Consider the following 72,089-nt stretch of genomic DNA (forward strand, 5'->3'; position numbering starts at 1 on the left):
CTGGACACACACAAGCTCCAAAACTGAGCCATGAAGACGTAGAAAGTCTGAACAGACCAATAACAATAAAGGAGATTGAAGCTGTTATCAGAAGGCTCCCAACAAAGAAAAGCCCAGGACCAGATGGATTCACAGCAGAATTTTACCAAACACTCAAAGAGGAATTGACACCGATTCTTTACAAACTATTCCAAAAGATTGAAGCAGACGCAAATCTCCCGAACTCTTTCTATGAAGCAAACATCATCCTGATACCAAAACCAGGTAAAGATATAACCAAAAGAGAAAACTACAGGCCGATATCCTTGATGAATATAGATGCAAAAATCCTCAATAAAATACTAGCAAACAGAATACAGCAACACATACATAAAAATATTCACCACGATCAAGTGGGATTCATCCCAGGGATGCAAGGATGGTTCAACATATGCAAATCAATAAAGGTGATACACCATATTAATAAAGTCAAACACAAGGACCATATGATCATCTCTATAGATGCTGAAAAAGCATTTGATAAAATTCAGCACTCATTCATGACAAAGACCCTCTATAAGTTAGGTATAGATGGAAAGTATCTCAACATAGTTAAAGCCATATATGACAAACCCACTGCCAATATCATCCTGAATGGGGAAAAGCTGAAAGCTTTTCCTTTAAGAACAGGAACTAGACAAGGATGCCCACTCTCACCATTCCTATTCAACATAGTGTTGGAAGTACTAGCCAGAGCAATCAGAGAAGAGAAGGAAATAAAGGGCATCCAGATTTGAAAAGATGAAGTCAAACTGTCCCTGTTTGCAGATGACATGATCCCATATATCGAACAGCCTAAAGCCTCTACAAAAAAACTCTTGCAGGTGATAAATGATTTCAGCACAGTAGCAGGATACAAAATCAACACACAAAAATCAGTAGCATTTCTTTTCTCCAGTAGTGAACATGCAGAAAGAGAAATCAAGAAAGCCTTCCCATTTACAATAGCCACCAAAAAAATAAAATACTTAGGAATTGAGTTAACCAAGGAGGTGAAAAATCTCTATAATAAGAACTACAAACCACTGCTGAGAGAAATCATAGAGGATACAAGAAGATGTAAAGATATCCCATGCTCTTGGATTGGAAGAATTAACATAGTGAAAATGTCCATACTACCCAAAGTGATCTACAAATTCAATGCAATCCCCATCAAAATTCCAAAGACATTTTTCTCAGAAATGGAAAGAACTATCCAGACATTTATATGGAATAACAAAAGACCACGCATAGCCAAAGCAATGCTGAGAAAAAAAATAAAGCTGGAGGCATAACACTACCTGACTTTAAACTATACTACAAAGCTATAATAACCAAAACAGTATGGTACTGGCATAAAAATAGACATACTGATCAATGGAATGGAATAGAGAACCCAGGAATCAACCCACACACATACAGCCATCTGATCTTTGACAAAGGCACCAAGCCTATACACTGGGGAAGAGACTGCCTCTTTAGCAAATGGTGCTGGGAGAACTGGATATCAATATGCAGGAGAATGAAACTAGACCCACACCTTTCACCATACACTAAAGTCAACTCAAAATGGATTAAAGAATTAAATATACACCCTGAAACAATAAATCTTCTTATAGAAAACATAGGAGAGACACTTCAGGAAATAGGACTGGACACAGACTTCATGAATATGACCCCAAAAGCACGGGCAACCAAAGGAAAAATAAACAAATGGGATTATATCAAACTAAAGAGCTTCTGCACAGCAAAAGAAACAATTAACAGAGTTAAAAGACAACCAACTGAGTGGGATAAAATATTTGCAAAATACACATCTGACAAAGGATTAATATCCAGAATATACAAGGAACTCAAACAACTTTACAAGAAAAAAACAAGCAACCCAATTAAAAAATGGGCAAAAGAGCTAAGTAGGCATTTCTCTAAGGAAGATATCCAAATGGCCTACAGACATATGAAAAAATGCTCAACATCACTCAGCATCCGGGAAATACAAATCAAAACTACACTGAGATACCATCTAACCCCAGTTAGGATGGCTAAAACCCAATAGACTGAACGATAAATGCTGGCGAGGTTGCAGAGAAAAAGGAACTCTCATACATTGTTGGTGGGACTGCAAAATGGTGCAGCCTCTATGGAAAATGGGATGAAGGTTCCTCAAACAATTGCAGAGAGATCTACCATACGACCCAGCTATCCCACTGTTGCGAATATACCCAGAGGAATGGAAATCATTAAGTCGAAGGTATACCTGTTCCCCAATGTTCATCGCAGCACTCTTTACAATAGCCAAGAGTTGGAACCAGCCCAAATGTCCATCATTGGATGAGTGGATACGGAAAATGTGGTACATCTACACAATGGAATACTACTCAGCTATAAAAACGAATGAAATACTGCCATTTGCAGCAACATGGATGGACCTTGAGAGAATTATATTAAGTGAAACAAGTCAGGCACAGAAAGAGAAATACCACATGTTCTCACTTATTGGTGGGAGCTAAAAATAAATAAATAAATTCACACACACACACACACACACACACACACACACACACACACAAACACACACAGAAAAAAACCGAGGGGGGGCGGAAGAAGACATAACAACTACAATTCCTTGAAGTTGATACGACAAGCAAACAGAAAGGACATTGTCAGGAGGGAGGGGGGAGAGGGAGGAGGGAGGGAAAAACAAAATCTTGAGTCAATTATTGTTTCATAATATTTCTTTATTCTCTTTCTTTCTCTCTCACACACACACATACACAAACTCACACTCACAATTGTATTTAAGGTAGGTGGGGTTATTTGCAGCCTATTTTAGTATTTTTTATACATTCGTCTCCATAACATATGGCTGAAAAAACGTGCAGTACAGCTGGGATCCCTTCGTCATCCTCCCACCTGCATCATGCATAATTTAAAGCACTTTTGCTAGAGGACAGATGCATACTTGTGTTATTCATCTATTCCGCATAACATACTCCTCCAAAACTGAGCAGCTGAAAACAACAAACCTTTCCTATCTGAACAATTTATGTAATGGAGCTTTCCTAAGTGCCTCTCAAGCGACTGCCATCAAGCTCTGGCCTGGACTGGACTTCATCCGAAGGCTGGACCATGAGAGTGGGAGGAACCTGCTTTCACACTCTCTCTGTGGTTCTTGACAGGCCTCGAGTCTTCTCTGGTCGAAAGCTGGAATCATCAGTTTTTTGCCACATGGGTCTTTCCATAAGATAGCTCAGAACGTGGCAGCTGACTTCCCTCAGAGAACTTGAGCGAGCCAGCCAAAGGTGAGAGAAATGCGTGGGTTCTAATCCACGAGGTGGCTCCCACCATCTGCTGTGTGCCACTCATTAGAAGTGAGTCAGGAGGTCCAGCCTACACTCAGGAAGGAGATTTCACAACGGCATGAACACCAAGAGGTTAGGGTGTCTGGGGACCACTGTAGAAGCTGACAGTCATAGCATTTGATAGAGTAGAATTTTATCCAGATAGTTCAATTGAGGTTAAAAATTACAATTATTATATAGTAAATCATCTGCAGAAATAGCAACCTATACTGGAAAAAGTATCCCAAAATCTTTAGCTGTGATTAAATTTCAGTAGTAAAATTCCAAGTAATTAAACTTTTTCTCCTTCTTGTGCTTTCTACATTTTCTATAATTCCAGGTTTTAACTGAAGTGTAAACATTTATAAAAAATAATAAAAATATATTTCGAAAAGCCACAATATCTAAGAAAGAGGTTGAGAGATGCTTCCCACTTAACAGTGCTGCTACAAAGATGAAATACCAAATCCTTTTTCCAGGTTTATTGAGGTATAATTGGTATACAAGAGCACTGCATGTAGTTAATGTGTGCAGTCTGCTGAGTTTGGACTTATGTCTGTATTCATATCACCATAGCTGCAATCGGGTAATAAACATATCCATCACCTCCAAAGTTTCCTCATGTTTCTCTGTTGTTGTCGTCATTGTTTCCAGAACAGCTAACATGAGATCTACCCTCTTAACAAATTTTTAAGTACATAGTACCTACTACTGACCGCAGGCACGACATGCAGCAGATCTCCGGAACGTACTCATGTTGTCTAGCTGTAAGTTTACATCCATTAAACAACAAGCCCCCTTCTCCCCCACCCCTCATCCAAGGAAATACCAAATTCTTTTAAAGCACATCCCACATAATCCATTTTATAAAGACTTTCCTACATTCCCATTGTCCCTCCCCACCCCCATCCCGTTAGAAACAACTACTAAAATAGCCACTGTCTCTTTTGGATTATTGTGTCTTTTACATATATTATTGCATGAACCCATTTAAAATTTTATCTCCCATTATTTTATTGTGAAGTATTTGAGATACCCCTCGTTCCCACTATGTGGCTTGATGCACAGTCCGTGTGCTGGGTATGGTCAATGACCGACATCTGTGTATGTGGAGCACAGTAAACAAAGCAGTGGCCGTGTGGATACCCCAAGTCCTTGGGAAATAAGCAGCAGGAACCTTCAGCCTTTTCATCCACTGACCTACCACCACATCCATGTGCTTTTGTGTCCCGGGAGATTTCCTGTGGGAGACTAAGTTATTCTCTCTTGTTAAGCTCTACTGACCAAGAACAAACCACAGGCCCAGGGAGCATCATAAAAGGACCTGGACCTGCCGTGCTTGGGGACTCCAGGCTCCAACCATGTCCACGCGGCCTCTCTTCCCCAGCCCGTCAGCCACGAGACGGCCCTCGCTTCTCTTTACCATCCTCCTCTTTTTGACTCTTTTACCCCCAGGTAAGTTGATGGCTGACCATCGGGGTCTGCAGGATAGACAGGATCCTGAAGTCAGTCCTGTGGGTTTGGAAACCTGCTATCAACAGCTTCACTGTGATTATACTAGGGCAAAATAGGAAAGGGACCATTGCGTCATCATTAACCAAACTGCCTGAAATCACATTTTGCTTTTTCTTACCTTGTATCTTGGGACATCCCGGAGAGGCATGAACATTTACTTGTAAGCAGTTAGAGCTGACAGATGAGAAGGCAGCATCTGTTATTATATCTCCTGGCTAGGTGGGAAGAGATGGACAGAATCCTGTCAACAGGAACTAGCACTGAGTGTCACAAGGATCTGAGAGTTTTATGGAAAGAGACACAAATAAAAGGACAATTATTCTAAAATAAGTGAAAGTAAAGAACGGCTGTTTGGCAGTGTGGAGTTACAGAGGGCTCAGGAGACTCATTCTTTCTGTAAGATTGGTCGAAGTGCAAACAAACAACAAACAACAAATATAAAACAGGCTTTGCAAAAGGAAATGGGACTGTATGGTCATAAATGAAAGTAATCTGCAAAGTGAACCTGAGGACTAGGGAGGAGAGAAAAGGGGACCCTAGGTAAGTGAATAGCGCTTGAAGACAGTGAGATGTCATGCTCTCTGTGCATGACAGGCGTATCACACAGCCACAGGCACACTCGGCTGTGGACGTGAACAGACAAATGACCAAAACTTAATGGGCTAAGCATGTATCTTGGGACTCTAGGGAAAAAAGCATAAAAACCCTAAAGAGTATAGAGAGATGAAAATGAAAAACACAAAACTGCATATTAACCAAAAAAAATGAGAAAAAAAACAAACAAAGCGAAAAGGTGCTTTTTTAAAAACATTAATACACTTTATAATAAGCTGGTGACGTTGATCAAGAAAAAATGAGAACAGTCTTAAAATAACCATCTCAGGAATGAGTAGGCTGATATCACAACAGACGTTCCAGAGATTCAAAGAAAATTTTTAAAAATTGTAAATGTGTGCCCTATATCCCGTTCCCTCTGTGTACCTGGGAATTCATCTGCTGCAGTTCACTGAATCATCAATTTTCTTTCTACTGGATGATCACCATCAATATACAAGTTTGTCATCTTTCTGATCTTAAGAAAAAATACATTTCCTTCCTTTGTCACCCCAGTGCCCGTGTCACCCCATTTCTTTGCTCCACTTTGCAGCAAAACACGTAGTCTGATTCCTCCCCTCCCACTCTTAAACACGCCTGTACCTGTCAGGTGTTCTTCCTGCTCCGCCCATCCTGCTATTGATCCTGTGTTTGTCAAAGTTGCCCACAATCCCCACATTGCTAGGTCCAATGGCCTCTTCTCACTGCGACCTTACTTGGCCTGTTATCAGCATTTGACACAGGTGGTCAGTCCCTTTCTCATAACATGCTTTCTCCACTTGGTTTCTAGGATAGCAGCTTCGCCTGGCCTGGTCTGTCTGGCTGGAGGTGTCCTCCCCCCATAACTCTTTGTGTTGGAGATCCTGGGGCTCCATTCCTGATGTCTTACTCTTCCCTCTTCCCACCCACCCCTTGGTGGTCTCAGCCAGTCCAACCTTTTAAATTCTGCTCCTGGACCTCTCTTCTGAACTCCTGACTTCCCATGAATTACTTAACATCATAACAGATATCTCTACTTGGACGTTTAATTTCAAAAGTAATGTATCCAAAACTGAACACGTGATTCTCCCTCATAAACCTCTATACACGGTTTTCTCCCACTATAGGATGCAGTGGTCAGCACTGCCCTGGAGCCCCCCACCTGCAGTAACCCTCCACCTTTGCCCCTTGAGGGGTCTCTAGGGCTCCTGTCCCTCCCCAGCCTCAGAGAGCAGCTGTCCCGGGGTCAGAGAAAGGCCAGAGTCTCTGCAGACTCCTCTGAGCTGCCCGGCCCTGGCCCGGAGTCCCTCAGCTCCCCGACTGCAGCTGTTCCCCAGCTGCAGAGGCCATGCCTGTCCTCACAGTTCTGCTCAGACCTCAGATTGCAGCTGCCCTACACATGCCTGCTCCACAGAGCCCTCACGTGGTCCCCTCGCTTCTCACCCAGCCTCCTTGTGAACACTCAGTGGAAGGTCATGGAAGAGAGTGAGTCTGAACAAGTCTGGGACCCTGGTGCTGCTAAGCTGTCTCAGAAGCCCACACCCAGCCTTTCAATGTGGACTGGACGCCCAGTGTTTCCTCCTCCTGGTGCATCATATCCACGCAGGGAAGCTCTGTGGGTCCTTTTACTAGGACCTCCTACTCTGGATTTTAGTTAATTAGCTTTCTTTGAGACCTTGGCTCTCTGATGGGCTTCAAAAACATCATCATCTATAGACGGTACAGCTTGTTCTCTCTGTCAGGGCAGGAGCAATCTGATTTGTAACACTGCATCCTAAACAGAGGGGGAAGCTCGTGTCTGTTCTTTTCAATGCTTTTGTGATCTGGTGCTTGTTTTTATTTCTTTGCAATTTAACTAATGCGAATTTATTTTTATATCATCTGTTAGAAATTCTTTCTTGAGTCGATGGATTTATACTTTTTCATAATTTGTTTTTAAGAATCTCTGTAAGTGTTGTGTCCTCCCGCTCCTCTTTCCTCCTGGGATTTGAACTAGATAAATGTGAGACCTGTGCCTCAGTGATACATTCTGGGTAATAATTTGAATGTATCTTTTTATTCACTAATTCTCCCATCACCTGTACCTAATCTGTCATTAATAACACCTTCCATTTATTTTTTCAATTTTTTTCATTTCTAGAAGTTTCTAGTATTCAAACCCACCTATTTATTCTATTATCTGTATTATTCTCTTGTTATTTTTACAGCTTTATGGCAGTAGCTTTTATTTCTCTAAACAACTAATACATAGCTGTTTAATTATGTTTTCCACATTGCAATTCCAATACCACTAGTTCTTGAGGACCCAATTACGTTATTTATGTCATTCAGTTTCGCTCACAGTTTCTTGCCTCATTGCTCATCCTTAATCTGTTGTCTTCCTCTGGTCTAACATGGGAATGCTACCATCTAAAACCCTCTGTGAAATCCAGCTCAGTGCTTTATCTCAGTGCAGGATGACAAACTGGCATTGGTGACCACCCCAAGTGCCCTCATCAGCCCCTAGTAATAACTTTGACTTCCTTACAGCAAACCAGTACAGAGCACCCACTGCTCAAGCTTCAGTTTGCAGGTGATTTTTTGCTTGAAGAAAGGGGTATTCTATGAAATTGTCCTACCATTTTCAAGAAGGGTAATATTTCAAAGAAATTCTCCAGGGTCTATTTTTTCCATAGCTGCAGTCACTTGAGAGCATCTAACTTGGCCAAAAACCTATCACACATGCTTTGAATCTTTCAACATTTTTTCAGTTTCTGGTGCTTTGATGGTACTGTATGATTTGGGGCACTATTGGAGATTCTTAAAAATGCTACTTACGTCATTCCAGTGGTATTTGGGGAGCTACAGAAGGAGAGAAAACACAGTGGACATTACAGTAAACATTCTTCTATTTCTTCTGGTTCTAATGGTATTGAGGGAAATATTTTGCTATGAAATTTTATATGAGTAAGATACCGTCAGACCATTTTTAGCTAGGAATGACCTCAATAGGCAGATATAAATAAAACGAATATCATGACACTAAAAACATTATCTTATTTGATAGGATCCATCTATTATTAAATGGAGCTTAAATTACCTTGTGGATGACAGATCCTCAAAGACAGAATGTCAAGACATTATGTAAACTCTCAGTACAGAGGTGGGACCACAATGAAGCTATTAACTGTCTTTTTCTTAACTCTTACTTCACTTGGTTTTTCTGTCAGATAGCCACTTTGAAGATGGAGGACCAAGTCATCAGCCTCTTCATTAGAGAATTTCTTATTAAATTAACATTGCTGTAATACAGGTTATCTGGATGAAAGAATGGTCTGGACACAATGACAAATTTTAGTGTTCTAATAGCCTTGGCCTTTTTAGATACAAATTGGAAACATCACTTAGAAAGTCAAAAAAATTACTTTTTTCTAACTGGTATATTCCGTGACTAAGGTACTGTTAACCATTGAAGCAGATAAGTCAGCTCTAACTGTGGAGCAAAAAAAGTAACTTCTGCTTCTTTCTGAGCTGATCAAAACATGAAAAAATTGAAATATTAGCTTAGGGAGTGATATCACCAAGATGGTGTATTAGGAGATACCAGCCTTCATCCCCTCCAAGAAAAAAGAAAAAAAGAAAAAGAAAAAGACAGCTATCCACAGGCAAAATAGCCCTGGGTGGGATCAAGGGCCCATTTAAGAATCTAAAGCAACACAGTGGAGCAGCAAAAGCAAAATGAAGAATAGCCACAGAGAAAAGGTTGCTGGTGAGTTGAGCATCCCTGAGATGCCAAAGGTGGCTAGGAAAGAAGGAAGTCAGAGGCTTTTAGTGTTAGCTATGTGGTGGGAACCATCATAGTCCTTGCCGCCTGCTCTGCAGAGGACACTGGTGTCTTTTGCCAGGGGGTAACAAACAGCCATTCTTGCTGGGAACCCAGAGAGGGAGATGAGTGTGTACCATCCCCTCCACCAGGAAGAACTGCTGTTGTGCCACTGCAGGAGCTTCCCCTCTTAACCCTGATGGTGACCCTGACTCATGAGCTGTGACCACTCCAAAAGTGTCCAAACTCCTGCCCCAGCTTGGCTTCTGCTCTACACCCACCGGCACCTCAGACACTGGTGCACCATCAGTGTGGTGAGCTAGTTCACAGTCTGGCTCTCAAGCCAAGGTCACTGTGTGTGTGACCCTGTGCTCTGGTTACCTGCTCAGCTGCCATCCAAAGCTCACCTAAATACCAGACCCCAGAGCTGCTAAAGCTACAAGCACACTCATTCCTGGTCCTGGCACCAACGCTACTCTATATACAATCATACCTCAAACACCAAAGCCACCACCATAGTGAGCTAGCTCACACTTGGATCTGGAGCCAAAGTCTCTCTGCACATAACTGCATTCTGGGTGCCATCTTGATCACCATAGAGAGCAACGCCCCACCTAGCTGTGAAGCCACTGTAAATCTGAGAGCCCATGCTCCTGTTCCTGGCTCCTCAGATACTTCACAAGTACCCACATCTCACATACCATTACCAACATGGCAGAGGGGATGTCTGCACTCTGGGCACTGGTGCCATTACCACCCTAGACCCCAGAGCTTTAGTTCTTTCATGAGTGCCTGTGCTTCAGGCCTGGACTCCATGGATGGCCCATTAGTGCCACTCATTAGATACTAGTGCCACTGCCACCTTCAAGCAGGCCTACAACCCAGACCTAGTGCCAAGAAGGGTTCCCTCAGCCACAACTTCTCTAGTTAGAGAAAAAGACAGCAAAAGAAATGTAGCAATACTTGCTGCCACTGTGGACATACACAGCATTGGCCACTGAGGACCCCTGCAATCTTCATCCACTGACCTCAACTGATAGAGCAGCACAAAGACTACCTGCTGTGCCCTCACCAGTGCAAGAACCACAGATCCCCATCCAGCTAGCACCCTTGCACATTCTCATAAAAAAAGGTCTTTTCTTACCAAAAACATTCCATAAAGTCTGGAAGAGGTGCCTGCTCCACCAAAAATGCAGAGATCAACACAAGGCAATAACATAAAAAACCAAGTGACATATCATCACCAAAATAACACAATAATTTCCCTGTAGCCAACCTCAAAGAAATGGAGATATAAAAGCTGCCTGACAAAGAACTCAAGATAATTGTTTTGAGGAAGCTCAACAATCATCCAGAAAATACAGAGAAACAATGCAATAAAATCAGGAAAATAACAAATGAACAGAATGAGATATTTAACAGAGAAATTAAAATTTGAAAAAAAAATTCTGGAGCCAAAAATTACAGTGAATGAAATGGAAAAATGCAACAGAAAACATAAACATCAGAACTGATCAAGCAGAAGAAAATCTGTAAACGTGAAGACAGTTTATTCGGGCAGAAAGTCAATAAGAAAACATTGGACTTGAACGCTCTTTAGACCAAATGGACCTAACAAACAAATACAGAACATTTCATCCAAAAGTAACAAAATACACATTTCTTCTCAAGTGCACATGGACATTCTCTAAGATAGATCATATGTTAGGCAACAAAACAAGTCTGAACAAATTTAAGATTAAAATTATATCAAGTATTTTTATAAACCACAACAGTATGAAACTAGAAATCAATAACAGGAGGAATTGTGGAATATTTGCAAATATGTGGAAATTAAAGAACATGCTCCTAAAGAACAAGTGGGTCAAAAAAAAATTAAAATAGAAATTCAAAAATATGTCAACACAAATAAAAATAGAAACACGACATAACAAGACTTACGTGAGGTAGCAAAAGCAGTTCTAAGTGGAAATTTTATACCTCTAAACACCTACATGAAAAAAGAAAAGAAAATCCCAAATAAACAACCTAAGGTTACAACTCTAAGAAATAGAAAAAGAAGAATAAACTAAGCACAAAGTTAGTAGAAGAAAAAAATAATAAAGATCAGAGGAAAAATAAATGAAATAGAGACTAGAAAAACAACAGAAAAGATCGACAAAACTAAAGAATTGGGATTTTTTAAAAGAAAAATAAATCTGTAGGTAGACTGATAAAAGAAAAAAGAGAAAACACTCAAATAAATAAAATCAGAAATAATAGGGAAGACATTACCATTATACCACAAAAATAAAAAGGATCATATTAGATAACCTAGAAGGAACAGATAAATTCCGAGAAGAATACAACCCACGGGCCGAGCCCGTGGCGCACTCGGTAGAGTGCGGCGCTGGGAGCGCAGCGATGCTCCCGCCGCGGGTTCGGATCCCCTATAGGAATGACCGGTGCACTCACTGGCTGAGTGCCGGTCATGAAAAAACGACAAAAAAAAAAAAAAAAGAATACAACCCACCAAGACTGAATCATGAAGAAATACAAATCTGAACACATCAATAATGACTAAGGTGATCCAATCAGCAGTAAAAAATCGCACATCAAAGGAAAATCCAGGACCTGATGGCTTCACTGTTGAATTCTACCAGATATTTGAAGAACTAATACCAACGCTTCTCAAATTCTTCCAAAAAATTAAAGAAGAGGGAATACTTCCAAACTCATTCTATGAAGACAGCATTACCTTGATACCAACGCCAGACAAGGATACCACAAGAAAAGTAAATCATAGACAAATATCCCTGATAAACAGAGGTACAAAAATTCTTCACAAAGAAGTACTAGCAAAGAGATTTCAACACCTTATTGAAAGGACTATTTGCCATGATCAAATGGGATTTACCACTGGGATGCAAGGATGGTTCAACACACACAGTCAAAAAACGTGATACACAACATTAACAGAATGAAGGAAAAACTCCTATGAGCATCTTAACAGATGTAGTAAAGAGCACTTGACAAAATTCAACATCCTTTCATGGTAAAAACTCTCAGAAAATTAAGTGTAGAAAGAATGTTCCTCAACATAATAAAGATCAAATATGATGAGCCCATAGCTAAGAACATACTCAATAGTGAAAAGCTGAAAACTTTGCCTCTAAGATCAGAAACAAGACCAGGAAGCCCACTCTAACCATTTCTATTCAACATAGTACTGGAAGTCACAGCCAGAGCAATAGGCAAGAGAAAGAAATAAAAAACATCCAAATCAGAAAGAAGTTAAATTGTCTCTGTTTGAAGATGGCATGATATTGTATATAGAAAACCCTAAAGACACCACCAAAAGACTATTAGAATCAATAAACCACTTCAGTAAAGTTTCAGGATCCAAAAATCAACACACAAAAATAAGTAACTTTTTAATATACTAACAATGATCTATTTTTAAAAGAAATCCAGAAAACAATCCCATTTACAATAGCTACAAAAGAATAAATTTAACAAGGGAGGTGAAAGATCTGAAAACTATAAAACATTGAAGAAAGTAACTGAAAAAGACACAAATAAATGGACATATATCACATGTTCATGGATTGAAAGAATTAATATTGTTAAAATGTTTAAACTACTGAGAAAGATCTGCTGATTTAAAGCAATCCCTATCAAAATCCCAATGATATTTTTCACAGAACTAAAAAAGTACTAAATTCATATGGAATCACCAAATAGTCGACAGTAATTTTGATCAAAAAGAACAAAGCTGGACACATCAAACTACCTGATGAAAATCTACTACAATGCTATAGTAATCAAAACAATATTGTACTGGCATAAAAACAGACACAGAGCAATGGAAGTGAACAGAGATGTCAGAAATAAATGCATACTTATTCCCAATGTAAAGTTAAATGTTATTCTAAAGAAGGCCAGCTCTTTAGATGCAGGGAACAACCTCTTACAGAGAGTAAATTATAATTTACTGTCAATTGATTTTCAATAAAGACATCAAGAACACACAATGAGGAAGAACAGTTTCTTCAGTAAAAGCTGCTGGGAAAATTGCATATCCACATGCAGAAGAATGAATTTAGACCTTTACTTCGTATACACAAACCAACACAAAATAGATTACAGACTTTATTGTAAGATCAAATACTGTAAAACTACTAGAAGAAAATACAGGGCAAAAGCTTCGTGGCATTTGTCTGAGATTTGGATATGACCCCAAAAGCACAGGCAAAGAAAGCAAGAATAAACAAATGAGATTACATCAAACTAAAAATCTTCTGCACAGCAAATGAAACAATTAACAGAGTGAAAAGTCAATCTATGGATTGAGGAAAAATGGGGAGACCCACATATCTACTAAGGGGTTAATATCCAAAATACATAAGGAACTCGCACAACTCAATAGCAAGAAAACAAATAACTCAATCAAAAAATTGGCAAAGCAGGACTGGCCACGTAGTGCAGTTGGTTAGTGAGCGGTGTTAGAACACTAAGGTCAAGGGTTTGGATCCCTGGACCAGCCAGCCACCAAACAACAGCAACAAATAGATGTTTTTTTGAAGAAGATATGTAAATGGCCAACAGATATACAAAAAAATGCTCAACATAACTAGTCATCAGGAAAATGCAAATTTAAATCACAATGAAATATCACCTCACACATGTTAGAATGGCTATTATCAAAAAGACAAAAGATAACAAATGTTGGCAAGGATGTGGAGAAAAGGGAACCCTGGTACTCTGGTGGTGGGACTGTGAATTTGTACAGCCATTGTGGAAAACAGTATGAGAGTTCTTCAAAAAATGAAAAGTAAAATTACCTTATGACCCAGAAATATCACTTCTGGATATATCTCCAAAAGCTATAAAATTAGTATGTTGAAGAGATATCTGCACTCCCATGGCAGCATTATTTACAACCGCCAAGGATGGAAGCAACCTAATTGTTCAAAGGATGAATGAATAAATAAAGTGGTATATATACAAAATGAAATACTATTCAGCCTTTAAAAAGAAGGAAATTCTGTCACCAGCAGCAACGTGGATGAACCTGTGGGACCTTATGCTAAGTGAAACAAGCCACAGAAAGGCAAATACCACATGATCTCACTGATACCTGGAATCTAAAAAAGAGGAACCCACAGAAGCAGAGAGTAGAATGGTGGTCACCAGGGACTGGGGCACAGGAGCGGACTGGGGAGATACCTTGAGCAGAATTCCAGGCAGGAGGAGTAAGCTCACGAGACCCATTGTAACCTCGGTGTGCTGTAAGCTTAAAACTGCTGGGCAGTGCCTTTAAGTGTCCTCACCACACACACAGACGTGCGCGAGGTGGTGCAGACGCTGAGCAGCTTGGTCCAGCCATTCCGCAGTGTACACACATATCAAAACATCATGTTGTACGCCATAAGTTTATTGACATTTTATTTTTTAATTTTTAAAAAGTAAATAATTTTTAGAAAGGAGATAGCTTAGGATCGACTGGCACCGCCCCTGAGTACCCACACAACCTTTACTCCTTAAACTTTCACCCTGTCCCCGTCCAATGGGGAGGGGGGAAAAGGAGGTAAAAAAATAAAACTCTAGACATTTTAAAAGAAGAATCGCCCTGTGGATCTGCACAGGTGGCTGCTGCCACCTGAGAGCCACACATGGTCTTGGTCCTGGTCATCTCACCACATTTTTACAAAACTTCTTCCCTTCCCAGCGTGTTCCATACAATCTGCACACGGGGCCTCGCTCCTGCTGTTCCCTCTGCCTCCAGCGCCGGCACCGGGACACTGGCGACTTGTCTTCACTCTCAGGGCTCAGGTCCCAGTGCCACTGCCGCACCTTACAGGGCCTCTCGTCGCCCTCAGCACCTCCACCCTCCAGCCTGTGTCCAGCCCTCTATTGTTTTATTTTGTTTCAAGCACTTATCAGTTTCTGAAATTTTTTAATCAACTGTTTTTGTGTAGTCGTGTTCTCCTCACTGACTATAAGTTTTGTGAGAATGAGAAACATTTCTGTCATTCCCGCTGTTCTATTATCAGCACAGCGAGGACGCCTCATGAATAGACAGCAAATACCATTGAGGATCCATCTAAAGGAGTGAGGTAACAAAGACATCCGTGTGCCTGGGACATACATTTTGTCCATCCCCTTGTTGCTTCACTTTGATATTTAGTAAACCTCTTTTTGATGTCCGAATTAGACATTGCAAGAATTTATAAGAAGGGAGGGGTTTGTTAACACTCGAATTGTTGGGCAAAGAGGAGAACAGACTTGGGGGTCGGAGAGACAGACCAGTGGACAGATCCTTCCTCTAGCTTCTTTTCCTTACATAGAAATTCTCACACCAGCCTGATTCTGTTCTCACACTTTAGAGTATTTATACTTCTGCATTCTATTCGAGGATTAATTGTCTCACTGGATCTTTTCTTTGGCAGTGAGAAGTGGTCTAGGTGCTGCTGAAGGCCATTGTCTCAATCTGTCTGGCACTTGCAGAAGAGACACCTGCAAAATGATAGAAGATGAAATTGGTGGCTGCAGAAGAAGGTGGAAATGCTGTAGAGTGTGGTGGATTCTTGTTCCGATTCCAACACCCGTTATCTTTTCAGAGTATCAAGAACCCCTTAAGCCTCGGATAAAATGAAACAAGGAAAAGCATCAAAAGAAAAGTTCTTTGTATCTAAGAACTTTAGAATATACACATTGAATGCTTCCAGCTTTACAACCAACTTCGATTTTCCCTTGTCAATAAAAATAAATATTGATTTCACATCTACCCAGATGCTATTTCTTTGTGATTCATTTGTATATCCAAATGCATATCTTTAAAAATGAGAAGCCCCATTTATTTTTTTAAATGGGGTTTTAAAGTTGTCAAAAAGATGAAAGAATTAACAAAAAAGTTTTGAGGATGTAGATATTATTCAAAACACAATTAAATAGACACACATAGAGAACAAGAAAATGCAAAGGTGAAATACAGTGGAATTCCAGAAAATATCAGAGTAAGAGGAAAGATGTAGGTAGAGAAAGGAAAGAAAATTAAAAGGAGGCCAAGAGGGAATAACTTGGGAAAAGATATAAAGATTGTAATGATATGACAAATAATTGGAAAGAGATATAAACAGAAAAGAACAGAGAGATTAAAAATGAAAGTAGCATTTCTAATCAGCAGTAATGTATGTTACATACTGTAAAAGTTAAAACCTCAACTAACAAAGAGAGATTTCTGTTTTACTCCTATGAACACACACAGTAGTTATTTGGGGATTCTCAATATTTTACTCAAATAATTTACAAATAATTTCCCTTCACAGAACTTAAACATTTTATGATAAAAACACAGTGATCTCTTTCAAGAATGTGCTGCCAGAACCCTTTCAAGTGGCCTTCTTACTGTTTCACAGCTTCTGACTACAAGTTCCTCTTCTTCCCAGATATCAAAAAATTCCATTTCCTCTGCTGAATGTCACACAACCTCAGCCCTACTACTGGCCTCAAAGGAGTGCTTGGGAGGGGCTTAGTTTCACCGATGTGTGAAATTTTGATGACTAAGAAAATATTTGGTAGTGAGGACTCCCTTTCTTTATTCCTGTTATGCAATTTATACTTGCGAAGTCTTATTTTTCTATTCTCAGAGTGTAAATATTTTCCACAATAGTTTGGGATAATTTTGACTAGCTTTAGGGCAATTTTTACTTAAAAACAGTATGACAGACGGCAGGTCACAGACGAAGTGTGCGTGGCGAGAGAGCCTTGTGGTTTCCTTTCATTTTCTCCTTATTCCTCTCTCCCACCTGAGGATAGCACCACACCTGGGCTGCTTCCAGCTCACAAATACTAGTGTGTCTTTGGGGTAAAGAGGATAAACTAAGCCTCTCTACCAAGTCAACCTAGCCCTACATTTCTTATCCATATCTGGATGCCACAAAATTAGATACACCACTAGATGAAATTCCTATGAGTGTTCCTGAAACTCATGGGTTAAGAAGAGAGTTTTAATCTGGCTTCATTCATTTAAAACAGTGTGGTATCTATTATCTACAATCAGGAATTGGAATACCAGAGATGACCCAAAACTGGTTGTTTTCCCCATTTATTCTGCAACCATGGTGTCTAGCATAACTAAGGGAAAAACCTGAAAAACTGCTCTTCTGATAAGATAGAATCATGCTGTTTGTAAGAAAAGGAAGATTACAAAAGAAAGACAAAATACTTAATAGATATACAGGAAAGATTTCAAAGCCTTGAAAGAATCCAGAAGGTTTGGCCACATCACCACTGCCCTGAGCGGAATTCCTGGTGTCTCTGGAAAAGTTACCTAGTGGTGTGCTCCAGACAACTGTGGGACACACTGTTGTACTCTTAATTTTGTATCAGTTTTCTCTTGCCCACCAGGAATAACCTCTTTACTGATGTCTATCTCCCTACAAATATCTTTTAATTAGTCATGTACAGTAAAAAACAAAGTATTTTGTCGCTTAGTATTTTTATCCTTTTTAAATCAAAATATCAGTCTGATACTTGATTTATACCAGGCCTTAAAATTCCTGTCTAAATCTTTCTAATCGGCTCATTTCACTTAATATAATGTCCTCCAGTTCCATTCATGTTGCTGCAGTCGACAGGGTTTCATTTTTTATAGCTGAATAGTGTTTTACTGTGTATATACCACATTTTCCTTTTTCATTCGTCAATGGACACTTAAGTTGGTTCCATATGTTGACTATTGTGAATAGTGCTGCAGTGAACATGGGGGCTCAGATATCTCTTCAACATACTGATTCTGTTTCCTTTGGATATACACCCAGTAGTAGGATTGCTCGGTCACACGGGAGTTCTAATTTTATTTTGTTGAGGAATCTTATACTATATTCCATACTGGCTGTACTAATTAATATTCCTACCAACAGTATATAAGAATTCCCCTTTCTCCACATTCTCGCCAGCACGTTATTTTTGTTTTTTTTGATGATAGTCATTCTAACTGGGGTGAGATGACATCCTGTTGTTGTTTTGATTTGCATTTCCCTGTGATTAGTGATGTTGAGCACTTTTTCATACACATGTTGGCCTTTTGTATGTCATCTTTTGTACATCAGATCTTTTGTGTGTCTGATATTTTTTATTTTCCCAACAGTGCCTTGCAAAAATATGAAGATTCTATTTTTCCCCTTTACTATTTGTGCTTTTTGAGTCCCGAGAAACTTGCCAAGCCCAAGGTCACAAAGACTTTATCCACTGTTTCTCTTCTAAAAGTTTTATTGTTTTAGGTTATATATTTGCATCTAAATCTCTTTTAAATTAATTTTTTCTGGTGCAAGATAAGGGCTAGCATTCATTATTTTGCACTATAATGTTCTATCTTTTCAGTACCATTTGTTGAAAACACAATCATATTAGCATTGGATTATTTTAGTTACACTGTCAAATTTCAATTGATTATATTTTCTTGGGCCTATGTCTGAACTCTGTTCTATCCCATCAGTCTATATGTCTATCCTTAAATCGAAACTATACTGTCTTGATTACTATAGATGTATATATGTTTTTAAAATAGATTGTAAAAGTCTTCCAATATTGTAATTACTTTTTCAAAATTTCGTCTATTCTAGACTTTGCATTTCAATGAAAATTTTAGAATCAGCTTATTAAATTCTAAAACAAATAATTTCCTGCCGGGATTTTGGCTAGCAATGTATTAAATACATAGAAGAACTTTGGGATAATTAAAATCTTGATGATCCCCAGTTTCTGTTCCATGAACACTGTCTCACCATCCATCCAGGTGCTCTTTAATTCCTCCCTTCAAAGTTTTGTAGTGCTCAGGATACAATCTTGCATACGGATTGTTAGGTTTACCCCTGATTATTTTATGTTTTTTGAAGCTATTGCAAATCGTGGAGCTTTTAAAAAGTTCTTCAGTTATCCACTGTTTACATATGGAAATGAATTGGCTTTCATACATTGTTTCCTTTAAACTCTTAGGTAAATGCTTGGAGGTTTTCTACACAGAAAGTTACATCACATCTGTGAATTAGTGAAGTTCTGTTTCTTCATATCCAAACTGTATAAATGTTATTCCTTTTTCTTGCTTTATTAATCTATATAAGGCCACCAATACAGGAAGTAAAGTAAAAATCCAGTAAGTGTAGAAATCCTAGCCTTTTCCTTATTTAAGAGGGAAATTTTTCAGTTTTTCACTGTTAGGTGTGATGTCGCTTTAGGTGTTTCATAAATACTGATAACAGATAGATTGGAAAAATTCCTATGTATTTTCTACTTTTCTGAGAGTTTTTAAGTATAAAAGGATGCCAATGTTCTCAACTGTTTTTGCTTTATGTGTGGAAATAATCAAATATTTTCTCTTTTTTTTTTAAGTCTGTTGACATACTAAACTACACCGATTAATTTTTGAATGCTGTATCAATGTTGCATTCCTAGAAAATACTCCACTTGATTATATTACATTTTTAATACATTGATTAATTAAATTTGCTAAAATTTTATAAAGAACTCTTGTATTCATGAGAGTGTCCTATTTTTAGTTTGATTTTAGTAGCTTTTTTTTTTTTTTTTTTTTGGCACGAAGTCTTTGCCTGCTTTTGCACTTGGATAGGTGTACAATTGGCCTCAAAAAATAACTGGTTGGGAAATTTTCCCTCATCCTCTAATTTCTGGAATTTTGCAACACTCCTACTATTTATTAAGTGCTTAAAATAATTCGCCCACCAGTGAGACCACCTGGTCTAGAACTTCCTTTGCTGGAATGTTTTAAATTGAATGTTAAATTTCTTTAATAAATACAGAACTATTAATGTTACCATAGCTTCTTGAGTAAGCTTTGGAAGCTTGAGTATTTTGAGAAATTTTTCTATTTTAAATATTATCAAATTCATTGATATAAAATTTGTACCTATTTTCTTATTACTTTTTATTATCTGTAGTCATGCCTTTAATTTCTGAAATGCTAATTAATTTCTGTCTTTTCTGTTTTTTTTAAATCACTGTTTCTACACATTTTCAATGTTATTTACCACTTCATAAAACCAATTTTTGGTTTTATTATTCTACTTATTTAATTTCTCACTTTTAGTTTCATTGATTTCAGTGATCATTTCTTCTTTCTGTTTCCTTTGTTTTAGTTTACTTTTCTTTTTCCTTGTTTCTAAAGTTGTGTTTTAATTTTCATTCAGTTAAAAAGGTAACCTAATTCTTCAGAGGAATGGCTGATTCTAATGCTTGGGCAGGGAAGATACAAGATGAGCTTGGAATGCCTTTTGTGCCAGAAAGATTTTTTTTAGTGCTAAAAAACTTATATAAAGGATGGGGACATGTCAAAACACAGCGAGGTACACCTGAAAATGCTCTCAATATCCAAAGCTGAAAAATCTTAATGATAAATTATGATCATTAGATTACAAACCCAAAGAAAAACTGAATATCCATTACTACATACTGATCTAAATAAATATTTATTAAGTAAATAAATAAGGCAGAAGGTAAAATCTTTCATACTGAAGAATTCCAGTTATTAAATATAGAAGGACTAAAGGAAATAGAAAGTCACCATTAAAACACCATAGTAATAATCTCTGCAGGCAAGATTCACTGATGAACACTAAATTCATTGCTGAAAATGTAGAGAAATGGATATTTGCATAGTCTCAAAGTATTTACAGCAATATTTGGGTTTCTTTTTTTCTTTTTTGAGTGGTTCTATTTTCCTATAGCAAAATACTTCTTAATTACACTGGCAATTTTAACATATCTTCACAAAATTTTTGCTGTTTTTGCTTCTCCTATTCTTCTCCTATTGAGAGTATGGGCTGAACTTAGATTTTGCTTCTGATGAATGGAATATGGAAATGGGAAAAAGTGGAGGAAACTAGGAGATACTACCTTTAAAAAGTGATCAAAGTTGACATCAATAATAATTTACAAGTCATGTTGCTATCATCTATGCCCTGATGTAATATGATGAAAAGAATACTTCATCTCTAGTTTTATTACCCCAAATCCATAACCCAACATAATCGTGAAAAAATCTTAGAAAAATCCAAACTGAAGTACACACATCAAAATACCAGACTACTATTGAAAATTGTCAAGTTCATTAAAGACAAAAAAGAAAAAAAAAGAAAAGAAAGAAAGAAAGAAACTGTCAGAATGTAAAAGAGACAGACTAAGGAGACATGACTGATTGCTATGTTGTAGTGTGGACTAGATTCTAAAACAAAAAGAACATCATTAGAAAAACTGAAATTCACATAAAATATCTATTTTATTTAAATGATCATACCAAGGTTAATTCCTTAGTTTTGGAAAATGCGTCATGGTCATGTACGACTGATATTAAGGGAAAGTTGTGCAGGAGCTCTCCATAACATCCTTGCTGCTCTTCTATATATATAAAATTACCTGAAAATAAAATAAGTTTTCAAAAAATTACTAATTTTCATGGGCTATTCAACTATTCAGCCTAATTTTCAATTAATTGGGTACTTCCAGATAACTTTCTGTTATTGATTTCTAGTTTAATTTGTTTGTGGGAATATAATACACTTTTATTTCAATTTTTTTAAAGTTTGTTGAAGTTTGTTTTATGGTCTATCTTGGTGAATGTTTCATATGCCTTAGAAAAGGATGTGTGCTTTGCTATTGTTGAGTGGAAAAAGAAAGAAATTGTGAACTTCCAGACAGGCCGTTTGAAAATATTTAGAGAAAAAAGAAACAAGAGTTAAAAAGAAAAAAGAAGAGAGCTAACATTGACATTATAAGAATTGTAGAGAAGACAGAAAGAGACAGAAAGCTTATCTAAAGAAATAATGACTGAAACTTCCCAAGTCTTGGAAAAGATTGAACATCCAGATACAGGAAATTCTAACGTCTCCAAACATGTTCAACACAAAGAAGACACAGGACATATTATAATCAAACTGTCAATAAATCAAGGATAAAGAGAAAATATTGAAATCAGTAAATGAAAAGAGGTTGCTCACATACAAAGGACACTTATAAGGTTTTGTTTTGTTTTGGTGGATGGCCAAGCCAGTGCAGGTATCTGAACCCGTGACCTTGGGATTACATGGTTGCACTTTAACCAACTGAGCTATCTGGCCAGCCCAGGAACACTCATAGGTTTTCAGCAGATTTCTCAACAAAAACTTTAGAGGGGAGAAGAGAGTAGAATAATATACTCAAAGTCCTGAAACAAAAACTTCCAATCAAGTATACTTTACCAGGTAAGATTTCTTACAAAACAAAAGCTGAAAAAGTCATCACCATGATACCAGCTTTACAAAAAATACTAAAAGAAGCTCTTCAAGCTGAAATGAAAGTATACTAATTAGTAACGTAAAAATATATGAAAGTATAAAACTCACTGGTGAAGATAAGTATAAAGTCAATGTATTGTAATGCTCAAGAGTAAATCACTTATCTAATACTGTGGTGGTAAAGTGTAAATCACTTATCTCTAGTATAAAAGTTAAAGACAAAACTACTAAAAGTATTTCTTAAAATAGTTTTAAAATAATTATAGCTTCAATAATTTTTAAAGAAATTTCAATATAAAAAAGATGTAAGTTGTGAGATCAAAAACATTAAATGTGGGGGTGGGGTAAAAGTGTAGAGATTTTGTGTGTGATCAATGCAAAATTGTTATCAACTTAAAATAACCTTCTATAACTATAGGATTATTATGTAAGCCTCATAGAAAACACAAATTTAAAAACCTATAATAAAAACACAATAACTAAAGAGAAAGGAATCAAACCTTACCACCACAGAAAATCATCAAATCACAAAAGAAAATGGCAAGAGAACAAAGGATTAACAAAGAAACCAGAATACAATTAACAAAATAGCAGTAGTAACTCCTTAGCTATCAATAATTACCTTGAGCCGAGGGTTCTACTCAGGATATCAGGGTACCTCTCACTGCCCAGCAGAAGACAGGAGCACATGCAGGGTCCTAGGCAGGAGCTGTGGGCAGTCCCTGCCACCCACCAGAAGGCAGAAGCATGTGCAGGGTTCCAGGAAGGAGCCTCAGGTAGCACCCTCCACCTGGATGCAAGAGAGGACCTAAAACACCACTTCCATGCAGGTGACCCACAAAAGCCATAGCCACAGCCACGACTGCCACAAAAATAGCATAATGCCAGAGCAGCAGCCACAGCCACCCTGCAGGTTGCTTACCAGCCATATAACTGCATTGACACAGGAAAATCACCAGCAGAGACTAGAAAAAGAAGAGGAAGTTTCTCTCCTCATAGACCACTCCAGAGTAATGGAAGAAGTAACTACTCTACCAGATGACCAGACATCAATGTAGAGATACTAGAAATACAAAAATCCAAGAAAATATGACACCATTGAAAGAATACAGTAATTCTCAAACACCACACCCTATAGAGCAGGAAACCGATGATATGACTGAAAAGGAATTCTAAGCAATAATCTTAAGGAAACTCAGTGAGATACATGAAGACTGAATGAAATGAGGGGAAAAAAATCCAGGACACAAAGGAGGAAATTTACAGACAGATTAATACCTTAAAAAAGAATGAAGCAGAATTCCTGGAACTGAAAGGTTCATCCAACCTTTGGTTCATCCAAAATAAAAAACACAACTGAGATCTTAAGCAACAGGCTAGAACAAGCAGAAAAAAGAATTTCTGACCTTGAAGATAGTCTTTCTGATACAACCCAGGGAGACTGGAAAAAAAGAAAATAGAACTTTTCAAAATGAAGAAAACCTAAGAGAGCTAGCAGACAACCATAAGCACACAAACATTTGAATCATGGGTGTTCCAGAAGGGGAGAGGAAATGAAAAGTCATTGAAAATGTATTCAATGAAATAATAGTGGAAAACTTCCCAGGTATAGAGAGACATGGACCTTCAGATCCAGAAGGTTCAAAGATCCCCAAACAGATTCAACCCAAAAAGATCCTCTCTGAGACACATTATAGTCAAATTGGCAAAGCTCAAAGACAAAGAAAGAATTATAAAAACAGCAAGAGAAAAGTGTCAAGTCACCTATAAGGGAGTCCCAACAGACTAACAGGAGACTTCTCAACAGAAACTCTACAGGCCAGTAGTAAATGGGATGATACATCTGAAATACTAAAAGAAAAGAACTGCCAACGAATAACACTATACCTAGCAAGACTATCCTTCACAAATGAGGGAAAAATCATGTATTTTCCAGACAAACAAAACTGTGGGAGTTCACCACCACATGACCAACCCTGCAAGAAATTCTGCAAGGGAGTCCTATATCTGGAATTCAAAACCAATAATCACTACCATGGATACACAAGAAAGAACAAAACCCACTGGCAGAACAAAAGTGCAAATGAGAAAGAGAGAGAAACTAAATCTTACCACTTCAAAAAACCAACAAACATCAAAAACAACAACAAAGGGAAAATAAAGGAACATAAGATATTTAAAACATCCAAACGAAAATTAATAAAATGCCAGGTATAAGACAACACCTTTCAATATCAACTAAATGTAAATGGATTACACTCTCACTCAAAAGACACAGACTGACTGACTGGATTAAAAAACTAGACATGAATATATTCTGTCTTCAAGAGATTCACCTCACCTGTAAAGACACATGCAGACTAATAGTGAAGGAATGGAAAAAGATATACAATTTGCTCACCTCTTCCCCTGGGCTCCACTGGTGATTCTTCTTCTGTCTATGCCAATGAAGCCACCCTTGTGGTGGCAGCCGATGTGAAGGTGGCTGTTGCAGCTCACTCACACAGCAGTGGAAGCACTGGTGTCTGTGGCAGCAGTGGGGAATGCTGTGGCTGATGAGGCCACCAAGCCCTCTGCTGCTGTAAGTCAGTTGGGCAGGGGTGCTTCCTAGGGCTGTCGAGGTCACCAGGTGCACTGGTACTGTCAATTGCATGGCTGCATCTTTATTTATAAAAAGTACTGTTCTGTAGCTTTTTTCTGGTAATGTCATTGTCTGGCTTTGGTATCAGGGTAATGCTGGCCACATACAATTAGTTTGGAAATGTGTCTTTCTCATATTTTTTGGAAGAACTTCAAAAAGGTAGGTCTTGATTATTCTTTAAGCATTTGGCAGAATTTGCCAGTGAAAGCCTGAGTCCTGGGTACTTCTTTGCTGGAAGTTTTTGATTACTTACTCAACACCTTTACTTGTTATATGTCTATTCAGATTTTCTATTTCTTCTTCAGTCAGTTTTGGTAGTTTGCTTCTAGAAATTTGTCTATTTCATCTAGGATATCTAATTTGCTGACAGAATTATTCATGCTATCCTCTCTTAATCTCTGTTATTTCTGTAGGTTTGGTAATAATATCCCCACTCTTATTCCCAATATCAGTAATTTAAGTAGATCTTTTTTTGTTTGTTTGTTTGTTTGTTTGTTTGTTTGTTTGTTTTTGGTCAGTCTTTTGTAGTTGTCTAAGAATTGTAGAATTGTTTTTTCTGTTTTTGAAGAATGTACTTGGCACGTTGATAGGGATGAATTGAATTTGTAGATCACTTTGCATAGTATAGACATTTGAACAATATTAATTCTCCTAATCCATGAACACGGGATATTTTTTCATTTATTTGTTTCTTCTTCAATTTCTTTTATTATCATTGTTTTACAGTTTTCAATGGACACATTTTACACTTCTTTGGTCAAATTTACTCTTAATTATTTTCATTTTTGCAGCTACTATAAATGTGATTGTTTTCTTGATTTCTTTTTCAAATAGATTGCTGTTAGTGTATATAAACACTATTGATTTTTGTATGTTGATTTTGTGTCCTACAACTCTACTGAATTTGTTTATTAGTTCTAACAGTTTTGGGGAGCAGTCTTTAAAGGTTCCTACATATAAGATCATGTAATCTGTAAACAGGGACAATTTAACTTCTTCCTTTCTCATTTGGATGCCTTTTATTCTCCTAAGCTTTTTTTTTTTCAGTCTGTTGTTCTCCCCAACTGTTATACACTGCCTCATGCAGCAGAGTCTGTAATATTGTCCCATAATTGTTTTCTACAACCCACCCCTGCTCCCCACCCCAAGTAGGAACTTTAGCACTGGACAAGTTTCAGGTTAGATAAGGAAAACAAGCCTTTTGATCAGATCTTCCAGGGAGTAATAGGTACTGACAGGCCAATTTTTCATGAATGAGTTCTATTCTGCTTTTCCTCATACTAGTATTGGGAACGTGAGCTGTTATTTTCAAGACTGATGCTAATCTATGTAGTGAAAAATAAAACTAGGGTAAGTTAAAAACCACAAACTTTGGTGTTCTTACAGAAACCAGTCTTTTTTTTCTTAAATAAGCACTATCTAGATTGAGGAAATCTTTTGGTTAGTTTCCAGAGTTCAAAAAAAGTTTATTTTGACAGTTTTTCCCAGTGTTTTAGAAGATTTTTATAGAGGTACAAAATTTTGGAATTCTTTACTGCAGTTTTACTGATGTCACCACATCACAACTTTCTAATTGTGCTATTTGTACTATATAATTTATTTATTATACTATTATTATTACTTAATGTCTTAGTTCACTTCTGTCATTTATAACAGAATACCTGAATTTATAAAGAAATAAAATTTAGTTCTTACAGTTTGGAGGCTGGGAAGTCCATGATGCAGGGGCACAACTAGAGCGGACCTTCTTGGTGGTGGCTTTCTATATCCAAAATACTAAAAGAAAAGAACTGCCAACTAAGAATACTATACCCAGCAAGACTATCTTCAGCAACACAGGGTATCACATTGAGAGAATGGCATGAGCGAGAGAACACTAACCTTCTCACTTGCTCTCCTTAGAAAGCCATCAGAACTACACCTATGATAACTCATTACTTAATGAAAGGATCAATCCATTCACAAGGGCACAGCCCTCACCATCCAATCACCTCTCAAAGATCCTACCTTTCAAATACCATAATTGGATTTCCCACCCTCTTAACACTATTGCAATGGAGATCAAGTTTCTAATACATGAACTTTTGAGGGACACATTTGACCCATAGCACTTATCACAACAAATCTCAATACAGATAATAAAGGACAGGAAAATTTCCAGCAATTTTTGTCAAGAACATAATAGGCTGAACCATATAAAATTAATATTTTTGAAATTGAAAAACAAAATTAAAGCTACTGTGGCACATCGTATTTTTCATAAATGCATTTCTAAAAATTGTATTTTTCCAAAAATATATAGTTCAGCCCACAAGCTCTTCTTACAATGTGACATTGATACTTCTTTGTTGAAGAGTATGGTTTATGTTCCCTCTTCTTGATCTTGGGCAGAACTTTGTAACTGCCTTAACTAACACAGTGGAGGTCATGCTGCCTGGCTTCTAAGGCTAGATAGGAAAAGGTTATATGGTTTTTGATTGTAGCTCCCTCTCCAGACCCACTGATTAAAAGACTTTACATAGCACCTTTGTCAAAATTATTGACCATATACATAATGGTTCTATCCTTGAGTCTCTGCTATGTTTGTTAAACTGTCTTTCAGTATCCCAGTATTGCAATGTCTTGATTACTGTAGCTTTGTGTTGAAATAAAATAGTCTAAATTCTTCAACTTTGCTCTACCCTTAAAAAATTGTTTTGGCTACCACTTTTTTTTGCAACTTTTATGCAAGCCAAAAATTTTTAAATGTTGATAAAAGTTAGTTGTCTATAATTAATAATAATTTATTGTATATTTTCAAATGGCTAGAAAAGAGGAGTTCAAATGTGCTTGTCAGAAAGAAATGATAAATGTTTGTGGTGACAGGTATGCTAATTAGCCTGATTTAATCATCACACAGTGTATATCTGTATCAAAATATTACTCTTATTACTCTGTACCCCATAAATATGTACAATAATTAATTACAAATCATCAATTAATAAAATTTAAAAATGATAATAAATTAAAAAATAAAATGATAGAGAATGCTCACAAACACATTAGCTAACAAACATTAAAATGATCAAAATTGCCAAATGGAAGACATTAAAGTATATAAAATTTTTCAAAAAAGGCTGACATCACCCTATCACATACAAAAGTTTATAATTTAAAAAATAAATAAGTTCAGGGAAAGGCATCATTAAGCAATTGATCAGCAGGTAAACTGTTGTGGGTAAATTGGGTTTTGGTTGATCAGTTCTTGACCAAAGGCATGTTCCCAGGCATTTGGTACTTTCTTGAGATATGGCGGAGGGGGGTGGGAGCTCAGGGAGTCTCTTTAAGCTGCAGGCATAGAGTCTTTTGACAAGAGATGCAACTGAGGAAGTGATGTCCACTTTATTCTGTCTCCAATTTTTCAACCTCCTGATCTCACTATCCTTGTTATGTGGGACAATTATACAAAGGACCAACAACAGATGAGAAAATATCAGTTTTCAATGTGAACTCAGGGTATCCACGTTTCAGATGATATTAAGAACATTGTGCTCAAATGACTCTGGCCTCTCTCATGAGGAATAACCTACTGAGAAACACAGCTTCTCTTTTGTAAATGGACCTTAGGCAATTCTTTATCCCTGTTGTGGAAAACTGTACCATGGAAGATATTCCTCACAAGTCAGAGGACTTTTGGTAATACTTTCTACACTCACATGACCTTACTTCTTGGCCCCCTCCAGAAGAAGATTGGCTAAAGGTACTGACCTCTGGTGAAATTGAGAGCCCATAGGGAAAAAAGGGGTGAGCCATCCAGATTCCTACAATTAGGTTAATTTGTCACCAAATTTAGAGACTCCAGGGATTGGAAATATTCCAACGGAAGCTGTTTTATTTCTTCACTTGTTAAGCTTCACTGACCAAGAGGAACCTCAGGCTACAGAAGTCAATAAAAGGCCTTGTGTTCCACTATCCCTCATCACTCACCTCTCCACTGGGTACTCAGTCATGAGATTTTATCCCCTTTTTTTTGTTCTCCTCCACTTTGTGACTATAATACCAAAAGGTAAGATGGGAATGATTGCAGAGGTAGGTTTCTTAGGAGGCTTGTTGGGATGCTCAATTATGCTGGGGCCACCTTAGCTCAGACCCCAATTCTCAGCTTTGGGGATTCAGAAGTCCAACATGATTGTCTCCTTTAGAACTGATAAGGCCAAAATTGAGAAGCATGACGAGGAGTTCCATCAACATAAAATGGGACCCAAATAGAGATACAGAGGTATGGAAGTTCTGACATGTAACTTAAGGCTCAGGGTATAAAGCAGATAGCTGTCACCAGGATTCCACTCTCCAAAAAAAAGAGTTAAAATGGCAGCCATTGGTTCAGACTTGGTTAGTGAATAAAAGTGATAGAGCCTATCACTTTTTCTATGTCTATCACATGGACATAGAGTCTATGGTGAGAAATATTTGTGAACGGTAGAAGTTAAGCAAAGAATACAGAGTTCAACAAGAAATTACTACATCAAGTTATAAAAGACTGATAGAGATACGGGAGCAGGAAAATCTGAAATAAGGATAAACAGTGAAAAGAAGCTTCAATGGCAGAATATTAAACATTAGGCAAATGATGTAAGAAGAATCTGAGTTGCGTCCTCAGGGCCCATGATTCAGACATTTGAATATTAAAATGTAGAATCAAAGTGAAAAGGAATATAGTCATCTTCAGGCTGTCTCATTCAGATCCTGGTAAGAACTGATAAAATTCTTTTCTTCATTGTTGATGGCAGGATGTTCACATCCCTCAAAACAATGTCAGTGGTCATTGAACAAAGATCTCTTCCATGGTTCATTCTGAGATTCTTTTAAATGCAATCAAAGCTCCTCACTGGTTTGATCTTTGCTTAATCTGTGGACATCTTGGGATTGACTTGACTTATAGTTGTCATCTCCTGAAGGAGTTAATGTAATTTTCGTTGGTTCTCAGTGTCAGTCAGAAGACACAGCTGTGGTGGCACACACTTGTAGTGACAGCTAATGTAAAATTATATGAGGTTAATGATTTAAAGTTGGAAGGCACTTTAATAGTCAATTCTTTTATTTTAGATAAGAGAAGTCACGTCTACATAAAGAATACGATTTTACTGAGGTCACATAGGTAGTAGCAACACTGCAGCTGGAGCTAAGAATCTCTCATTTGAGTCTAAGTTGTTTCCATCAATCCACAAGTGTGGGTATACACGTCAAAATGGTAACAATCTCTGTCAGACTTTTTGCCTCAAAATCTCCTAATTAGATAGTGAGGAAACTAAGGAGATTTTTCTGCCACAGCATATGTGAACCCTGAGAACATTATGCCAAGTGAAATAAGCCAATCACAGAAGACAAAACACTGCATAGTCAAAGTCATAAAACAGATGGTAGAACGGTGGTTGCCAGGGGCTTAGGGAGGAGGAAACAGGAGTTGCTGTTGAATGGGTGTAAAGTTTCTGTTATACAAGACGATTAAGTTCTACAGATCAGCCACATAACATTGTGTCTATAGCACTTAAAACTTCGTTAAGAGGGTAGATCTCGTGTTATGTATTCTTACCACAATAAAATAAAGGGTGAGGACAAGAGGTTATTTGGGGTTGATAGCAGTGTTAGTTTCCCCACAAACAGGACAAGAATCTTTCAGAGGCTTGCCTGTCCAGTCGTGAAATGTCCTTCCTCCAGTGCTGGTGAGACCAGCGCTTCTTTGTTCCTCCCAGACCAGTTATGCTGGAGGAAAGAATAAACACATGTCCTGTAATTCTGCACAAGAGGGAATCGCCTTCAAATGGCCAGGTCTCTTGTGAACAGAGAACATTAAGGTGCATGAAAAGGTAAAAATGCCTTACTTTTGCATATTGAGGTGTTCTTGGAGACATTATAAAATGATGCCCAGAACACTCTTTGAATCAGAAAGAAAGAATTTCTCTGTTAGTCATCTGTGTGCTGTTTCTTAGTACTAGATGGTCAATTGCTGAGCTGTCTGTGTAATTTAATAATGGCACATTCTTCAGAAATCCTGATTTTAATCCCTGATGTGATTGTTCGGGGATCTGGAGTCTATCAGCTGTCTGGAATCAATCTGATAATTTTAGACACTTTTTAAATGCTAAATAACTTTTATTTCACAAAATTTCTTTTGAGAGAAAAATTGAGTGGCTGGATCATGAAGAGCTATGTTAAAGACATTTACAAAAAAATCCAATCAGTTAAAAAAAATCACTGTTTTCATGAAGAAAATTTCTCCAAAGAAACTACATAATCCAAAATATTGGTTTATCAATATAGAGTCTAATGAATGTTAAATTATGATTACTTGAATATATTTCTTCCTATATTCTCACCTGTCTCCAAAAAAGAATCCATGGTATTCTAGAAAACATTGGAAATACATACACACACACACGCACACACACACACACGCTGAGAATATGGGCATAGAGAGGTTACAATAGCATAACTCTTCATTCATTAGCCCCATGAGAATTAAGACAATCATAATAGTCTTATACTCACTTTGGAAAATAACGTAATATTCAGATAGATCACATTGGACAGGAGCAGAAGATAGCCTGAACTCTACATTATGAAGAGAAAAGAAAACTGCCGTTCTATTTTTTGGTTGATAAAGTTTCAAGAAGAGCCTATCCTATCCAAACCCTATCCAACACCACCACCAGCAAATCTGAAAAGTTAATAACTCAATAATTTCTAATTCTGAGAAAGACTTATCCTTTTAGAGATTAAATGAATGTGCCATTAAGTAGTCTTTTAATTTGGTGTGATTTCAAGTTTTCTTCATTTCATCCACAGAAGTTTATGTTGTGATATAATAAAGTGAACATCTACATTGTTTCTCTTTCCCGATGGCAATTATTAAATATGTATTCTTTCTTCCTCTGCCATGTGATATAACCATTAAAACAAACTCATGTTAAATCATCTAAATTCTGAAGTCTATTAGAGAGCCATTGTCTTCTATTGCTCTATGCATCTCTCCTTATGTCAATACGTCTGAAAATAAATGTTGGTATCTAGGAAGAAATGCCCTTCCTCGAGAACTAGGTAATTTAATATTATCTTCTTGACTTAACTAGTGCCCTGGACATGAAGATATATCACAGGTATCGGTCGAAGTGAGATTATAACTCTTTGGCTTCCTGTTCAGAGAATACCTCCGGGTAGGATAAATTGTTCTGCTCCTTCTGACTGAAGCAGAAGGCATCTCCAGATTTTAAAAAATGGTACTATTTTAGGTCATGCGCTGTATCAGAAGGCCGTACTTTAGTGGATTATGAGTTCCTACCCTGCTGGAGAGGTTTAGTTCTTTTGCCTTCAGCTGCAGATCCACCTTGCTGTGCATGAGATGCTTCTAAGTTCAGACACAGAGGCCACCTTGATACTGTATTTTGCCTCTTACTATGTCTCTGCTAGTACTAATAACCCTTGATTTTAGCTTCCTTAGAACACTTGACAATCTTGCCAGATGTTTGACTAAATGCAGGGATGAAGTTCTCAGGGGAAAGACCAATAGCTTGCGGCAGGACTGCTCTGCTTCTGAGCATAAAGCCTTTGCTCTGTGTGGACAAAGCAGCTGAGCCAACAGCTTCCACCACTGGCTGGTGGGCCTTCAGTACTCTCCCTGAAAGAGAGTGGCTTTCTCTTCCAGAATAGTACCGGCAAAGCAGAGGTAGTGCTACAAGATGTTATTTGACTCCTCCGTAATGCCATTCTCTTGCTGCTCATAGACCCTGAGTTTATGGACTGCTAGCCTGACAGTAGAGTGTAACTCCAGACTGTACCAGATCGGATGCAGGTTATGCGCACTCAGTTCCAAAAGGATGCACTGATTTATCTAGCTGTGTGTATTTTTCTACAAAGTGAATGGGGAAAAAATGAGAGACTGGCTTAAATAAAAACAACAACAACAACAAAAAGATTTAGAGCCAAAAAAGATATCAAACTGTTGATTGAGTTCTAGAAGTTAAGCAGCAAAGAAGCCAGCCAGAATTAGTATATTACAGGATAGAAAAGACAGATTGAGATTAGGTGGGTTAGTAGGATGGTTCAGGAATTAACTTCTATTAGTGAAAATAAGCAGACATGTCTCTTATGTAACATTCACTGCGACCCACAGAAGAAAGAGTTAACCTTGGATGCCCTGGAAAGGGAAGAGGGAAGATACTGAGACCATATTTCATTGGAGCACACACTTAGCTGTATTCTCCTCAGCAGCCAAATAAATTAAGAAAACATATGCATGCACTTAACAAAAAATACCTTTCAGCTCTGGGAGGAATTCTCTCCAGGCATCTGTACAAAAGGGGTACTGAGCTACACAAGGAAGGTTTTACTTACATAGTCCTGAAATGGGGAAATTAAAAAAGATGGAATCTGAAGGACTGATAGACTTTCTTTGTTTTCATTTTTGTTTTTTCTAGTAGATGAACAGATTTTATTTTGCTGTTTCTAAGTCAGTGCAAGAATAGAAATAACAACAATGCAAATAAATGTTATTATGATGACAATGCTAGGGCTTCTTTTTGATAGACTTTTGAAAAGAGGAAATGGAGATTAGAACACGTGCCAGCTGAGAAGGGTGGTTTGAGGAGGACGGAGGTGAGAGGACAGGTACGTCCTCGGAAACAGTGCTTCTTGGTGGAGGTGTTGTTGCATTTGGTGCAAGACAACACATTAGGTAGGACATTTATCAATGTTGTGCCTTGCCCACTAAATGTCAAAGACACCTTCTCAGTGTGGTGACAACAAATTGTCACACACATTTCAAACTGTACTTCTCCAGGTGAGAGCAACTCACTAAAGCTTTTGGAAGTTAGCCTTGTATATATACAGGCTGTGTATAGTCGACGTCCTTAGCCTCCCTCCCTGAAAAAGGCATGACTCTTGTCTAAATGTCTGATCCTTTCATGTAGGTGATATCATCTCTTCTATTACAAAGCCTTCTTTCTGGAGGTTTACTGCTTTACATGCATTTCCAGTAATTTGATGACGAGTTAATAATGTCATCAAATCTCTTCCTGTGCAGGAAAGACTGGTGTTATCCCAGGGGAAAAACAATGTCTGATTTTGAAAGGACTCTGCAAAGACAGGGGGTGCACCCCCATAGAGGACACCATCGGTGTCTGCAACGAGCAAAAGAAGTGCTGTAGGAAGTGGTGGATAATCGAACCCTACCCAACGCCAGTTCCTAAAGGAAAGTCTCCTTAGGTGGGAGCAAACCGCAAGCACTTCCAGCTCCAGAACGCGTGAATGAGGTCAGCAGACTCCTGTGTAACCTGACTTATTTTTCTCCCTTGACAGTAAATAAATGTTGTCCTAATTTCCCATGTTCTGAGCCCTGTGGCATTTCTTCCTGAGGCACATGCAAGCCTGTTAAAAACTACTAGAAAACATTAAATAATAATAATAATAAAACTCATACCCTAAAGATATTTATACAATAGGTGAGTTTCTAAGAAAAAATATAAAAAATTTAAATATGTAAAACAATAAGAGTATGAAATAGCAGTAGGGAGTTTTTATCTGAAATGGAATATCAACCCTCTTTTTCATCTGGTTCTGAACAAATATTTTCATTACTAATAGAGACATATTTGGAGAATACGGGTTAAGATCTGTTAATTACATGGCCTTGCTAGCACTGCACGTAAGGATTAGGCACACTCCCCACCCTGCCATGCCACACTGAACTGAGGCAGGTCTTCCTTCCACTGCAACCTGTCACTGGGGAAGCAGAGGAGAAAGCCTGCTTCCTATGACTAGGCTCACCAGGAGAAACCAGAGAGCTGAGAAGCTGAGAACTCAGCATGCCCAGTTAGTTTTTCCAAATTCATCATCAGATAATTCCACTTCCTGAAAATCAAAGAGTGAGAAAAGAAAATCGAAGGGTGAGAAAGAGACAAGGCGTGTTATATAACATGATTTCCACAATGTTGCTTTGCCTCCCATGGATTTGTCACTCCCTTTCCCCTGGGTGATGGAGCTGCCAAAGATTACTCCAAGCCCATCTTTTCTGAGTAGTGAGAAGCCCCGAAAAGCTGTTAATCTCCTGGAGCCCTCAAGATAGAGGCATTCCTTCCATTTGGGAAATTAGCCACGAATTGGGGTTCTCTTCCCACATTTATTCTCCAGACCAGGAAGTTACAGGAAGAGAGCATAGGTGGGGTTTTTGCTAAGTATAGCTTAACAAGTTTAACAATAGAAACTGGTAACATTCAGTAAGACAGGCAAGGTGACATTCTATAATGCAATTTTGTCAATCCACTAACAAAAGCTTGATTTTAGCAAACATTCTCTTCTTACAGCAATTTCCCAGTATCTTTACATATCAATCAGTAACCTGTCTGTCTTTGAGCCAGCAACCTTGCTGTGTTACAATTCTTTATCTTGCAACAGAGACTATATAGCCTGGGGAAAATTTCCTGTCCTTTGCAAGGTCAATATTTGAAACTGCAAGGCTTTGGAAAACCAGGACCTGTGAAGTACATTTGTTTTTTGCATACTTCACACCACAAAAGTGAAAAGAATCTTCTAGAATGAGGCCAAATCACCCCACAAACAAAATTCAAGACTGTTTTCTTAACTGCAAAGTTCATGGTCAATCAATCAGGAGAGGATGGATTATCTCCCGATGCAAAGGAGATATCAAAGGTCTGCTAAAATAATTCTAATCTCAAAAAAAAAAAATAATAATTCTAATCTCATCTTCACAGATTTATTTCTTCAGTAATAACCATCACTCTTTCTAGCGTCTTCTTAGAATTGCTCATGAGCCACTTAGAATTGGTCTTAGGATAATACAGTAATTAAATCTTCACCAAGTACACTAAACCCATGGCAATAGAAACTAGCCAAAATGAAGCATAGAGGAAAAAAGACTTAAAAAAAGAAATACAAAGCACTAGTGAATTGTGGAACCACTTCAAACAGTTGAATATATGTCTCATTGAAGTCCTAAAGGAGGGACAGGGTAGAAAATATAGTTAAAGAAATAATGGCCAAAAAAACCCAAATTTTATTTTATTTATTTTTTTATTTTATTTTGTCAATATACAATGTGGTTGATTATTGTGGCCAATTACCAAAACCTCCCTCTCTTCTCCCTCTCCCCCCTCCCTCCCAACAATGTCCTTTCTGTTTGCTTGTTGTATCAATTTCAAGGAATTGTAATTGTTATGTCTTTTTCCCTTCCCCTCCCCCGGTTTTTTTGTGTATTTATTTATTTATTTTTAGCTCCCACAAATAAGTGAGAACATGTGATATTTCTCTTTCTATGCCTGACTCGTTTCACTTAATATAATTATCTCTTGGTCCATCCATGTTGTTGCAAATGGCAATATTTCATTCTTTTTTATAGCTGAGTAGTATTCCATTGTGTAGATATACCACATTTTCCATATCCACTCATCTGATGATGGACATTTGGGCTCGTTCCAACTATAAATGCACAGATCTAAATATCTCAATGAACTTTAAGAAGCAGTTATGAAGAAAACTACATGAAGACATATTATAATCTTATACACTCTCATAAGGTTTTTATACTATTGAAAAGTAACATATTACTCAATGATAGACTGTGATAAGTTAAAGAGGAATATTATAAACACTAAAGTCACCATTAAAATAAGTCAATGAAAAGTCCTACAAAGGCAGTTCAAGATGGCTGCCTAGAAGAGCCCCACTCTCACCTCTGATGCAAAGAAAGTCCGGAACAACAAATAGATGATTACTAGTTGAAGAGAGCATCTAGGAGAAAACACTAAAATTCAGCAAAACAGTGAATACCCCATGAGGCAGAAAAACTCAGAATGGCAGCACAGAAAGACAAGTAGTGTATCTGATTGAGATCAGATTGGAGCCAGGAGAGACTCCTTGCTGTGGTGAACAAGTAAGCAAAAAGAGTCCCCAACAGTCTGCATGCCTGCCACAGACACTTGCAATCCAGTCTGCAAGAAAGCCACATGGCCTTGGCAGGCTGAAAGCCCAGTATAGGGGACCTCTTGAAGCCCACATAAGCCCAGATTATTTCAGGAAGGAAATTCATCCCAACACCCCCATCCCTCAGGTCCTAGGATGCCACAGGATGTCACCACTTGGGGATCCAAGCCAACGCAAGAGTGCATTTTCCCCCAGGGATTAATAGCCGTGGCATTTCCACATCCCTAAAGTCCCCTCATTACCCTGTGACTCTAGCACCCAAGCATATGCAGTGCCCTGAACCCCTGGAAACAGGCAGTCCAGCACAGTGCAGAGGCTGCCCCCAAGACAAAGGGAGTAAATGCTCACACATTTGGAGCTTGGGAGCCAACCACTCAAGGCCTTCTGCCAACACCAGCAGTCCAAACAAAAATCCTACAGATAAAAATTCAATAAATAAAATATGATAAATACAATAGAAAAGCTCAACAGCAGATTAATGGGAACAGAAAAATAATTTCTGAACTTGTTATGAAATAATCCAGTCAGACAATAAAACAGGAAAAAATGTTTTTAATAAAGAAGGCTTCAAGATCTATGGGAAAATGTTAAGCATACAAATAATCATATTGTGAGTATTTCAGAAGTGAAGAAAAACCATCGAAAACCTATTTAATGAAATAAAAGCAGAAAACCTCACAAATACTGAGAGATAAGGAATTCCAGAACCAAGAAGCTCAAAGATCCCCAAACATATTTCACCCATAATGTTCTGTGCAAGACACATGATCAAATTGTAAAAAGTCAAAGATATAGAAAGAATCATAAAAACAGCAAAGAAAATGTCTCAATCATCAAAAAGGGCATCCCCATCAAGCTTACAGCAGATTCATCAGCAGAAACTTTACAAGCCAGGAGAGAGGGAATGATATATTCAAAATGCTGAAAGAAAAAACAAAAACTGCCAGTAAAGAATATTATACTCAGCAAAGCTACCCTTCAGAAATAAAGAAGAAATAGTGTCTTTCCCAGACAAATGAAAACTCATAACCACTAGAGGTAATTCATAACCACTAAACTGGCCCTAGAAGAAATCCTGAAAGGAGTCCTACATCTGGAAGCAAAAGAATGATAACTACCATCATGATAATATAGGAAAGAATAAAACTCAATGGAAGAGCAGATACACAAAAGAGAAAAAGAAAGAAATTATAACTTATCACTACAAAAAAAAAAAAAACACCAAAAAGCAGTGACAAACAATGAGAGAAAGAAACAAAAGATATATAAAAACAACCATAAAAAATTAATAAAATGTCAGGAGTAAGGGAGCACCTTTCAACCACAATCTTGAATATAAATGGACTAAATTTCCTCTTTAAACTATATAGATTGGCTGAATAGATTAAAAAATAAGACTCAACTATATGCTGCCTACAAGAAACTCACTTCACCTGTAAAGACACACATAGACTATCAGTGAAGGGATGGAAAAACACATTCCATGTAAATGACCAAAAATGACCAGGAGTAGATATATCAGATAAAACAGACTTTAAACTAAAAACTATAAAAAGATACAAAGAAGAACATTATAAAATGATAAAGGGATCAACTCAGCAAGAGGCTATCACAATTGTAAATATATATGCACCCAACATCAATAACAAGTGAAACTTTTGAAATTGTACCAATACATAAAAATTAAATAACATGCTCCTGAATGGCCAATGGGTCAAAAAAGAAATCAGTAGAAAAATTATAAAATTCCTTGAAACAAATGAAAATAAAAGCACAACATACCAAAGCCAATGGAATCCTGAAAAAGTAGTAATAAAAGGGAATTATATTGTAATAAGTGCTTACATCAAAAAAAGCAGAAAAATGTTAAATAAATAACCTAACATTGCACCTCAAGGAACTAGAAAAGCAAGGACAATGCAACTTTAGAATTAGTACCAAAAAAGGTAGAATGAAATAAAAACTAAATATAAGGAGACTCCCCCCAAAAAAGATTTAAAAGATCAACAAAACAAAATGTTGGTTTTTTGAGAGACCAAAAAAACATTGACAAACCAGTAGCTAAACTAAATTTTTAAAAAGGGATCTAAATAAAATAATTTAGAAATGAAAAGAAAACAGAAAACAGATACCACAAAAATACAAAGAATCATTACAAACTGCTATGAACAACAATATGCCAACACACTGGAAAACCTAGAGGAAATGGATATTTTTTAAAAAACAGAAAACCTAAATAGACCAATAACAAGAATGAGTTAGTAAACAACAGTCTCCCAACAAAGAAGCCCTGGACTGTATGGTTTCACTTTTTAAGAAGAATTAATACCAATTCTTCTCAAACTAGTATTCTTCCAAACTTATTCCATAATAAGAACAATTTTTTGTTATTCTTATTTTTTGTTATATCCATGTCTGACTTTGGTATCAGGGTAATGCCCTGATACCAGGTAATACCTGATAATTACCTGGTATCAGGTAATGCATTACCCTGATACCAATGTCAGACAAGGATACAACAAAAAAAGTCAGACAAGGATACAACAAAAACTAAAATTATAGGCCAATATCCCTAATGAATATAGATGCAAAGATTCTCAACAAACTACCTGCAAACAGAATTCAACAGCACATCAAAAAGATCATACATCATGATTTATCCCAAGGATGGCTCAACATATGTAAATCAAGAAATATGATACACCACATCAACAAAATAAAAACAAAAAACATATGATTATCTCAATAGATGCAGAAAAAGGATTTTATAAAATTCAACATTCCTACATAATAAAAACTTTCAACAAATTTGTTATAAAGGAAAGTATTTCAACACAATAAAATCCATACATGACAAACCCACAGCTAAGATTACCCTGAATAGGCAATAGTTGAAAGCTCTCCCTCTAAGAATAGAAACAAGACAAGGATGTCCACTCTCACCACTCCTATTTGACACAGAACCAGAAGTTCTAGCCAGAGCAATTAGGGAAGAGAAAGGAATAAAGGGCACCCAAATTGGAAAAGACAGTCAAATTGTTGCTGTTTGTAGATGACATGAAATTATACATAGAAAAACCTAAAGACTCCACTGAAAAATTCTTAGAATGGATAAATGAATTCATTAGAGTTGCAAGGTACAAAATTAACATGTAAAAAATCAGTAGCATTTCTATATAACAACAACAAACTAACAGAAAAAGAAATCAAGAAAGCAAGCCCATTTGCAATGGCTACCAAAAACCAAAATAAATAGAAATAAATGTAACCAAAGTGAAAGATTTCTACCATGAAAACTACAAGATACTGATGAAAGACATTAAAGAGGACACAAAAAATGAAAAGATATTTTATGTTCATGCATGGGAAGAATCAATATTGTCAAAATGACCATATTACTCAAAGTGATTTACAGATTGAATGCAATCCCTATTAAAATACCAATGACATTCTTCACAGAAAAATTTTAAAATCTTTAAACTAATAGGAAACAGCAAAAGACCCGAAATAGTCAAAGCAATCCTGAGCAAAAAGAAAAAAGAGCAAGACATTACACTCCCTGATGTCAAAATATACTACAAAGCCATAGTAATCAAAACAGCATGGTACTGTACTAAAAATAGACACATAAACAATGGCAGAGAATAGAAAACCCAGAAATAAATCCATGTATCTACAGTCAACTGATCTTTGAAAAAGCCACTGAAAACATACATTGGGGAAAGGACAGCCTCTTCAATAAATGGTTCTGGGAAATATCCATATGCAGAAGAAAGAAACTAGGCCCCTGTCTCACACCATATACAAAAATTAACTCAAAATGGATTAAAGACTTAAGTGTAAGACCTTAAAATATAAAACTACTGTAGGAATACATAGAAAAAACACTCCAAAAACTTTATTGAGCAGACTTCTAAAGTACAGGCAACAAAAGCAAAAGTGGGGCAAAAACTTCATGCAGAAGACTTATAAAGCACAGGCAACAAAAGCAAAAATATACTTATGGTATTATACCAAACTAAAAAACTTCTGCACAGCAAGTGAAATAATCAAAAGTGAAGAGGCAACTGACAAGGGTTAATATCCAGAAAATACAAGGAACTGAAACAACTTAACAGGAATAAATAAATAAATAAATAAATAACCAACCAAATAATTCAATTTAAAAAATGGGAAAATTACCTGAATAGCCATTTCTCAAAAGAAGACATACAAATAGACAACAGGTATATAAAATAATACTCAACATCACTAGTCATCAGGGAAATGCAAATCAAAACCGTAATGAGATATCATCTTACACTAGTTGGAGTGGCTATTATCAAAGAAACAAAAAATAACAAATGCTGACAAGGATGAGGAGAAAAGGGAACTTTTACACAGTTGGTGAAGTTGTACATGACTATAGCCATTATGGATAAATGTATAGTTTCCTCAAAAGATAAAATAAAAAAATAAATAATATAGAACTACCATGTGATCCAGCAATCCCACTGCTCGGTGTTCATCCAAGGAAAGGAAATCAGCATACTGAAGAGATATCTGCACCCCCATGTTTACTGCCGTACTATTGACAATAGCCAAGATATGGAATCAATCTAGGTGTCCATTGACAGATGAATGGATAAAGACAATGTGGTATATATACACAATAAAATGCTACTCAGCCACGATAAAGATTAAAGTCTTGTCATTTGCAGCAACATGGATGAGTCTAGAGAACATGTTAAGTGCAATGAATCAGGCTCAGAAAGATAAATACAATATGTTCTTATTCATAAGTGGGAGCTAAAAAAACTGTCAGACTTTTAGAATTAGAGAATAGAATTGTGGTTACTAGAGGTTGAGAAGGGGAAGGGGAGCAGGGATAGTGAGAAGTTGGTTAGTGAACATAAAATTATAACTAGATAGAAAAGATAAGTTCTAGTGGTGTACAGTAGTGCTAGGAATCAATAATTAACAATAATTTACATATGCTCTCAAATGGCTAGAAGAGAGGAGCTCAAATGTTCTAATCACAAAGAAGTGATAAATTTTAGCAATGGTGAATATGCTAACTACTCTAATTTGATCATCATACATTGTATACATATATTGAAATATAACTCTGTACCCAATAAACATGTATAACAATATATTTCAATTAAAAAATAAATAAATTCCTTATAACAATCTGTGCAAAGAAATAAAGGCATTATATAATGACAATTGGATTAATATGGCAAAGGGATATAACAATTATATACACACTCAACACCAGAATATTTACATACAGCAAATATTGTGAGATCTAAAGGGATCCCAACACAATAATAGTTGGGAACTTTAACACCTCACTCTCACATAACACATTTTCTTTATCCAATCATCTGTAGATGGACATTTATGTTGGCGCCACATCTTGGTTACTGAGAATTCAGCTGTGATAAACATAAGAATGAAGGTGTCCCCTCAACATGTTAAATTCCTTTCCTTTGGCTATATACCCAGTAGTGGGATTGCTAGATCATATGGTAGTTCTATTTGTAGTTTTTTGAGGAAATGGCCACACCGTTTTCAATGGTGACTGTACTAATTTACATTCTCATCAACAATGGATAAGAGTTCCCCTTTCTCTATATCATCACCAGCATTGGTTGTTGTCTGTCTTTTTGATAATAGCCACTCTAATGGGGGTGAGATGATAGCTCATTATGGTTTTGATTTGCATTTCTCTGACGATTAATGATGTTGAGCATTTGTTTTATATACCTGTTCACCATTTGTGTATCTTCTTTTGAGAAATGTCTGTTCAGCTCATTTGCCCACTTTTAACTGGACTTTTTTTTTTTAACTATTGAATTGAATTCCTTGCATATTCTGGATATTAGTCCCTTGTTGGATGAATAGTTTGCAAATATTTTCTCCCACCCTGCATGTTGTTTCTTCGCTCTGTTGATTGTTTCCTATACGGTGCAGAAGCATTTTAGTTTTATATAATCTTGTTTTTTAATTTTGGTTTTTGTTCCCTGTGCTTTTGAAGTTTTGTTCGTAAAATCTTTGCCCAGTCCTATGTATTGAAACATTTCCCCTGTGTTTTCTTCCAGCAGTTTTATAGCTGTAGGTTTTACATTTAAGTCTTTAATCCATTTTGAGTTGATTTTGGTTTATGGTGAGAGATAGGGGTCTAGAAGAGAGGAGACTGAATGTTCTCAACACAAAGAAATGATTACATTTTGTAATAATGAATACACTAATTATCCTGATTTGACCATCACACATTGTACACAGGTGTTGATATTCAACTCTGTATCTCACAAATATATATAATCAATTACACTTCAATAAAAAAAGCAAAGCTATGAGGTAGAAATGATTTTGAAATATTTAAAGAAAAGCAAGAACATATATATATAAAAAAAATGAAAAGAGGAAAGAATAGTAGGAAAACAGCTTGGAGAAACACTCAGCAACTAGATGGAGTAAGACATTGTAGGCCACGTTAGGAGACGAGATTTTTTTTCTATGTATGACAGAAAACCATAATGAAACTTTCAATAAGGACATAATATGACTTAATTTACATTTTAAAAACATATCTCTGGTGGCTAGGCATAGAACAGATGATACAAAGATGTAGCAGAAGCAAGACGAGTTAGCGGACCGTTTCCAGAGAGACTGGTGGCTTGAACAAGGGCATTAGGAGGAAGGTGCTGACTGAGGATTCTAGGACATATTTTAAAGACAGAGATAGAATCACTGAAGGATCAGAATTATGAAATGAGAGGAGAGAACTGAAGATGTCACCTGAGTGTTCTGTTTGTTCATTTTACGTAAGCAACTAGGTGCATGGAAAGGGAGAAATTTAACAGAAAATAACTAAACCAAAATAGTAATAATCTTTTCAATGGTAGAATAATGCATTATAATTATCTTGATAATCTTATTGATTTTTCAGTTTTTTAATAAAAATACATTTAGGAAGCAGAAAGAGAAAGCAAAGTATTTATACGGTATATAGTCATATATGTGTTTATTTTTATACAAGAAAATGTATTAGTGATTTAGCAAAAGTATGTTTAATAGAACGATGAGGGAGGATGACAGAAGCCTGTGGGGTAAGAAGCAAATGAAAGGTAAAGTGGAAATAGAGCAAACAGACTATTACTTTTCTGAGAGGAAAGGGAAAAGTTAGGGTCTTCGGTAAAGTACAGGGACTTGAGAACATAGACAGACTGAAGGCAAGCAAACAATGAATTTTGAAAGGTGGCAGTAACAAGAAGGGAAGCGATAACACAGCAAAGACTCCAGAGCTCTTAGGACTGCTGAGTACAGGGAATAAAGGCAAAAAACAAACACTTGATTGTAAATTATTTTTGTAATATCTACTGCCTTTCTGGAGAGCTACACTCAATAAAACCCAGTAATTCCTAGGTCAAGTTCACTATCTGATGGTAAAGTAACTCCTTTCTCCTGCTGTGACCACTTGTACTTGATAGCTATCTGATTTTCTTCTCTGTGCTCTTTTAAGGAAAGGCGTTTGTTAAAGCACTCTATCTTTCTTTACTGAGGTCCGATGCAATCTGCTGATAAGCTCCTGTCAATACTCACCAGGTCTCCACCAGCCCACTCCCAGAACACCATGAACTCTCCTCTGACCCTTCCTTTGATGTCTCTGAAGGCCCCAGGATCACACAATGTTCTTGGCTTCCTGGGCAGCATTCCGAGCCTGTCTCCCAGCTCCAAATCTATCAGGCTAAGAAACAAATGTTTTTAGAAAACAGCTGAGTCATTGAAAGTTCTGTCCTTAGTGTGCCATAAAGAACCTCAATTATTTGTTCTCATAAATTTTATTGCTTTGCAGTATAAGCTGTACTTCAAAAGCTTTTCATTGTGATCAAGAAGCCAAGAACTCTCAGATACATGAGAGAAATCAATGAATTCTGGATTCATAATCAGAGAAGCTAAAGATCCCAGGCCAGTCTGGTTTCAGTAAATAGAATAGTTGTTAATAACCAGCCCATACCCCAATGACCCCAAGATCCCCCTTTGAGCTTCTAGGGTGCTGGGGTCCAGGTGCCTCTGTCCCAGCATCTTGAGAGGAGAAAGGATCTGAACCCTGGCTTAGAGACAGCCGTCCCCAGAGCTTTCATCCCCCTCACTGGCCCTGCTAAGGCTCAAGCTTGCATAGTTTGCCTCTTTCAGGATCCTCAGTATTGGTACCACAGCCCCATTAGTTCCCCATCCCTGAATCAACTCAAGATGTCATTTTTGAAGTCTTCATATCCAGGGAGGTCCTACTTAAATATTGTAATTATGTGTTCCATTCACCAAAACTCTGAACTAGAAGGGAATCCAGAGGAAGGGGCACCAGAAAGCTTCCTTCTTTGTGCTGAGAAAAGTTACTTATCCTGGAGTGAAACAATCCAGAAAGTTATGAAGATCAGAATGTGAAGTTACATTGCAGTCTCTAAAGCTGGCATACTCGCTCATGCCATCCTTCTTTCAGCATTCCTTGGCCCACCCGAGCAGCTCTGGTGTTTCTCCATGCTCATGCCTGTAGTGTCTGAGACGTCCTGTGTGCCACCTTGTTGGAAATATGCTCATGTTGCGTTACCGTTGGTTTTTATACATTGTTTGCCTTCCTAAGTGCATTATAGGTTCTCTAAGGCCCACTCTTCTTCCTTTGATTCCTTTCATATTACATATAACTGTCATGTGTAAATAATTTGTGTTCATTAAGACTTTAATATAAAAATTTGTTGATCTCATTCCACAAAAATAAGAACAAATAGGCACACTGTTCTGTCTAGTGTTTCCCTTCCGATTATCAGGAAAGTAAAGTGAATATTTTTACTCTAAGAAGTTACAGTAAGTTTTATGGTGTCCAGCTAGGGCTAGGTCTCACAGACCCCTCGAGCCCGTTCACAAACCCTTCACACTCAGGTCTATGAGCCAGGTAACAGGAAAAGGTGCTTGGAGCCATGGGTGAAGAAATAATAGTCTTTACTCAGCACACACCTCTAAGAGCTAGGCAGTTCAAAGAGAAACTGAGCAGCTGCCAGCAAAGTAAACAGGCTCTATTTTTAGATGCAAGCTCTGCCTGCCAGCAGTTCAGAGCTGCTGCTCACACACTGAAGAACACACAAGAATAGCAACAAGCTAAAAGGACCCAGGTGCACATATGCTCTAACTCCATCCCCACACAACTTGTTTACAAAGAATGTGCTGCACCACCCCTAACCGGATCTGAGGTGAGGAGGCCTGACTAAACTACTTCATTTTCCTCACATACGGTTTCTCCAGAAACCATCACATGATGCTGGTTTTTCAACAGAACATCTCTCCTGCCTTCACCATGGCTGCTGCTGCTCTTTAATTGCTTTGCATTCTGCTGTCTTTGCCAACACCATGTTGGCATTTGACAAATGTACTTTGAAAGACACAGTCATGTCCATTGCATGCTGTGTCCTAAAACAGTGTCTCATTGGAGCACAGAAATGTTCCTGCTACTAATAGGTTCAGTAATCACACAGCGACTCACTTCCTGAGGACTAAATGCACAAAGAAGTTTCTTGCCTCACGGCTGCTGAGTCTCCCTGACTTGCATTTTCAACCATGAGAGTCTTGCTTTCCATTCTTGCAATCCTTGTCTTGTTGCCCAAAGTTCCTACAGGTAAGACAAAAACTGCTTTATTCCAGAATTAGGAACATATAAGTGAACAAGAGTGCAAGGTCTTCCAAGTCTGAAAGTAGACTCAACAAGAGCAGATTGTACTACGCCATGAAGGCTGCTCAGAGGACTGGAGAGTTGATGCTGAGGATAACTTGAGGCTTCTATTTGATTGAAAGATGGTGACAGGAGTGTACAGAACATGGAAATTTGGGAAACTGAAAATTGGAAAGTAAAGGATGATGAGAGGAAGGGCTGGGGATGAAGAGGTGACTGCTCCATCATAATCCTTGAATCAGAACATGTTCCTCACTAATCCACACAAGGGACTGTAGCATGCTCTCCTAAAACTTTCACGGTTTTATTTAATCTATATGTTATTTAAACTGTTACTTTATATATGGTTGGAAGTAAAATTCCACCATAATTTTTAACCAAAACTACAACCAATTGTACAGGCATATTTATTGAACAATCAACTTAACCTTCCCAAATTAATTTTGAAGTCTACCAATACTGTATAATAAATACATATTAATCTTTGGGTTTACAACTAGGATTTACATTATTATCTATTGAATTATTTATCTTTTCTGATGCTACCTTAGAGCACATTTTAATACCTCAAAATTCAAAATTTCCCTCATTTATACTTTTTATTACTTTTATTGATATAATTTATTATAAAATTTACTCTTTTAAAGTGTTCTCTTCAGTGGTTTTCAGTATATTTAAAATTATGCACCCATCACTTCTATCTAATTCCAAACATTTTCATAATACCTCCAAAAAACTTCATATCCATTCTCCCCAGACCCTGGCAACCACTAATCTACTTTCTGGGCATTCAGTATAAATTCAGTATAAATGAAATTGTAAATATATGACCCTTTGTGTCTGGCTTCTTTCACTTAGCATAATGTTTTTAAGGCTTATCCATGTGGTGGCATATATCAGTGCTCCATTCCTTTCTATTGTTAAAAAATATTCTGTCATATGGATACACTAGATTTTGTTTATTCACCAGTTTATGGACATTTTTTAAATTGAAACATAATTGATTGTACATATCTGTGGGGTAAAGCGTTGAATGTCAATACTTTCGTGCAATATGTATTGCTCAAATCAGTATATTAGCATGTTCAACCTTACACATTGTAATCATTTTTATGGCTCTTTACCAATCTCTTTCTAACACCGTCTCCTTAGTCCCCTTTCCCACTTCTGTTGGCCTCAGTTCTGTTCTCTCTTTTTGTAAGTTCAATGTATTATTGTGATTGTTGTATCTTTATTTTTTTTATTTGTTTGTTTAGCTCCCACTTATAAGTGAGAACATGTGGTATTTCTCTTTCTGTGCCTGGCTTATTTCCCTTAACATAATTTTCTCTAGGTTCAGCCATGTTGCTGCGAATGGTAGAATTTCATTTTGTTGTTGTTGTTGTTGTTTATGGCACAGTAGTATTCCATTGAGTATATATACCACATTTTCCTCATCCATTTGTCTGTCGATGGACGTTTACATTGGTTCCAAATCTTGGTTACCGTAAACAGAGCTGCAATAAACATGGGAGTGCAGGTATCCCTTCAACATGATTATTTCCATTCCTCTGGGAATTTACCAAGCAGTGAGATTGCTGAATAGTATAGTAGTTCTACGGGCAGTGTTCAAGGTACCTCCATACTGTTTTCTATAATGGCTGTACAAATTTACGGTCCCATCAACCGTACAGGACGGTTCTCCTTTCTCCGCATCATTGCCAGCATTTGTTGTTCTCTGTCTTTTTGATAATGGCTGTCTAACTGGGGCGAAGTGATATCTCAATGTGGTTTTGATTTGCATTTCTCTGATGCTGAGTGATGCTGAGCATTTTTTCATGTGTCTTTTGACCATTTGTATATCTTCCTTTGAGAAATGCCAATTTGGTTCCTTTGCCAATTTTTCAACTGGATTAATTTTTTTTTCTATTAAGTTGTTTGAGTTCTGGATATTAATCCATTTCCAGATACACAATTTGCAAATATTTTCTCCCATTGTGTAGGCTATCTATTCACTATGTTATTCATCTATTCATGCTGTTTCTTCTGCAGTGCAGAAGCTTTTTAGTTTCATATAATCTCATTTGTTTATTTTTCCTTTTGTTGTCTGTGCTTTTGGGTCTTATTCATAAAGTCTTTGCCCAGTCCTACTCCCTGAAGTGTTTCCCCTATGTTTTCTTCTAGGAGTTTTATAATTTTTGGTCTTATATTTAAGTCTTTAATCCATTTTGAGTTGATTTTGGTATATGGTGAGGGGTATGAAAATCTAGTTTTATTCTTCTACATGTGGATGTCCAATTTTCCCAGCACCATTTATTGAAGAGGCAGTCTATTACGTAATGTATGTTCTTGTTGCCTTTATCGAAGATCAGTTGGCTATAAGCATGTGGGTTAATTTCTGGGTTCTCTATTCTGTTCCATTGGTTGAGTGTCTGTTTTTATGCCAATACCATGTTATTTTGTTACTGTAGCTTTGTAATATAATTTGAAGTCAGGTAGTGTAATGCCTTTGGCTTTATTTTTTTTTGCTCAGGATTGTTTTAGCTATTCATGGTCTTTTGTCATCACATATGAATGCTGGGATTGTTTTTATCCATTTCTGTGAAGAATGTCATTGGTATTTTGAAGAGGATCGTATTGAATCTATAGATTGCTTTGGGTACTATGGACATTTTCACAATGTTAATTCTTCCAATCCAAAAGCATAGAATGTCTTTCCATCTTTCTGCATCCTCTTTAATTTCTTTCAGAAGTGATTTGTTTTTCCTGTTGTAGAGATCTTTTACCTCCTTGGTAAAGCTTATTCCTAGGTATTTTATTTTATTTTATGAGGACTATTGTAAATGGGCTTGCTTTCTTGTTTCTTTATCTGCTAGTTCATTGTTGGAGTATAAAAATGCAACCAATTTTTTTTTGACTGGTAAGGGGATCGCAACCCTCAGCACAGTGTGGTCTGCACCACGCTCAGCCAGTGAGCACACCGGCTATCCCTATATAGGATCCGAACCCGCGTCCTCAGCGCTACAAGCGCTGCACTCTCCCGAGTGAGCCACGGGGCCGGCCTTGCAACTAATTTTTTCCATTGATTTTGTATCCTGAAACATTACTGAAATCATTTATCAGCTGTAAGAGTTTTTTGGTAGAGTCTTTGGGATGTTCCGTATATAGGATCATGTCATCTGCAAACAGAAACAATTTGTCTTCATATTTTCCTATTTAGATGTCCTTTATTTATTTCTTTTGTCTGATTGCTGTGGCAAGTATTTCCAATACTATGTTAAATAGGAGTGGTGAGAGAGGGCATCCTTGTCTTGTGATACTGGCAGAAGGTTTGTTGTAAATGGCTTTTATTGTGTTGTGATACCTTCCTTCTATATCTAATTTATTGAGAGTCTTTATCATGAAGGATGTAGAATTTTCTCAAATGCTTCTTCTGTATCTATTTAGATGATTGTATGGTTTTTTGTTCTTGATTTTGTTTGATGTGGTATATCACATTTATTGACTTGCATATGTTGAACCATCCTTGCATTCCTGGGATGGATCCCACTTGACTATAGTATATAATTTCTTTCATTTATTGCTGTATTCTGATTGATAATATTTTTTCGAGGATTTTTGAATCTATGTTCATCAGAGATATTGGCCTGTAATTTTCTTTTTTGGTTGTATCTTTGTCTGGTTTTGGTATCAGGGTAATGCTGGCCTCATAGAATGAGTTTGGGAGAATGGCCTCCATTTCAATTTTTTGGAATAGCTTGAAGAGAATTGGTATTAGTTTTTCTTTAAAGGTCTGGTAGAATTCACCATTAAGCCATCCCATCCTGGGCTTTTCTTTATTGAGAGACTGCTGATTACAGCTTCAATCTTGTTGCCTGCTATTGGTCTGTTCAGGTTTTCTACTTCTTCTTGGTTCAGTAGTTTGTGTTTCCAGAAATGTATCAATTTGCTGCAGGCTTTCAAATTTGTTGGCATACAGTTGTTTATAATAGTCTCTAATGATTCTTTGTGTTTCTGCAGTGTTGGTTGTAATGTCTCCTTTTTCATTTCTGATTATTGTTAATTGGGTCTTCTCTCCTTTTTTTAGTTAGCCTAGCTAATGGCTTGTCTATTTTATTTATACTCTCAAAAACACAATTTTTTGCTTCATTGATCTTTTGTACCATTTTGAGGGTCTCTTTATGATTTAGTTCTGCTCTGATCTTATTTATTATTTATTTATTTCTGTCTACTAATTTAGGATTGGATTGTTCTTGTTTTCCTAGTTCTTTGAGGTGTACTGTTAGGTTCTTTATGTGAAATTTTTCTATTCTTTTTATGTAATTGTTGCAATAAACTTCCCTCTTAGTACTGCTTTTGCTGTATCCCACAGGTTTTGGTATAATGTGTCTTTATTTTCATGAGCTTCAAGAAATTTTCTGGTTTCCTGTTTAATTTCTTCTTGCACCCATATGTCGTTCAAGGGCATGTTGTTTAATTTCCATGTGTTTATATAGTTTCCTGAGTTTTGCTAGTTATTGATTTCTAGTTTTAATCCATTGTGGTCTGAAAAGATACTTGAAATGATTTCAATTTTTAAAAATTTCTTGAGACTTGATTTGTGACCTAAGATCAGGTCTATCCTGGAGGATATTTCATGTGCTGTTGAGAAGAATGTATATTCTGTAGTTGTTGGATGAAATATTCTATAGATATCTGTCAGGTCCAGTTGGTCTAAAGTGTCATTTAAATCCTGTATTTCTCTGTTGATTTGTTGCCTAGATGATCTGTCCAGTACTGACACAGGGGTGTTCTGGTGCCCTGCTATTATCGTTTTGGGCCCTATCTCTTTCTTTAGGCCTAATAGTATTTGCTTTATATATCTGGGTGCTCCAGTGTTGGGTGCATATATATTTATGATTGCTGTCTTCTCATTGGATAGATCCCTTTAACATTATATGGTAGCCTTCTTTGTCTCTTTATAAAACCAAAAGTCTATTTTGTCTGATATAAGAATAGCTACACCTGCTCATTTTTGGTTTTCATTTGTGTGGTATATCTTTTCCATCCCTTCACTATTAGTCTGTGTGTGTCTTTACAGCTGAGGTGAGTCTCTTAAAGACAGCATATAGTTGGGTCTAGATTTTTAATCCAATCAGTCAGTGTGTGTCTTTTGAGTGGGTAGTTTAATCCATTTACATTTAGGGTTGTTATTGAAAGGTATTGCCTTACTCCTAGAATTTTATTTATCTTCATTTGAATGTTTTAAATATCTTTTGTTTCTTTCTATCCCTTTTATTGTCTGCTTTATGTGCTTGTTGGTTTTTGTGGTGATAAGATTTAGTTTCTTTCTCTTGCTTGTTTGCATTTTTGTTCTACCAGTGGGTTTTGTTCTTTCTTGTGTATTCATGGTAGTGATTGCTGTTTTTCTATTCCAGATTCAAGTCTCCCTTGAGGATTTTTTGCAGTTTAGTGGTGGTGAACTCCTGCAATTTTTGTTTGTCTGGGAAATACACTATTTCTCTTCTATTTCTGAAGGATAGTCTTGCTGGGTATAGTATCCTTGGCTAGCAGTTTTTTTCTTTTTTTTTTTAATATACCATCCCATTTTCTTCTGGCCTGTAGAGTTTCTGTTGAAAAGTCTGATGTTAGTCTGATGGAGATTCTCTTACAGATGACTTGATGCTTTTCTCTTGATGCTTTTGAGATTCTCTCTTTGTCTTTGAGCTTTGCCATTTTGACTATAATTTGTCTTGGAGAGGATCTTTTTGGATTGAGTCTGTTTGGGGATCTTTGAGCCTCATGGATCTGGAGGTCCATGTCTCTCCCTATACCTAGGAAATTTTCTGTTATTATTTCATTGAATAGATGTTCAATGTCTTTTCCATTCTCTTCCCCTTCTGGAACCCCCCAAGATTTGAATGTTTGTGCCTTAAGGTTGTCTGCTACCTCCCTGAGATTTTCTTCATTTTTAAATTTTTTTTTCCTTTTTTTTGTCCACCTGGTTTATTTGAAAAATTCTATCTTCAGATCAGAAATTTTTTCTTCTGCTTGTTCTAACCTGTTGCTTAAGTTCTCAGTTGTGACTTTTATTTCATTGAATGAATTTTTCCATTCACTGAGTTCTGCTACATTCTTTTTTAAGGTATTAATCTCTTTGTAAATTTCCTCCTTTATATCCTGGATCTTTCCCCCTCATTTCATTCTGTTTTCTAACTGAGTCTCCTTTTATCTCATTGAGCTTCCTTAAGATTGTTGCTCAGAATTCCTTTTCAGTCATTTCAAGGGTTTCCTGCTCTATAGGACCTGGTATTTGCAAATTTCTGTATTCTTTTGGTGGTGTCATATTTTCTTGGTTTCTTGTACCTCTAGTATCTCTACATTGATGTCTGGTCATTTGGTAGGTCAGTTGCTTCTTTTATTACTTTGGAGTGGACTTTGAGGAGAGAGATTTCCTCTTCTTTTTCCAGTCTCTGCTGGTGACTCTCCTTGTGTCAATACAGTTAAGTGTCTGGCAGGCCATGTGTATTGTGGCTACTCTTGTAGCCATGGGCCATTTTTGTGGCAGCTGTGGATGTTGTGGGTCACCCACACAGAACTGTTGTTTTCAGCATGCTCCTGCCTGCAGCCCAGCAGTGGGGGCTGCCCTTGGCTCCTGTTTAGGACCCCATGCATGCCCTGTCAGGTAGTGGGGGCTCCATGCCACCATATCTCGTCATCTAACTTTATACCTGCCCATACTCTGCCTTCTCTTCATTTTCTGATTTAAGGCTAAACTTACCCCTTGTATTGTAGATTCCATCCCCCCTCACTTTTTAAAAAATTTTACTCCTGAAACTAAACATTTTTTCTTGTATCACAAATTCTCATCACACAACTGAATCATTGATTTTAGACAGAAATATGTTTTAAATGGTTTTCATTAAAAAATTGTCTTTTCCGCTCCTGGCTCATTTATCTGCTCTCTTTATTTTTAAAAAAATCATTACTCACTATCTTCAATTTTTTTCTTCTGCATTCTTTTTTGTTGTTTTTCTGGGAAATTTCTTTATTGTTGTTTTTAATTTATTAGGAAATATTTTGGACATTATAAAATAACAAATAAATAATATAGTATAATGTCATTTGTCTTTCTTTTCAAAGCCAGAAGCTTACTTTCTAATGCTGGCTGTCCAGGTCACTACCATTGCAGAATGAAGTGCAATGCTGATGAATACGCAGTTAGATACTGTGCTGACTGGACCATCTGCTGCAAGGCAAAGAAGAAGGAAATTAAGAAAAAAAAGAAGTGGTGAAAAGTCTAACTCCATCTTTTTTAGATTCTAGGAAAGGAAACTAAAAATGTCTTTAACTCCCAGATCTATCTAAAAATAATTAATATGGTGGGTAAGAGGAAATTGTGATAATTGCATGTTTAGATGGTCAAATTAAAATAAATATAAATTTTATAAATGCTTACAATTTATTTTCACTTGTGCATTTTTACATTTAATGCCTCACTTTACAACCAAAGCCACATTTTGTCCTTGGGCAAGTTATTCTCTCTATCACAGTTTTCTTATCTACAAAATGGGATGACAATAATACCTATATTATGGTATTGTGATGGTTATATGAGTTTTTATAAGTAAAGCTCTTAAATATCACTTGACTATATTGTAAGCACTATATAAGTATGAGCTATTGTTTTATTGAACCAGAAAACCTGATTCATTCAATCACTTTTTGGAATTTTTTGATTCAACTTTTGTGATCTAAGTCTAAGATACAGTTTATATTTGTTAAAATTCAGGTGATTTTGAAAATAAGGTATATTTTCTGTTTATGAGATATACAATTTTCGTAAACATAATCTATTAATGCAACATTATTCTACTTCAGTAATCTAAAATTAAAACACTGGTAGTGAGGACTGAAAAGAAAGAAAAGATGCAGGATGAATTTCAGAAGTATTATTGACAGGATTAATTGGCCGTATGATATAATGTCAAGAATGAAAGATGACTGGAAATAACGACCCACTCCACCAGAGAGGCCAGAAGAGAAAGAGGAGGGAGAGTCAAAAAGAGATGTTCTGACATAATATGGGTTTGAGTCATATAAGGGACATGAATATCAGTCTCCTAAGCACATTTACAAAAGTATAATTTTATTTTTCTATAAGTTAATTTAATGCCTATTATGAACCTTATTCCACCTGGTCACAGAAACATAAACTTAGTCAATTAATAGTTACTCATATTTCCTCCAAGTTCACTTAAATTCCAGAGGAGGTAGGCAGTGACGAAGTATCTGGGAGAGCACTGATCATGTTAACATTACTAACTCATCCTTATTCTCAGTCACTAGTCCAGGTACCACTGTTGAGTTGCCTCTCATTCTCATTCTTAATAAAATTCTTAAAGCTCTTTCAGTGAGGCTCATTTTTCAGTGCACTGAATGATTCTGCTAGTCGTGCATTATTCTAGGTGACCAAAAGTTGATACCCATGACTTTGTCACTTTTGTGCTGATTTGAGTCATGTAGCAATTCTGCTACTGCTCTCTTCCCATGCTGGGGGTACCTTGTGAGGCTGCCTCAGATCTGCCTGTGGAAGAACACCACACAACTGATGTTATGCCATGGTCTTGCCACCTCTCTGAGCTCCACTCATGTAAGGGAATACTAGTGCCCTGTGCTGTCCTATTCTACCCAGTGTTCCATCCTCCATGACCCACTTCCCTGTGCCTTCCTCCCTTCACTTTATCTGAATCCCAGTGTTGGAGGCAGAAAAAATTACCCTCCACTGCCTAAGCTTTCTTAAACAGCTTTCCTTTATCCCCATATTTTCCCCTTGCCTTTACTTTATTCAAGACGTGATTTAGGTAAGGAATCATGCTCTTCATTCATCTGCATTTTCTAAAATCTATCACAATGTCTGAATCAAAGAGTTTCTTCCAGTGCCCAGTGAAAACATGGCCTTTTGAAATGCAGAAGCATGCTCTTTGTCCCTCTGTTTTTGAGGGCAAGGGGTACACAATGTTTAGAACACAGTAATGGTGAACTGTTTTTAAGTATTCAAACTACAAAAAAAAACAGATAAAATATCTTTAAAATATTCTTAAAAGCAGTGAAAATCTAACAAATTAGCAAGGAATTTCCCAAACAAAACCCAGGAATATTCTAGGCTTCCAATGATCCCTGCCTCCTAGTGATCATGGTTCCATTTAATCCTCTCCACTGGAATGTAAGCCAACCTGGTGACTCACTTCTAGTGAGTAGAACATAGCAAATGTGACAGGATGCCACCCGTGAGGCTAGATTATAAAATGATTTTCACTTCCATCTTGCTCTCTCTTTCTTAAAAGCACTGATGGAAACCAGTTGCCATATTATGTTCTTCCTATAAAAGGCCAACATTGTAAAGAAGTAAAAGAGGTCTCCAGCCAACAGTGAGAAACTGAGGCCCTCCATCCAACAGCCCACAAGGAACTGAGACTCACCTACAACTAGCAGTGTGAGGTTGAAAGCAAATTTTCCCCCAGTCAAGTTTGCAGATAAAGACCTAGCCTATACATTGATTGTAGCTTTGTGGGGGATTTCGAGGCAGAGGCACCCACTTGAGCCCTGCCTACTTTTTGACTCAAAGGAACTGCGAAATAATAAATGTGTTTATTGTTTTAAGCTGCTAAATTTGGGGTTAATTTGTTACATGGCAATAGATAAGTAATGCAAGGAGATAAGAACCCACAGAGTTAAACTCCGACATTAAGACAATTCTACTGAGGAGCATTTGCCAATAAAATAATAGGCAACTGAGAGACTAAACTGTACTTTTAGTGTAAAAAATCAGAGTTCTTGACGAGCCTCTGATAAGATCTATCTGCTCTGGTTAAGTCCTAAAGGAATGTATCATAGAAATAAAGGCAAAAGAAAAGTAACCACCTCTTGTGCAGAGTGCAGCTTGGTTTTACACATTTGGGTGACCAGAAAACCAGATGCCTTGAACTTGGATAATGGTGGTCCAGGAATACTACAGCACTCAGTTGGCTAGCAAAATAAATTTTAAACCCACTACAGAGAAAAATAATACCCTAAGCCTTAAATTATTGGGAAAATAATTTCAAACACAAGATTCAGCATGCAAGCAATGATAATAAGACAACTTGACTTTAGAGAATATTAGCAGGCACTTGGTAACATTCTACAATTCCTATCACTAGCTTGCTCCAGAAACAGAGCCAAGTTTCCTACCAAATGACCTATCTCAGAGAGCAGAGGAAGCAGGCATTTACTAGGCTTCTGAGAGTGCAAAAAACACAGCAAATGGCAAAATAGAATGTAGGAATTTGTTACAGATTGTCTTCCTAGCTTAGTGCAGAGTGAGTGGGAGAAAAATTACAAATAAATAACCTAACACTGTGTCTTAAAGAACTAGAAAAACAAGAACAATCAAGTCCCAAAGTTAGTAGATGGAAAGAAATAATTAAAATTAGACCAGAACTGTATGAAACAGAAACCAAAAATAAAATACAAAAGATAAATGAATCAAAAAGTAAATTTTTTGAAAAGATAAACAAAATTGACAGATCATTAACCAGAATAACTAAAAAAGGAAGACAGAAGACCCAAATAACAATCAGAAATAAAAAAGGTGACATCACAATAGATAACCACAGAAACACAAAGAATCATTATAGATTACTATTGTGAACAACTATATACCAACAAATTTGAAAACCTGGAGGAAATGGATAAATTTCTGGACATGTACAAACTAACAAGACTTAACCAAGATAAAATACAAGAACTGAACAGACCAACAATGAAAAATAAGATTAAAGTAGTAATCAGAAGTTTTCCAACTAACAAAAACACAGGATCAGATGGCTTCACTGCTGAATTCTACCAAATCTTTAAAGAGGAAATAATACCAATCCTTTTCAAACTATTCCAAAAAATTGAAATGGAGGTCATTCTACAAAACTCATTCTGAGGCCAGCATCACGCTGACACCAAAATCAGACAAAGCTACAGCAAAAAAAGAAAACTACAGGCCAATATCCTTGATGAACATAGAAGCAAAAATCCTCAACAAAATGTTAACAAATAGAAGACAGCATCACATTACAAAGATTATACACCATGATCAAGTGGGATTCATCCCAGGGATGCAAGAATGGCTTGACATACCTTGACATGCACAAATCAATAAAAGTGATACACCACATCAACAAAATAAAGTACAAAAACCATATGATTATCTCAATAAAAGCAGAAAAAGCATTTGATAAAATTCAACATCCTTCATGATAAAGACTCTCAACAAATCAGATATAAAAGGAAGATCTCTCAACACAATAAAAGCCATTTACAACAAACTCACCACCAATATCATCCCAAATGGGGAAAAGCTGAAAGCTTTTCATTTATGACAGGAAAAAGACAAGGATGCCTGCTCTCACCACTCTTATTTAACATATTGTTGGAAATACTTGCCAGAGCAATCAGACAAGAGAAGGAAATAAAGGGCATTTAAATAGGAAAAGATGAAGACAAAATGTCTCTGTTTGCAGAAGACATGATTCTATCTATAGAAAACCCCAAAGACTCTACCAAAAAACTCTTACAGGTGATAAACAATTTCAGTAATGTTGCAGGATACAAAATCAATATACAAAAATCAGTTGCATTTTAATATGCCAAAAATAAACTAGCAGAAAAAGAAATCAAGAAAGTAAGCTCATTTACAATAATCAACAAAAAAATGTCTAGGAATTAATTTAACCAAGGAGATGAAAGATCTCTACAATAAGAACTACAAATTACGATTGAAGGAAATTAAAGAGGGCACCAAAAGATGAAAAGATATTCCTTGTTCATGGATTGGAAGAATCAATATTGTGAAAATATCTATACTACCCATAGTCATCTACAGAATCAATGTGATTCCCATGAAAATACCAATAACATTGTTCACAGAAATAGAAAAAAACAATCCTAACACTCATATGTAACAACAAAAGACCCAGATTAGCCAAAGCAATCCTGAGCAAAAATAAATAAATAAAGCAATAGGCATTGCATTTCCTGACTTCAAATTATATTATAAAGCTATAGTAACCAAAATGTCATGGTACTGGCATAAAAACAGACACATGGACCAGTGGAACAGAATAGAGAACCCAGAAGTCAACCCATGTATTTACAGCTAACCGATCTTCAACAAGGGCACAAAGAACATACAATGGGGAAACAACAGCCTCTTCAATAAATGGTGCTGGGGAAACTGAACATTCATACATAGAAGAATGAATCTGGCCCTGTAACCCTTCACCATATACCAAAATCAACTGAAAATGGGTTAAATTCTTAAATATACACTGGAAACTAAAATTCATGGAAGACAACAGAGGAAACACTCCAGTATGTAGGACTGGGCAAAGGCTTATGAGTAAGACCCCAAAAGCACAGACAACAAAAGGAAAAATAAACAAATGGGATTACATCAAGCTAAAAAGCTTCAACAAAGCAAAGGTAATAATCAACAGCATGAAAAGACAGCCTACAGAATGGAAGAAAATATTTGCAAACTACAAGTCCAAAAAGGGATTGATATCCAGAATATAAAAGGAACTCAACAGAAAACAAACAAATAATCCAATTTTTAAAATGGACAAAGTTACTAAATAGACATCTCTCAAAGGAGGACACACAAATAGCCAACAAGTATGAGAAAAAATGCTCAACATCACTAACCATCAGTGAAATGCAAATCAAAACCACACTGAGATATTATCTCACCCCAGTTAGACTGGCTATCATAAAAAAAAAAGACAGAGAATAACAAATGCTGGTGAGGGTGTGGATAAAAGGGAGCCCTTCTGCACTGTTGGCAGGACTGTAAATTAGTAAAGCCATTATGAACAAAGGTATGGAGGTTCCTCAAATAACTACAGATAGAACTACCATGCAATCCAGCAATCCCACTACTGAGTATATACCCAAAGGAATGGAAATCATCATGTCAAAGGGAAACCTGCACTCCCATGTTTATCACAACTCTATTTACAATAGCCAGGTAATGGAACCAACCTAAATGTCCATGGATGGATGACTGGATAAGGAAAATGTGGTATATATACATAATGGAATACTACTCATTCACTAAAAAAGAAAGAAATTCTGCCATTCATAGCAATGTGGATGAGCTTGGAGAAAGTTATGTTAAGTGAAACCACCCAGGTGCAGAAAGAGAAATATCACATGTCCTCATTCATAAGTGGGAGCTGAATAAATATATAAACAACAAAGAAAGAATGAGAGAGAGAGAGAAATAAAAAAAAACAATTACAATAATACATTGAACTTTTAGAAGGAGAGGACAGAACTTTGGTTACTAAAAGCAGAAAGGGGGAATGGGAGGGGAGGTTAATGAGAAATGAATGAGAAAGTTTGTTAATGGACACAAAGAATGATTACATATTGTAATGATGAATAAGCTAACTATCTTAATTTGACCACCACATATAGTATACAACTATTAACAGTCAACTTTGTACCCCAAAATATATATGATAATTTATGCTTTGATAAAAAAGAAAGAAAAAATGAAAAGAAAAGAACTACATATCTACCTATTTCTACATGCTTTAAAAAGAGAGATATAATAGAGCTAAAAAATATTACAAAAACTGGGCTAAAAAATTCAATAGAGAAGTTCAATGCCAAACTAGATCAAGCACAAGAAAGGATCAGCAAACTTAGAGACAAGTCAGTGGGAATCATCCAATCTGAGGAGAAGAGAGAAGGGGGGAGAGGAGGGAGCAAGGGAGGGGGAGAGAGAGAGAGAAGTGAAGATAGCTTACAGGACTTATGGAACACCATAAATCAGACCATGCCATGCATTATCAGAGTCTCAGAAATAAAAGTGAAAGAACAGGGCAAAAAGCATATTCAAAGAAATAATAGCTAAAAACTTCTCAAACCTGGGGAAGGAAATATAAATCAAGATCCAGAAATCCTAAGTTACTTAAAATAAGATGAATCCAAAGAAAGCAGCAATGAAACACATTATAATCAAATTGTCAAAAGTCAAAGAAAAAAGAAAGAAAACAGTAAGAGCAAAGTACCTTGTTATATCAAGAGAATCCTCATAAGACCATCAGTGTGTTTTTCAGCAGTCACCTTGCAGTCCAGAAGGAGTGGGATGATATATGCAAAGTGCTGAAAGAATAAAACTTCCAGCTAAGAATACTATACCCAGCAAACCTGTCCTTCAAAAATGAAGGGGAGATAAAGGCTCTTAGGCAAACCAAAGCTGAGGGAATTTATCACCTCTGGAACTGCCTTACGAGGAATGCCAAAGGAAGTTCTTCAAGTTGAAATGAAAGGACACCGAACAGCAACATGAGAGCATAAGAAAGTGTGAAACTCTAAAAGTAAACACACAGACAAAACAGAATACTGCATAACAGTAGTGGGAAAATCAATTTTAATTCTATAAAAGTTAAAAGACAAAAGTATTAAAGCAACTATGACTAATTTATGTTAGTAGATATATAATATAAATAGATTTAAATTGTGACCTTAATTAGTACATAAGAGAGGTAAAGTGGAGAGTCCTTGCAGGCAAGGAAAGTTAAGTTGTTATTAGTTTAAATAGCTATTTTAAGATATTTTAGGTAAGTAACTTGATAACTGTAGAGAAAATATCTATAGAAGTTACACAAAAGAAAAAGAAAAAAATCAAAACTTATCAATACAAAGCACACACACACAAGAAAAAGGATAACAAGAGAGAGAAAGAGGGACAAAAGACCTACAAGACTAGTATAAAACAGTTTAAAAAATTGCAGTAGTAAAACCTTCATTAATGATCACTTTTTTAAAATTTTGAAAATTATTATTAGCATATTTGTTATTACAAATCATGATTTTTCTTTATGCCCTTTACCTGACCTGTCCCTCCCCAAACTCCCTCCCTCCTGCCCGCCATGTATTATACTTCCCAACGAAAATATACAGAGTGTCTGAATAAATAAAAAGCCGAGATCCAACTTTATACTATCTGCAAGAAATTCACTTTACATTCAAGGACATGCTTAGGCTGAAAGTAAGGAAATGAAGAAAGACATTCCATGGAAATGGCAATCAGAAGAAATCAGAAATGGCTACCCTTAATGTAAGACAAAGTAAATTTTAAGTCAAAACCTGTCTCTAGAGACAAAGAAGGTCATTTCATAATAATAAATGGTCCAACTTAACAGAAAGATATTACAATTGTAAATATAGCCCACATCAGAGTACCTAAGTATATAAAGCAAATTTTGAGAGATCTAAAAGGAGAAATCAATGGCAATACTATAATAGTAGGAGATTGCATACCACATTTTCAATAATAGATAGAATATTTAGACAAAATCAAACTAGAAACAGCAGACTTGAACACTATTGACCAAATGACCCTAGAAGACATGTACAGAACATTTCACCTGACAGCACTTGAATAAAGAATCTTCTGGCTTTTCAAGATGGCGGCGGCTGCGGCTGCTGGCGCAGAGTAGCTGAGGTGGAAAGGTGGCCACTGGGCCTCAGGCAGCCGGGAAACTTGTGGACCTTCCTCTCGCCATCTCTTAAGGGAGGACTGCTGCTGCTGACCGGTCGTGCGGGGTGACCGCCACTTTGCCCCCGGCAGGAAAGGCTGCCTCACTTACAGACAACAGCATTGAAGTGTTGAGCAGGAAAAGAACTGTTTCTTAGCTGCAAAAGCGAGTCTCGAAACAGGGAACACAGCGCCAGGGCTGCTGTGGATGCAGCCAGGATCCCGGAGGCCGGGGCCGCGCTGAAGGCGGCCAGCTGCCCTATTCAGGATTCGAGGTTTCAGGCCGGCATTAAAGAAGATTCCTGGGAGCGCCTGAGCCGCGCCGCGACTGAACAGCCCGAGGCGGCAGCGGCCGAGAACTGGGAAAGGCGGCAAACCAGAGACAGAGAGCGAGCACCCGACCTGGCACAGCACTGTGAGTGATCCCTGGCACAGCTCTGTTCGGGGGGCTGGATGCCCACGCGGCTCCCGCCTGCACCACCAGGCCACTCACCGCCCCTGTGCTGCCTCCATTTTCCCAGGTGCAGGCAGCTCCGCCCTGCTCAGCCATCACTGAGCCCTCCCACTTGCTTGGCCTGGCGCGGGGGCCTCCGCTCCCATTCCCTCCGCGGTTCTCTGGCGGGGCTGGTGGAGGGGGTGTCCCGGGCCAGTGTCGGGATGGCAAGGAAGCACGGGCGGGCCAACTGTCACTCCACCATACCCTGGACTCCGGCCCCAGGTAAACTCCCTGTTACTGGGAGGCAGATACCATCTCTGCGGCCATCAGTTTGGAAAAAAGCCTAACGAATGTCTGGTTGGGAATAGTGTGGTAGGAGAGTTCCCAGGTCCGCTTGAACCTGCCGGAGAGCTGGCTGCAGGTGGGCGCTAGACTCGGTTTATACTGGGGGGATACAAAGGTGAACAAGACCCGAGAAAGATCTACATAGTGCTACAAAGGCACCCAGAGAGACCAGTCGTCTGTGCCCAGCAGAAACCAGGTAGACTTCCTGGGCGAGGCGGTGCCGAGCAGGGTCTTGAAGGCCCAGCTGATAGACGAGCGGTGCAGAAGACACGCCCCAGCCCAGCACAGTGCGCACAGAGTGGGGAGACGTGCAGCCAGGGAGGGGGAGACTCGACAGAAACCACACACCCGGTGGGGTCGCCACTGCACGATCTAACAGCCTGGGCCAGAGCACACGGAACAGGGAGAAGTCCTGCACAGGAAGTGAAAGCTCAACAGAGATCACACACCCTGTGGTACGTGATCCACCAGCCCAGCAGAGTCCAAGCTGACCAGAAAGGTGGCTCCCCGAAGAAGCCCAAGGCCCGAGACAACCATACGAAATTGGCAACCACAGCAACATCCTAGTTAGTCATTAGTCTCAAACCGGTGAACTGTGAAACCCCCGGCCACAATGAATAAACACCAAAAAAAAAGATACCAGAAATACAAAAAATCAAGAAAGTACACCACCAAAAGTTAATAAATCTCAAACTCTAGATCCTATAGAACAAGAAGCCCTTGAAATGACTGACAAGGAATTTCGAGTGATAATTCTAAGGAAACTGAATGAGATACAAGAAAACTCAGCTAGATATCATGATGAAATGAGGAAAAGTATACAGGATCTGAAAGAGGAAATGTACAAGGAAATCAATGTCCTGAAAAAAGATGTAGCAGAACTTGCTGAACTGAAGAAGTTATTCAACGAAATAAAAAACACAATGGAGAGTTTAACCAGCAGGCTTGTTGAAGTTGAAGAGAGAACCTCTGAACTTGAAGATGGGCTGTTTGAAATAACACAAGCAGACAAAAAGAAAGAAAAAAGAATCAAGGACATTGAAGAAAATCTGAGAGAGATATCAGACAACCATAAGCCATCAAATATCCGAGTCATGGGTATTCCAGAAGGGGAGGAAAATGGAGATTCCATTGAAAACATATTCAACAAAATAGTGGCAGAAAACTTCCCAGGTATAGGAAAAATCACAGATCTTCAGATCCAGGAAGCTCAACGATCTCCAAACATATTCAACCCAAAAAGGCCTTCTCCAAGACACGTCATAGTCAAATTGGCAAAACTCAGAGACAAAGAGAGAATCTTAAAAGCTGCAAGAGAGAAGCGTCAAATCACCTATAAGGGAGCCCCAATCAGGTTAACATCTGACTTTTCCTCACAAACCCTAAAAGCTAGAAAGGAATGGGATGATATTTTCAAAATACTAAAAGACAAAGATTGCCAGCCAAGAATACTCTACCCTGCAAGGCTATCCTTCTGAAATGAGGGGCAAATAGTATATTTCTCAGACAAACAAAAACTGCGGGAGTTCACTACCACAAGACCACCCTTACAAGAAATCCTCAAGGGAGTACTGGGTTTGGTTCCTGAAAAATAACTACCACTGCCATAAAAACCCAAGAAAAATCTAAACCCACTAGTATAATAAAAATGGCATTCATGAAGAGAAAACAAGCTAACAAAAACACTATCTACAACCTAAGGAACCAACAAACACAGAAAACAAACAGTAAATCAGAAAGCAAGGAACAAAAGACACCTAAGACAACCAAACAACCAATAAAATGCTGGGAATAAATCAACACCTTTCAATAACAACTCTTAATGTAAAAGGCTTAAATTCCCCAATTAAAAGACACAGACTGGCCGACTGGATCAAAAAGCAGGACCCAACTATATGCTGCCTACAAGAGACCCACCTCACCCATAAAGATTCACATAGACTAAGAGTGAAAGGATGGAAAAAGATTTACCAAGCAAACAGAAAAGAAAAACGAGCTGGAGTAGCTATTCTTATATCTGACAAAATAGACTTTAAACTAAAAACCATAAAAAGAGACAATGAGGGACACTACTTAATGATAAAAGGACTGATCCATCAAGAAGACATAACAATCATAAATATGTATGCACCCAATGTTGGAGCAGCCAGATTTATAAAACAAACTCTATTAGAACTAAAGACGGAAATAGACACTAATACCATGATAGCAGGGGACCTGAACACCCCACTGTCAATATCAGACAGATCATCTAGGCAAAGAATCAGTAGAGAAACACAAGATCTAAACAAGACTCTAGACCAATTAGAATTGGCAGATATCTACAGAACATTCCACCCAACAACCTCAGAATATTCATTCTTCTCATCAGCAAATGGATCATTCTCCAGGATAGATCACATATTAGGTCACAAATCAAGTCTCAATAAATTCAAAAAAATTGCAATTATCCCATGTATCTTCTCAGACCACAATGGATTAAAACTAGAAATTAATAACAAACGAAACTCTGGAAACTATACAAACACATGGAAATTAAACAGCATTCTACTTAATGACATATGGGTCCAAGAAGAAATCAAGCAGGAAATCAAAAAATTTCTTGAAACTAATGAAAACAATGATACATCATACCAAAACCTGTGGGATACTGCAAAAGCAATATTGAGGGGAAAATTTATTGCATTAAACGCTCACTTCAGAAGAATGGAAAGATGGCAAGTGAACAACCTAACACTTCACATTAAAGAACTAGAAAAACAAGAAAAATCCAAACGTAAAGTTAGCAGACGGAAAGAAGTCATTAAGATCAGAGCAGAACTGAATGAAATTGAAAACCAAAAAACAATTCAAAAGATCAACGAATCAAAAAGTTGGTTTTTTGAAAAGATAAATAAAATTGACAAACCATTAGCATGGCTAACAAAAAAAAGAAGAGAGAAGACTCAAATAACAAAAATTAGAAATGAAAAAGGCGATATTACAACTGATTCATCTGAAATACAAGGAATCACTCGAGACTACTACAAACAACTATACGCCAACAAATTTGAAAATCTGGAGGAAATGGATAAATTTCTGGACACACACAAGCTCCCAAAACTGAACTGTGAAGACGTAGAAAATTTGAACAGACCAATAACAATAAAGGAGATTGAAGCTATTATCAGAAGGCTCCCAACAAAGAAAAGCCCAGGACCAGATGGATTCACAGCAGAATTTTACCAAACATTCAAAGAGGAATTGACACCGATTCTTTACAAACTATTCCAAAAGATTGAAACGGACGCAAATCTCCCAAACTCATTCTATGAAGCAAACATCATCCTGATACCAAAACCAGGTAAAGATATAACCAAAAAAGAAAACTACACCCAACAACCTCAGAATATTCATTCTTCTCATCAGCAAATGGATCATTCTCCAGGATAGATCACATATTAGGTCACAAATCAAGTCTCAATAAATTCAAAAAAATTGCAATTATCCCATGTATCTTCTCAGACCACAATGGATTAAAACTATAAATTAATAACAAACGAAACTCTGGAAACTATACAAACACATGGAAATTAAACAGCATTCTACTTAGTGACATATGGGTCCAAGAAGAAATCAAGCAGGAAATCAAAAAATTTCTTGAAACTAATGAAAACAATGATACATCATACCAAAACCTGTGGGATACTGCAAAAGCAATATTGAGGGGAAAATTTATTGCATTAAACGCTCACTTCAGAAGAATGGAAAGATGGCAAGTGAACAACCTAACACTTCACATTAAAGAACTAGAAAAACAAGAAAAATCCAAACGTAAAGTTAGCAGACGGAAAGAAGTCATTAAGATCAGAGCAGAACTGAATGAAATTGAAAACCAAAAAACAATTCAAAAGATCAACGAATCAAAAAGTTGGTTTTTTGAAAAGATAAATAAAATTGACAAACCATTAGCATGGCTAACAAAAAAAAGAAGAGAGAAGACTCAAATAACAAAAATTAGAAATGAAAAAGGCGATATTACAACTGATTCATCTGAAATACAAGGAATCATTCGAGACTACTATAAACAACTATACGCCAACAAATTTGAAAATCTGGAGGAAATGGATAAATTTCTGGACACACACAAGCTCCCAAAACTGAACCGTGAAGACGTAGAAAATTTGAACAGACCAATAACAATAAAGGAGATTGAAGATGTTATCAGAAGGCTCCCAACAAAGAAAAGCCCAGGACCAGATGGATTCACAGCAGAATTTTACCAAACATTCAAAGAGGAATTGACACCGATTCTTTACAAACTATTCCAAAAGATTGAAACGGACGCAAATCTCCCAAACTCATTCTATGAAGCAAATATCATCCTGATACCAAAACCAGGTAAAGATATAACCAAAAAAGAAAACTACAGGCCGATATCCTTGATGAATATAGATGCAAAAATCCTCACTAAATTACTAGCAAACAGAATACAGCAAAACATACGTAAAATTATTCATCACGATCAAGTGGGATTCATCCCAGGGATGCAAGGTTGGTTCAACATACGCAAATCAATAAATGTGATACACCATATTAATAAACTCAAACACAAGGACCATATGATCATCTCTATAGATGCTGAAAAAGCATTTGATAAAGTTCAGCACTCATTCATGACAAAGACCCTCTATAAGTTAGGTATAGATGGAAAGTATCTCAACATAATTAAAGCCATATATGCCAAACCCACAGCCAATATCATCCTGAATGGGGAAAAGCTGAAAGCTTTTCCTTTAAGAACAGGAACTAGACAAGGATGCCCACTCTCACCACTCCTATTCAACATAGTGTTGGAAGTACTAGCCAGAGCAATCAGAGAAGAGAAGGAAATAAAGGGCATTCAGATTGGAAAAGATGAAGTCAAACTGTCCCTGTTTGCAGATGACATGATCCTATATATCGAACAGCCTAAAACCTCTACAAAAAAACTGCTGGAATTGATAAATGATTTCAGCACAGTAGCAGGATACAAAATCAACACACAAAAATCAGTAGCATTTCTTTTCTCCAATAGTGAACATGCAGAACGAGAAATCAAGAAAGCCTGCCCATTTACAATAGCCACCAAAAAAATAAAATACTTAGGAATTGAGTTAACCACGGAGGTGAAAAATCTCTATAATGAGAACTACAAACCACTGCTGAGAGAAATTAGAGAGGACACAAGAAGATGGAAAGATGTCCCATGCTCTTGGATTGGAAGAATCAACATAGTGAAAATGTCCATACTACCCAAAGTGATATACAAATTCAATGCAATCCCCATCAAAATTCCAAAGACATTTTTCTCAGAAATGGAAAAAACTCTCCAGACATTTATATGGAACAATAGAAGACCACGCATAGCCAAAGCAATGCTGAGCAAAAAAAATAAAGCTGGAGGCATAACACTACCTGACTTTAAGCTATACTACAAAACTATAATAACCAAAACAGTATGGTACTGGCATAAAAACAGACACACTGACCAATGGAATAGAATAGAGAATCCAGAAATCAACCCACACACTTACTGTCAGCTGATCTTTGACAAAGGCACCAAGCCTATTCAGTGGCAAAGGGACTGCCTCTTCAGCAAATGGTGCTGGGATAACTGGATATCCATATGCAGGAGAATGAAACTAGATCCATACCTCTCGCCGTATACTAAAATCAACTCAAAATGGATTAAGGATTTAAATATACACCCTGAAAAAATAAAACTTCTTAAAGAAAACATAGGAGAAACACTTCAGGAAATAGGACTTGGCACAGACTTCATGAATACGACCCCCAAAGCACGGGCAACCAAAGGAAAAATAAACAAATGGGATTATATCAAACTAAAAAGCTTCTGCACAGCAAAAGAAACAATTAAAAGAGTTAAAAGACAACCAACAGAGTGGGAGAAAATATTTGCAAAATATATATCTGACAAAGGATTAATATCCAGAATATATAAGGAACTCAAACAACTGTACAAGAAGAAAACAAGCAACCCAATTAAAAAATGGGCAAAAGAGCTAAATAGGCATTTCTCTAAGGAAGATATACAAATGGCTAACAGACATATGAAAAAGTGCTCAACATCACTCAGCTTCCGGGAAATGCAAATCAAAACCACATTGAGATACCATCTAACCCCAGTTAGGATGGCTAAAATCCAAAAGACTATGAACGTTAAATGCTGGCGAGGCTGCGGAGAAAAAGGAACTCTCATACATTGTTGGTGGGACTGCAAAATGGTGCAGCCTCTATGGAAAATGGTATGGAGGTTCCTCAAACAATTACAGATAGATCTACCATACGACCCAGCTATCCCACTGTTGTGAATTTACCCAGAGGAATGGAAATCATCAAGTCGAAGGTATACCTGTTTCCCAATGTTTATCGCAGCACTCTTTACAATAGCCAAGAGTTGGAACCAGCCCAAATGCCCATCATCGGATGAGTGGATACGGAAAATGTGGTACATCTACACAATGGAATACTACTCAGCTATAAAAACGAATGAAATACTGCCATTTGCAACAACATGGATGGACCTTGAGAGAATTATATTAAGTGAAACAAGTCAGGCACAGAAAGAGAAATACCACATGTTCTCACTTATTGGTGGGAGCTAAAAATTAATATATAAATTCTCACACACACACACACACACACACACACACACACAAACCGGGGGGGGGGGGGGGAAGAAGATATAACAACTACAATTATTTGAAGTTGATACGACAAGCAAACAGAAAGGACATTGTTTGGGGGGTGGGGGGAGGGAGAAGGGAGGGAGGTTTTGGTGATGGGGAGCAATAATCAGCCACAATGTATATCGACAAAATAAAATTTAAAAAAAAAAAAAAAAGAATTAATAATCTTAAAAAAAAAAAAAAAAAGAATCTTCTCAAGCACACATGAAACATTTTCCAGAATAGCTCACGTTTAAGGTCACAAAACAAATCTTAACTAATATAAGAAGACTGAAATCCTAGGAAGTATCTCTTTTGACACAATAGAATGAAACCAGAAATCAATAACAGTAAGTAAAACCAAAAAAATCACAAATATGTGGGAACTAAAATAAAACATTCTTGAACAACTACTGGTGAAAGAGAAAATCAAAAGAGAAACTTTTAAAATATATAAAGATGAACAAAAATGAAAACACAACTTACCAAAACTTATGTTGGTGCAGCAAAAGCAGTACTAAGAAAGAAGTTTATAGCAATAAACACTTACATTTAAAAAAGAGGAAATATCTGAAATAACCTAATTTTACACGTCAAGGAACTAGGAAAAGAAAAGCAAAGACCAAAGTTAGCAGAAAGGAGGAAATAATAAAGATTGGAATAGAAATAAACCAAATAGAGAAAAGGAAATCTATTTTAAAAATCAAAAAAATTTAAAGTTGTTTTTTTAAAAAAATAAACAAAACTTAGCTAGACTAAGAAAGAGAGAGAGAAGACTCAAATGAGTAAAATCAGAAAGGAAAGAGGAGACATTACAATGGGTGCCTCAGGAATAAAGACTCATAAGAAGCTATTATGACCAATTATATGCCAACAAATTGGATAATCTAGAAAATATGAATAAATTCCTAGAAGCATATGACCTACCAAGATTGAATCAAGAAGAAATAGAAAGCCTGAATATACCAATAATAAACAGGGAAATTAAAATTGTAATCAAAAATATCCCAACAAAGAAAAGCCCAGGACCAGACCACTTCACTGCTGAATTCTGGCGTGGACCCAGCCTCCAAGTCCATCCTGATTCCAAGTTAGCATCAGCAGACCCCAGCTCCAGCCAGCCCCCTGGCCCCAGGTTCCCGCAGACCTAGGAGATGGGTGCATTCCAGTATACCCAACTGCTGGAATGGCCCCCAAGACTCAGGCTCCAGGACCACCTCTGCAAATCCAGGCTTCAGAACCACCCCTGTGCACCCTGGACTCAAGCTGCCCCCACAGACCCAGGTTCCAGGACCACCCCAGAGCCAACCTGGCCCCTGTTGCTCCAATCTACAAACCAGCCCTCATGGGCCTAGCCTCCAGGCCAACACCTGCACAATCAGCCTCCAGGCCTGCCCCCATACACCCAGCCTCCAGGGCAGTTTCCATGATTCCAGTCACCAGCCCAGCATCCACGGACCCAGGCTCCAGTGGATCCAGGGTCCAGGCACTAGGCCAGACTCTGTGGACTGAGGCTTCAGGACCACTTCTGCAGACCCAGGCTTCAAGATGACCCCAACAGACCCAGGACCCAGGCCCATCCCTGAAGACTCAGGCTCAGGGTCTGCCCAGGCTCTAAGCCAGCTCCCATAGACTCAGGCCCATCCCTGTGGACTTAAGTGCCAGGCCCATCTCAGTGTCTGACTATCACCTGCAGACTCAGGCTCAGTGCCAACCCAGCAACAGGTTGGCCCCCAAGGACCCAGGGTTCATGCTGGTCCCTGGAAACCTAGGCTCCAGGCCCACCCCTGCGGACCCAGGATCCAAGCTTGACCCCACAGACCTAGCCATAAGTTCCACCCCAATGAACATTAGCTCCAGGCTAGCTGCCACAGCCCCAGGCTCCAGGCCCAACGTTGCAGATCAAGTACCAAGCCTACCACCTTGCTGTCTAAGGCACCAGACCAGGATGCCTGAGGACTCTGGCAGTAAGCCCACCTGTAGACCATTCTAGATGGTCCGTCCAGAATTTCCAGAAAAGCTGACTGGTGAAGGGTTTATCCTACCCAAGACCAGTCTGTAAAAAATAGAATAAGTGACTACTTCAAATGTACACACACCAATGCACGTCTTCCTGGAACTAGTGCCTGCTTGCTTTAAACCCACCAGTTAAAACTCACAGTATACCTCCTCCCCGAGGGTCTGTAAGTACTGAAAACTCTTAAAGTGACTCTG

General features: G+C 37.4%; 3 protein-coding genes across 3 annotated transcripts; all 3 read left to right on the forward strand.

The window, feature by feature from the left end:
• Window positions 1–14,410: 14,410 nt before the first annotated feature.
• Window positions 14,411–15,886, forward strand: LOC134370675 (beta-defensin 109-like). Its single transcript, XM_063087698.1, has 2 exons — window positions 14,411–14,519; window positions 15,681–15,886. Exons 1-2 carry the CDS (start codon window positions 14,411–14,413, stop codon window positions 15,884–15,886), a joined length of 315 nt encoding a protein of 104 aa, XP_062943768.1.
• Window positions 15,887–29,148: 13,262 nt separating this feature from the next.
• On the forward strand, window positions 29,149–34,401 carry DEFB130B (defensin beta 130B). Its single transcript, XM_063085381.1, has 2 exons — window positions 29,149–29,206; window positions 34,220–34,401. The coding sequence occupies exons 1-2, from the start codon at window positions 29,149–29,151 to the stop codon at window positions 34,399–34,401; spliced, it is 240 nt and encodes a 79-aa protein (XP_062941451.1).
• Window positions 34,402–46,731: 12,330 nt separating this feature from the next.
• Window positions 46,732–54,096, forward strand: LOC134368106 (beta-defensin 43-like). Its single transcript, XM_063084686.1, has 2 exons — window positions 46,732–46,789; window positions 53,945–54,096. Exons 1-2 carry the CDS (start codon window positions 46,732–46,734, stop codon window positions 54,094–54,096), a joined length of 210 nt encoding a protein of 69 aa, XP_062940756.1.
• The last annotated feature ends 17,993 nt before the right edge of the window (window positions 54,097–72,089 follow it).

This window comes from Cynocephalus volans, chromosome 2 (genome assembly GCF_027409185.1).
Source record: "Cynocephalus volans isolate mCynVol1 chromosome 2, mCynVol1.pri, whole genome shotgun sequence".
NCBI lineage: Eukaryota > Metazoa > Chordata > Mammalia > Dermoptera > Cynocephalidae > Cynocephalus > Cynocephalus volans.

What these genes read in the sequence shown, in the direction of transcription:
- LOC134370675 (XM_063087698.1), top strand. Translation starts at nt 14,411, where the DNA reads ATGGTGGTCACCAGGGACTGGGGCACAGGAGCGGACTGGGGAGATACC. An exon ending in CATTGTAACCTCGGTGTGCT is followed by an intron (nt 14,520 to 15,680) that starts GTAAGCTTAAAA and finishes TTTCTTTGGCAG; the next exon opens with TGAGAAGTGGTCTAGGTGCT.
- DEFB130B (XM_063085381.1), top strand. Translation starts at nt 29,149, where the DNA reads ATGAGATTTTATCCCCTTTTTTTTGTTCTCCTCCACTTTGTGACTATA. An exon ending in TGTGACTATAATACCAAAAG is followed by an intron (nt 29,207 to 34,219) that starts GTAAGATGGGAA and finishes CTTCCTGTGCAG; the next exon opens with GAAAGACTGGTGTTATCCCA.
- LOC134368106 (XM_063084686.1), top strand. Translation starts at nt 46,732, where the DNA reads ATGAGAGTCTTGCTTTCCATTCTTGCAATCCTTGTCTTGTTGCCCAAA. An exon ending in GTTGCCCAAAGTTCCTACAG is followed by an intron (nt 46,790 to 53,944) that starts GTAAGACAAAAA and finishes TTCTTTTCAAAG; the next exon opens with CCAGAAGCTTACTTTCTAAT.